At 44.7% G+C, this 72,089-nt stretch overlaps 1 protein-coding gene and 1 long non-coding RNA gene across 6 annotated transcripts in view; both read right to left on the minus strand.

Moving 5' to 3' along the window:
• Positions 1 to 16,813: 16,813 nt before the first annotated feature.
• On the minus strand, positions 16,814 to 56,581 carry LOC125446579 (carcinoembryonic antigen-related cell adhesion molecule 7-like). Of its 5 annotated transcripts, none has more exons than XM_059639433.1 (5): positions 56,471 to 56,581; positions 45,841 to 46,090; positions 35,265 to 35,573; positions 32,638 to 32,901; positions 16,814 to 16,947 (listed from the first exon to the last, which is right to left on the minus strand). In XM_059639433.1, exons 2-5 carry the CDS (start codon positions 45,899 to 45,901, stop codon positions 16,925 to 16,927), a joined length of 657 nt encoding a protein of 218 aa, XP_059495416.1. In that variant the 5' UTR covers positions 45,902 to 46,090; positions 56,471 to 56,581; the 3' UTR covers positions 16,814 to 16,924. The 5 variants fall into 5 exon arrangements, with proteins under 5 accessions (XP_059495416.1, XP_059495417.1, XP_059495414.1 ...); XM_059639434.1 differs by lacking the exon at positions 16,814 to 16,947 and adding an exon at positions 25,970 to 29,231; XM_059639431.1 differs by lacking the exon at positions 16,814 to 16,947 and adding an exon at positions 53,666 to 54,816 and having other exon boundaries at positions 30,546 to 32,901; positions 56,471 to 56,569.
• A 5,440-nt stretch (positions 56,582 to 62,021) lies between these two features.
• LOC132206278 (uncharacterized) overlaps positions 62,022 to 72,089 on the minus strand; it is a 16,531-nt gene continuing 6,463 nt past the window's right edge. Inside the window, exon 3 of the long non-coding RNA XR_009442954.1 lies at positions 62,022 to 62,391. This is a non-coding gene — a long non-coding RNA (uncharacterized LOC132206278). The remainder of the gene's footprint in view (positions 62,392 to 72,089) is intronic.

Raw genomic sequence — 72,089 nt, forward strand, 5'->3', positions numbered from 1 at the left:
GGGAATTCATAGAGTGTTTGCAGGATGGCTTTTTGGAACAGCTTGTGGAGCCCACAAGGGAGCAGGCTATTCTGGACTTAGTGCTATGTAATGAGCCAGACTTTATAAAAGACCTTAAAGTAAGGGAACACTTAGGAGGCAGCGATCATAATATGGTAGAGTTCAATCTGCAGTTTGAAAGAGAGAAGGCAAAATCAGATATAATGGTGTTACAGTTAAATAAAGGTAATTACAGGGGAATGAGAGAGGAATTGATGAAAATTGTTTGGAAGCAGAGCCGAGCGGGAAGACAGTAGAGCAACAATGGCAGGAGTTTCTGGGTGTAATTGAGGACACAGTACAGAGGTTCATCCCAAAGTAAAGAAAGATTATCCGAGGTGGGATTAGACAGCCATGGCTGACTAAGGAAGTCAGGAAATGTATCAAGGAAAAAGAGACAGCCTATAAAGTGGACAAGAGCACTGGGAAATCAGAAGATTGGGAAGGCTACAAAAACAAACAGAGGATAACAAAGAGAGCAATTAGGAAGGAGAGGATCAAATAGGAAGGCAGGCTAGCTAGTAATATTAGAAATGATAGTAAAAGCTTCTTTCAATACAAAAGAAACAAACGAGAGGCAAAAGTAGATATTGGGCCGCTCCAAATTGATGCTGGAAGGCTAGTGATGGGAGATAAGGAAATAGCTGAAGAACTTAATAAGTACTTTGTGGATGTGAGATTGCTCGCTGAGCTGGAAGGTTAGTTTTCAGACGTTTCATCACCATTCTAGGTAACATCATCAGTGAGCCTCCGACGAAGCGCTGGTGTTATGTCCCGCTTTCTATTTATCTGGTTAGGTTTCCTTGGGTTGGTGATGTCATTTCCTACAACGGTGATGTCATTTCCTGTTTTTTTTCTCAGGGGATGGTAGATTGGCTCCAAATCAATGTGTTTGTTGATGGAGTTCCGGTGGGAATGTCATGCCTCTAGGAATGCAGGAAATGACATCACCAACGCAGGAAATGACATCACCAACCCAAGGAAACCTAAACAGATAAATAGAAAGCGGGACATAACACCAGCGCTTTGTCGGAGGCTCACTGATGATGTTACCTAGAATGGTGACGAAACGTCTGAAAACTAACCTTCCAACTCAGTGAGCAAACTCACATCCAGAACCTCAACCTGAGCTACAAATCTTCTCAAAACTCGCTAAGTATTTTGCGTCAGTCTTCACAGTGGAAGACATGACTAGTATACCAACAATTAGGGAGAGCCGGGGGACAGAGTTGAGTATGGTAGGCATTACAAAAGAGAAAGTGCTAGAAAAGCTAAATGGTCTAAAAATTGATAAATCTCCTGGCCCCGATGGGCTGCATCCTAGAGTTCTGAGGGAGGTGGCTGAGGAAATAGGAGAGGCTTTGGTCGTGATCTTTCAAAAGTCACTGGAGTCAGGGAAAATCCCAGATGATTGGAAAATTGCTGTTGTAACCCCCTTGTTTAAGAAAGGATCAAGGCAGAAGATGGAAAATTATCGGCCAATTTGCCTAACCTCGGTAGTTGGTAAAATTCTTGAAACCATTGTCAAGGATGCAATTTCTAAATTCCTGCAAGTGCAGGGCCAGATCAGAACAAGTCAGCATGGATTTAGTAAGGGGAGGTCGTGCCTGACGAACCTGTTAGAACCAGGGAAACCCAGTAGATGTTATCTATCTAGACTTCCAAAAGGCCTTTGATACGGCGCTTCATGGGAGGCTGCTGAGCAAGGTGAGGGCCCATGGTGTTCGAGGTGAGCGACTGGCTTGGATTGAGAATTGGCTGTCTGACAGAAGGCAGAGAGTAGGGATAAAAGGCTCTTTTTCAGAATGGCAACTGGTGACAAGTGGTGTCCTGCAGGGTTCAGTGTTAGGGCCGCAGCTGTTCACCTTATATATTAATGATCTGGATGAAGGGACTGGGGGCATTCTGGCGAAGTTTGCCGATGATACAAAGACAGGTGGACAGGCAGGTAGTACTGAGGAGGTGGGGAAGCTGCAGAAAGATTTGGCAGTTTAGGAGAGTGGTCCAGGAAATGGCTGATGAAATTCAACGTGAGTAAATGTGAGGTTTTGCACTTTGGAAAAAAGGATACAGGCATGGACTATTTTCTAAATGGTGAGCAAATTCACAAACCAGAAGTGCAAAGGGATCTGGGAGTGTTGGTCCAGGATTTTCTAAAGGTTAACTTGCAGGTAGAGTCCGTGATTAAGAAAGCGAATGTAATGTTGTCGTTTATCTCAAGAGGGTTGAAATATAAAAGCAGTGATGTGCTTCTGAGGCTTTATAAAGCTCTAGTTAGGCCCCATTTAGAATACTGTGTCCAATTTTGGGCCCCACACCTCGGGAAGGACATACTGGCGCTGGAGCGTGTCCAGCGGAGCTCCACACGGATGATCCGTGGAATGTTAGGCTTAACGTATGATGAAAGGCTAAGGATCCTGGGATTGTATTTATTAGAGTTTAGAAGGTTGAGGGGAGATCTAATAGAAACTTACAAGATAATGTGTGGTTTCGAAGGGGTGGACGCTAGGAAGTTGTTTCCATTAGGCGGGGAGCCTAGGACCCGTGGGCACAGCCTTAAAATTAGAGGGGGTAAACTTAAAACTGAAATGAGGAGACATTTCTTCAGCCAGAGAGTGGTGGGCTTGTGGAATTCATTGCCGCAGAGTGCAGTGGAGGTCGGGACTTTGGATGCCTTCAAGGCAGAGATCGACAAGTTCTTGATCTCACAAGGAATCAAGGGCTATGGGGAGAGTGGAGTTGAAATGCCCATCAGCCATGATTTAAATGGTGGAGTGGACTTGATGGGCCAAATGGCCTTACTTCCACTCCTATGTCTTCTGGTCTTGTGGTCTTATGGTCTAATACGGATAAATGTGAGGTGATTTACTTTGGGAGGAATAATAGGAAGGCAGAATACCGGGTCAATGGAAAGATTCTTGATATTGTGGATGTGTAGAGGGATCTCGGTGTCCATGTACCTAGATCCCTGAAAGTTGCCACCCAGGTTGATAGTGCTGTTAAGAAAGCTTACAGTGTGTTAGGTTTTATTGGTAGAGGGATGGAGTTCCGGAGCCGTGATGTCATGCTGCAACTGTACAAAACGCTAGTGCAGCCTCATTTAGAATATTGCGTGCAGTTCTGGTCGCCCCATTACAGGAAGGATGTGGACGCATTGGAAAAGGTGCAGAGGAGATTTACCAGGATGCTGCCTGGCCTGGAGCGCAGGCCGTATGAAGAAAGGCTGAGGGACTTGGGTCTGTTCTCATTGGAGAGAGGGAGGCTAAGAGTGGATTTAATAGAGACATACAAGACGATCAGAGGATTAGATAGGGTGGACAGTGAGAGTCTTTTTCCGAGGATGATGACTTCAGCTTGTACGAGGGGGCATAGCTACAAATTGAGGGGTGATAGATTTAAGACATATGTCAGAGGCAGGTTCTTTACTCAGAGAGCGGTAAGGGCGTGGAACGCCCTGTCTGCCAATGTAGTGAACTCAGCCACACTAGGGGCACTTAAACAGTCCTTGGATAAGCATATGGATAATGATGGGATAGTGTAGGGAAGGGGCTTTGATTAGTTCACAGGTTGGCACAACATTGAGAGCCGAAGGGCCTGTTCTGCGCTGTATTGTTCTATGTTCTATGTTCATCCCCAATTCATACCTGTCATCCCCAATCCTTATCCATCATCCCCAATCCTTATCCGTCATCCCAAAATCCTCACCCGTCATCCCAAATCCTCACCCATCATCCCAAATTCTCACTAGTCATTCCAAATCCTTACATATCATCCTCAATCCTTACCCATCATCCCAAATCATAACCCTTCATCCCAAATCCTCACCCTTCATCCCAAATCCTCACTCATCATCCCAAATCCTCACCAGTCATCACGAATCCTTGCCCATCATCCCAAATCCTCTCCCATCATCCCAAAATCCTCACCCATCATCCCCAATTCTTACACGTCGTCCCAAATCCTCACCGATCATCCCCAATCGTCACCTGTCATCCCAAATCCTCACCATTCATCACCAATTCTTACCTGTGATCCCAAATACTCTCTCATCATCCCAAATCCTCACCCTTCATCCCAAATCCTCCCCCATCATCCCAAATCTCATCCATCATCCCAAATCCTCGCCCATAATCCCCAATCCTTACCCGTCATCCCAAATCCTTACCCGTCATCCCAACAACCTCACCCGTCATCCTGAATCCTCACCAGTCATCCCAAAATCCTCATCCGCCATCTGAAATCCTAACGCATCATCCCAAAATCCTCCCCCATCGTGCCAAATCCTCACCTGCCATTCAAAATCCTCGCCCATCATCCCCAATCCTCACCCTTCATCCCAAATCCTCACCCTTCATCCCAAATCCTTACCCATCATCCCCAATCCTCATCCATCATCCCAAATTCTCACCGATCATCCTAAAACCCCACCCGTCATCCCAAAATCCTCATCCATCATCCCAAATCCTCACCGGTCATCCTAAAATCTCACCTATCATCCCAAATACTCACCCATCATCCCAAATCCTCACCCTTCATCCCAAATCCTCACCCATAATTCCAAATCGTCCCCCAACATCCCCAATCCTCACGCGTCATCCCCAATCCTCACCCAGAGGCCTGATTTAGGGCCATAGATGTATACAACATGGAAACAGGCCCTGCGCTCAACTTCCGCATATCGTCCAATTTTCACCATTATATTGGTCGCATTTGCCTGTTTTTGGTCCATATCCCTCCATATTTATCCATCTATGTACCTGTCTAAATGTTTCTTCAATGATGAAACTGTACTCTCTTCCGCCACTAACTCTGACAGCCCTTTCTAGACACTCACCACCTTCTGTGTGAAATAAATTGCTTCTCGAGACTCTTTTGTGTCTCTCCCCTCTCACCTGAAACCTATGACCTCCAGATTTAGACTCCTCTACCATGGGGAAAACCTGTTGGCTTCTACCTTACCTATACCCCTCATGCTCTTTGGATAAACATCCTCCAAGGTGGACTTTGGATGCACAACAAGGCAGAGTCATGGAGGAGAAGCTGATAGCCAAGTTCAGTCCCCATGAGGATGGACTCAACTGGGATCTTGGGTTCCTGTTACACTACAGGTGACCCCAACACACTATACACTCTCACACACATGCACATACACACACTCACTCACACAAACACACCTACTCATACATAGAACATAGAACATTACAGCACAGTACAGGCCCTTCGGCCCTCGATGTTGTGCCAACCTGTCATACCGATCTCAAGCCCATCTAACCTACACTATTCCATGTACGTCCATATGCTTGTCCAATGATGACTTAAATGTACTTAAAGTTGGCGAATCTACTACCGTTGCAGGCAAAGCATTCCATTCCCTTACTATTCTCTGAGTAAAGAAACTACCTCTGACATCTGTCCTATATCTTTCACCCCTCAATGTAAAGCTATGCCCCCTCGTGCTCGTAGTCACCATCCTAGGAAAAAGGCTCTCCCTATCCACCCTATCCAACCCTCTGATTATTTTATATGTTTCAATTAAGTCACCTCTCAACCTTCTTCTCTCTGACGAAAACAGCCTCAAGTCCCTCAGCCTTTCCTCGTAAGACTTTCCCTCCATAACAGGCAACATCCTAGTAAATCTCCTCTGCACCCTTTCCAAAGCTTCCACATCCTTCTTATAATGCGGTGACCAGAACTGTATGCAATAGTCCAAGGGAGGCCGCACCAGAGTTTTGTACAGCTGCAGCATAACTTCTTGGTTCCGGAACTCGATCCCTCTATTAATAAAAGCTAAAACACTGTATGCCTTCTGAACTGCCCAGTCAACCTGGGTGGCAACTTTCAAGGATCTGTGTACATGGACACCGAGATCTCTCTGCTCATCTACACTACCAAGAATCTTACCATTAGCCCTGTACTTTGCATTCTGGTTACTCCTACCAAAGTGCATCACCTCACACTTGTCTGCATTAAACTCCATTTGCCACCTCTCAGCCCAGCTCAGCAGCTTATCTATGTCTCTCTGCAACCTACAGCGTCCTTCGCCACTATCTACAACTCCACCGACCTTAGTGTCGTCTGCAAATTTACTAACCCATCCCTCTCCGCTCTCATCCAGGTCGTTTGTAAAAATGACAAACAGCAGTGGACCCAACACCGACCCTTGCGGTACACCACTAGTAACTGGTCTCCAGGATAAACATTTCCCATCAACTACCATCCTCTGTCTTCTTTCAGCAAGCCAATTTCTGATCCAAACTGCTATATCTGCCACAATCCCATTCCTCCGCATCTTGTACAATAGCCTATTGTGGGGAACCTTATCGAACGCCTTGCTGAAATCCATATACACCACATCAACCAGTTTACTCTCATCTACGTGTTTGGTCACCTTCTCAAAGAACTCAATAAGGTTTGTGAGGCACGACCTTTCCTTCACAAAACCGTGCTGACTATCCCTAATCAAATTATTCTTTTCGAGATGATTATAAATCCTATTCCTCATAACCTTTTCCAACACTTTACCAACAACTGAGGTAACGCTCACTGGCCTATAATTACCAGGGTTATCTCTACTCCCCTTCTTGAACAGGGGAACCACATTTGCTATCCTCCAGTCATCTGGCACTATTCCTGTAGACAATGACGAGTTAAAGATCAAGGCCAAAGGCTCGGCAATCTCCTCCCTGGCTTCCCAGAGGATCCTGGGATAAATCCCATCTGGCCCGGGAACTTATCTATCTTCACACTCCGTAGGATTTCTAATACCTCTTCCTTGTGAACTTCAATCCCACCTCGTCTAGTAGCCTGTATCTCAGTATTCTCCTCGGCAACATTGTCATTTTCTGGAGTGAATACTGTCGAAAAACATTCATTTAGTGCTTCCCCTATCTCCTCTGACTCCACACACAGCTTCCCACTACTATCCTTGATTGGCCCTAATCTTACTCTCATCATTCTTTTATTCCTTAAATACCGATAGAAAGCCTTAGGGTTTACCCTGATCCTATCCGCCAACAACTTCTCATGTCTCCTCCTGGCTTTTCTGAGCTCTCTGTTTAGGTCTTTCCTGGCTACGTTGTAATCCTCAAGCGCCGTAACTGAGCCTTCACATCTCATCCTAACATAAGCCGCCTTCTTCCTCTTGACCAGAGATTCCACTTTCTTCATAAACCACAGCTCCCGCGCTCTACAGCTTCCTCCCTGCCTGACAGGTACATACTTATCTGGGACACACAGGAGCTTTTCCTTGAATAAGCTCCACATTTCTAATGTGCCCATCCCCTGCAGTGTCCTTCCCCATCCTACGCTCCCTAAATCTTGACTAATCTCATCATAATTTCCTTTCCCCCAGCTATAACTCTTGCCCAGTGGTATAGACCTATCCCTTTCCATCACTAAAGTAAACATAACAGAATTGTGATCGCTATCACCAAAGTGCTCACCTACTTCCAAATCTAACACGTGGCTGGGCTCATTACCCAGTACCAATTCTAATGTGGCTTCGCCCCTTGATAACAAAATGTGAGGCTGGATGAACACAGCAGGCCAAGCAGCATCTCAGGAGCACAAAAGCTGACGTTTCGGGCCTAGACCCTTCATCAGAGAGGGGGATGGGTTGAGGGTTCTGGAATAAATAGGGAGAGAGGGGGAGGCGGACCGAAGATGGAGAGTAAAGAAGATAGGTGGAGAGAGTATAGGTGGGGAGGTAGGGAGGGGATAGGTCAGTCCAGGGAAGACGGACAGGTCAAGGAGGTGGGATGAAGTTTGTAGGTAGATGGGGGTGCGGCTTGGGGTGGGAGGAAGGGATGGGTGAGAGGAAGAACCGGTTAGGGAGGCAGAGACAGGTTGGACTGGTTTTGGGATGCAGTGGGTAGGGGGGAAGAGCTGGGCTGGTTGTGTGGTGCAGTGGGGGGAGGGGACGAACTGGGCTGGTTTTGGGATGCGGTAGGGGAAGGCGAGATTTTGAAACTGGTGAAGTCCACATTGATACTATTGGGCTGCAGGGTTCCCAAGCGGAATATGAGTTGCCGTTCCTGCAACCTTCGGGTGGCATCACTGTGGCACTGCAGGAGGCCCATGATGGACATGTCATCTAGAGAATGGGAGGGGGAGTGGAAATGGTTTGCGACTGGGAGGTGCAGTTGTTTGTTGCGAACTGAGCGGAGGTGTTCTGCAAAGCAGTCTCCAAGCCTCCGCTTGGTTTCCCCAATGTAGAGGAAGCCGCACCGGGTACAGTGGATGCAGTATACCACATTGGCAGATGTGCAGGTGAACCTCTGCTTAATGTGGAATGTCATCTTGGGGCCTGGGATGGGGGTGAGGGAGGAGGTGTGGGGACAAGTGTAGCATTTCCTGCGGTTGCAGGGGAAGGTGCCGGGTGTGGTGGGGTTGGAGGGGAATGTGGAGCGAACAAGGGAGTCACGGAGAGAGTGGTCTCTCCGGAAAGCAGACAGGGGTGGGGATGGAAAAATGTCTTGGGTGGTGGGGTCGGATTGTAAATGGCGGAAGTGTCGGTGGATCATGCGTTGTATCCGGAGGTTGGTAGGGTGGTGTGTGAGAATGAGGGGGATCCTCTTTGGGCGGTTGTGGCAGGGGCGGGGTGTGATGTGCGGGAGTGGAATGTCTTATCGTGGGACCAGATGCAGCGGAGGCGGAGGAATTGGGAATAGGGGATGGAATTTTTGCAGGAGGGTGGGTGGGAGTCGCTTGTTGGCCGATCTACATACTGTGTCAGGAAGCCCTCCTGCACACACTGGACAAAAACTGACCCATCTATAGTATTCGAACTATAGTGTTGCCAGTCAATATTTGGAAAGTTGAAGTCCCCCATGACAACTACCCTGTCTCTTTTACTCCTATCGAGAATCATCTTTGCTATCCTTTCCTCTACGTAATGCCACACCTCCCCCCCTTTTCCCATCTTCTCTGTTCTTACTGAAACATCTAAATCCCGGAACCTGCAACAACCATTCCTGTGATAACAAACTGTGAGGCTGGATGAACACAGCAGGCCAAGCAGCATCTCAGGAGCACAAAAGCTGACGTTTCGGGCCTAGACCCTCCTCTGATGAAGGGTCTAGGCCCGAAACGTCAGCTTTTGTGCTCCTGAGATGCTGCTTGGCCTGCTGTGTTCATCCAGCCTCACAGTTTGTTATCTTGGAATTCTCCAGCATCTGCAGTTCCCATTATCTCTCACAACCATTCCCGTCCCTGCTCTATCCATGTCTCCGAAATGGCCACAACATCGAAGTCCCAGGTACTAACCCATGCTGCAAGTTCACCCACCTTATTTCGGATGCTCCTGGCGTTGAAGTAGACACACTTCAAACCAACTTCTTGCTTGCCAGTGCCATCTTGCGTCCCTGAAGCTTTATTTCAGACCTCCCTACTCTCAACCTTTTCTATACTCGAACTACAATTTTGGTTCCCATCCCCCTGCTGAATTAGTTTAAACCCACCCAAACAGCCTTAGCGAATTTCCCTCTAGGATATTGGTACCGCTCTGGTTCAGGTGAAGACCATCCTGCTTGTAGAGGTCCTACCTACCCCAGAAAGAGCCCCAATTATCCAAGAATCTAAAACCCTCCCTCCTTCACGTGTTCAACTCCTCTCTCTCCTCATTCCTCGCCTCACTAGCACGTGGCACGGGCAACAAACCAGAGACAACAACTCTATTCGACCTAGCTCTAAGCTTCCATCCTAGCTCCCTATACTCACACAGACCCTCTCTCATACACACACTTTCACACACACACTGTCTCTCTTTCTCTCCCACACATACACAAACATGGCAAATACATACAAACACATAGATGCTCTCTCTCTCGCTCCCATGCACACACACACATCTGCTTGCGCGCACACACGCACACACAATATGCTTGTGCACACACACGCTTGCGCACACACGCTTGCACACACACACACACACACGCTCACACACCAACATGTCTAAATCTATGGGGTGAATTTACATTTGCATATGTGTAAGTGCAGATACATTCTGCTTTGCTTGTTTTGTTCAAAAAACACACAATTTGTAGAGAGTCAATGTGGTGTTTTACAAATTCCTACTTTGGAAAGAAAACCATCTGACCCCAAGTTGATACACAGCCAGGTTCTCAAGAAGACCTCACACTAAAATGCATTGGTTGACCTGGGATGCCACTTCTGGTGTACTGAGGGAACTGATAAAAGTCTTAATTATCTCAGGGCAGTGACGTGCAAGAAGTTCGGGAATTTGCGTATTAATCCTTTCTGACTGATTAAAGATTTAAATGCCATCTTAGGTTTGTTTAATACTGCATCAGTTCTATGGCCTTTTGATCTTTTGCTTATAAATTATGAGCCTGATGCCACCTCTTTCACTAGAGTGAGTCTCCAAAAGCTTGTCTCTTCGAATAAACCTGTTGGACTACAGCCTGGTGTTGTGTGATTTTCAACCTTATCCATCCATCGCCTCCACATCATCGTTTTATAGACTTCTATAAGGTCACTCTTCAGTCTGCTATGCTCCAGTATAAAAAGTCCCAACCTCTTCTCATATCGAAACCTTCCAGTCCAGGCGGCATCCCAGTAAATCTTTTCTGCATTCTTCCTAGTTTAATTATATCTTTCTATAGTAGGGCGACCAGAACCGATGCTGTACTTCAAATGTGGCCTCACCAATGTCTTGTGCAGCTGTAACAAAACACAATGCCCTGACCTATGAAAACTAGTATGCCGAAAGCCTTCGCTGTCCTGTCTTATTTGTAACAATCTTCAAATGGCTATGAACCCTATACCTCATGTCTCTTTTTTCTGTAACACTCCCAAGGGCTCTACTGTTGACTGTGAAAATCCTACCCCAGTTTGACAAATGCAGATGACCACTGCCATGGCTATAGATTGGAGGACTGCCTTCAAGAACTGATTGGCTTGTTGTTGTCAAGATCGCTGTTTGTCCTCTGGGCATGCATTTGTGTGCAGTCCGTGGTCACTTGCCTTGGAACAGCCACTGAGCCATGAAGTGATAGGTTCTGATCAACATGATTGTGTCCAAGGTCAAAAGTGATACAACACCAGTTTATAGTCTGATTGGTTTATTTGAAAACACAAGCTCCTGGAAGTGTTTGTGTGTGTGCACGCGAGTATAAAGTGTGGTGGGGCCATCTGTGCAGAGGTGGGGGGAATGTGATGGACACCTGAAGATGTTGAACGATGCCCTCATATGAACAGGATACCATGCTCAATTCATCAATTGCCAGTTCTGACTTGCCACAGTGAAAAACTGTAATGACCTACTTCGAACACAGACACGGGATACGTCCAATAGGGTATCCGATACTTCCTGAGAGTGGAGAAACTACTCCATGTTCTTCACAGCCTTAAACACATTATCGATGATGGTGAGCACCTCGCCAGGATCTTCCCCACGCCTCCAATTCTCGCCTTCAAACAACCACCAAACATTAAACAGACTGTTGTTCGATCTACCCAGCCTTCAGGACAACATTGACCACAACATCACACAACCCTGTCATGGTAACTTCTGTAAGACATTTCTGATCATTGACATGGACATTACCATCACATGTGGGAACACCACCCACCACGTTCATGGCAGATACTGATGTGACTTGGCCAACGTTGTCTGTCTCACATTGCAGGAAAAGTTGCCCCAGGGCATGGTTTATTGGCGAGACCATGCAGACACTACAACAATGGATGAACGGACACCGAGTAGCTATCGTCAGGCAGGGATGTTCCCTCCCAGTGAGGGAACACTTCAGCAGTCAAGAGCATTCAGCCTGAGATCTTCAGGGTAAACGTCCTCCAAGGTGGACTTTGGGATACACAACAAAGTAAAATCACAGAGCAGAGGCTGATGGCCAAGTTCGGTCCCGATGAGGATGGCCTCAACTGGGATCTTGGGTTCACGTCACACTACAGGTGATGCTATCACACTATACACTCCCACACATACACACAGTCTCACATGCAAACACACACCTACACATGCAGACATACTCCCTCTCACTAACACGCTTACTCACACGTACTTGCATACTGACACAGACACTCATTCTCACACACACACTGTCTCATATGCACACATTCACAATCATACACACACACACACACCCTCATATGTATACAATCCCTTACATTCACACACTCTCTCGAGTGCACACACAAACACACACACACTCTCACATGCACATACTCTCACATGCATACATACACACAAACACACACACTCTCTCTCACACGCAGACACACACACAAATACACTTACATACATAGTACACAGAACATAGAACAGTACAGCACAGGACATGCCCTTCAGCCCACAATGTTGTGCTGATCTATTATCCTACTAAGACCAATCTACCCTACATTTTACTATCCTCCATGTGGCTATCCAAGAGTCGTGTGAAAGTCTCTAATGTATCTGACTCCACTACCACTGCCGCAGTGCATTCCATACGCCCACCACTCTCTGTATAAAGAACCTACCTCTGACATCTCTCCTATACCTTCCTCCAATCACCTTAAAATTATGCCCTTTCTTAATATTCATTTCCACCCTGGGAAAAAGTCTCTGACTATCCAGTTTATCCATGCCTCTCGGCATTTTGTAAACCTCTATCAAGTCACCTTTCATCCTTCTTCGCTCGAATGCAAAAGGCCCGAGCTCCCTCAACCTTTCCTCATAAGACCTGCCCTCCAGGCCAGGCAGCATCCTGGTAAATATCCTCTGCACCCTCTCGAAAGCTTCTACATCTTTCCTATAACGAGGTGACCAGAACTGAGCACAATAGTCCAGCATGGTTTAACCAGAGTTTTATAGAGCTGCAGCATAACCTCACGACCCTTAAACTCAGTTCCCCTGCCGATGAAAGCCAACACACCACACACCTTCTTTATAACCCTATCAATTTAGGTTGCAAGTTTGAGGGATCTATGGACGTGGAATCCAAGATCTCTCTGTTCCTCCATACTGCCGAGAATCCTGCACAAACTCACTTTCTCTATCTCATACACTCACTGACACACACACTTATTCTCTCTCTCACACAATCACACGTACACACACACTTACATACGCACACTCACACAAGGCTTAACACCTAAACTGCAAAGTGTGACCTGAGATGTCACCTCTTGTATACAGTCATAAAACATAGAACATAGAACAGTACAGCAAAGAACAGGCCCTTCAGCCCAGGATGTTGTGCCGACCATTGATCCTCATGTATGCACCCTCAAATTTCTGTGACCATATGCATGTCCAGCAGTCTCTTACATGTCCCCAATGACCTTGCTTCCACAACTGCTGCTGGCAACGCATTCCATGCTCTCACAACTCTCTGTGTAAAGAACCCGCCTCTGACATCCCCTCTATACTTTCCTCCAACCAGCTTAAAACTATGACCCCTCGTGCTAGCCATTTCTGCCCTGGGAAATAGTCTCTGGCTATCAACTCTATCTATGCCTCTCGTTATCTTGTATACCTCAATTAGGTCCCCTCTCCTCCTCCTTTTCTCCAATGAAAAAAGTCCGAGCTCAGTCAACCTCTCTTCATAAGATAAGCCCTCCAGTCCAGGCAGCATCCTGGTAAACCTCCTCTGAACCCTCTCCAAAGCATCCACATCTTTCCTATAATAGGGCGACCAGAACTGGACGCAGTATTCCAAGTGCAGTCTAAGCAAAGTTTTATAGAGCTGCAACAGGATCTCATGACTCTTAAACTCAATCCCCCTGTTAATGAAAGCCAAAACACCATATGCTTTCTTAACATCCCTGTCCACTTGGGTGGCCATTTTAAGGGATCTATGTATCTGCACACCAAGATCCCTCTGTTCCTCCACACTGCCAAGAATCCTATCCTTAATCCTGTACTCAGCTTTCAAATATGACCTTCCAAAACGCATCACCTCGCATTTATCCAGGTTGAACTCCATCTGCCACCTCTCAGCCCATCTCTGCATCCTGTCAATGTCCCGCTGCAGCCTACAACAGCTCTCTATACTGTCAACGACACCTCCAACCTTCGTGTCGTTTGCAAACTTGCTGACCCATCCTTCAATCCCCTCATCCAAGTCATTAATAAAAATTACAAACAGTAGACGCCCAAGGACAGAGTCCTGTGGAACACCACTCACCACTGACTTCCAGGCAGAATATTTTCCTTCTACTACCACTCGCTGCCTTCTGTTGGCCAGCCAATTCTGTATCCAAGCAGCAGAGTACCCCTGTATCCCATTCCTCCTGACCTTCTGAATGAGCCTACCATGGGGAAACTTATCAAATGCCTTGCTGAAGTCCATACACACCACATCCACAGCTCGACCCTCATCAACTTTTCTAGTCACATCCTCAAAGAACTCGATAAGGTTTGTGAGGCATGACCTGCCCCTCACAAAGCCATGTTGACTGCATTTAATCAAGCTATGCTCTTCCAGATGGTCATAAATCCTATCCCTCAGAATCCTTTCTAACACCTTGCAGACGACAGACGTGAGACTTACTGGTCTGTAATTGCTGGGCATTTCCCTATTTCCTTTCTTGAAGAGAGGAATTACATTTGCCTCTCCCCGGTCCTCAGGTACGACTCCAGTGGAGAGCGAGGATGCAAAGATCTTCGCAAGTGGCGAAGCAATTTCATTTCTCGCTTCCCAAAGCAGCCGAGGACAAATCTGGTCCGGGCCTGGCGACTTGTCAATCTTAATGCTTGACAAAATTTTCAGCACATCAGCTTCCTCTATCTCTATCCATTCCAGCATGCACACCTGCTCTTCAAAGGTTTCATTCACTACAAAGTTTGTTTCTTTCGTAAAGACAGAAGCAAAAAACTCATTTAGGGCTTCCCCTACCTCCTCAGACTCCACACACAAGTTCCCTATGCTATCCCTGATCGGCCCTACTCTTTCTTTGACCATTCTCTTATTCCTCACGTAAGTGTAAAATGCCTTTGTGTTCTCCCTAATCCGTTCTGCCAAGCCTTTCTCATGCCCCCTCCTGGCTCTCCTCAGACCATTTTTGAGCTCTTTCCTCGCCTGCCTGTAATCCTCTAGAGCTGAGCTTGACCCTAGCTTCCTCCATCTTATGTAAGCTACCTTCTTCCTTTTGACGAGAAACTCCACCGCTCTCGTCATCCAAGGTTCCTTTATCTTACCCCTTCTTGCCTGTCTCAGAGGGACATATTTACTCATCACTCACAACAACTGTTCCTTGAACAGTCTCCACATGTCTATAGTGCCTTTACCATGGAACAATTGTTCCCAGTCCATGCTTCCTAACTCATGTCTAATCGCATCATAGTTTCCTCTTCCCCAATTAAATATCCTCCCATTTTGCCTAATCCTCTCCTTCTCCATAGCTATGTAGAATGTGAGGCAGTTATGGTCACTATCACCAAAATGCTCTCCCACCACAAGATCTGATACCTGCCCCGGCTCGTTTCTGAGCACCAAGTCTAGAATGGCCTCTCCCTTCGTCGGCCTGTCAACGCACTGAGTTAGGAAACCCTCCTGAACACACCTTACAAAAACAGCTCCATTCAAATCTTCTGCTCGAAAGAGGTTCCAATCAATATTGGGAAAGTTAAAGTCACCCATTACAACAACCCTACTACGTCCACACTTTTCCAAAATCTGCCGACCTATGCTTTCTTCAATCTCCCTGCTGCTATTGGGGGGCCTGTAGTAAACCCCTAACAAGGTGACTGCTCCCTTGCTGTTCCTAATTTCCACCCATACTGACTCGGTAGGCAGATCTTCCTTGACAATAGAAGCTTCTGTAGCTGTGATACCCTCTCTGATTAGTAGTGCTACACCCCCTCCTCTTTCTCCCCCCTCCCTATTCTTTTTAAATGCTCTAAACCCTGGAACATCCAGCAACCATTCTTGCTCCTGAGAAGCCCATGTCTCTGTTCTGGCCACGACATCATAGCACCAGGTGCTGATCCATGCTCTAAGTTCATCACTTTTATTCCTGATACTCCTTGCGTTAAAGCAAACACACTTTAACTGATCCCTTGGTTCCTTTAAACCTTTAATTATCTCGAGGCAATGATTTGAAAGAAATTCTGGGGTTTGCATTTTAATCAATAGAAACCTGCGACTCCTTTTTAGCTGATTAAAGATTGAACAGAAAGCAGAGGGTGAGCCATTTTTAGGGTTGTTACCTTCCTGGTTATAAATACTGTGTCAGTTTCCCTCCGCTTCCACACGACACCTGAGGAAGGAGCAGAGCTTTGAAAGCTGGTGTTTTCAAACAAACCTGTTGGATTCTAACCTGGTGTTGTCTGACTTTTGACTTTATCCACTCCAGCCCAACACCAGCACCTACACATCACGTCCAGCTATTTACAGTTTATGAGTAAAAGAGGAATGTTCGATTATAAGGAAATGGAATGGATTCTGGTCTTGAAATGAGAAATAAACACAGATATGCTGGAAGAAAGAACTCAAGATTAGTTTACAACAGATAATGTTTATTTAACAATCCGCTGAAAATCAAAACAATATGACGGTAATAAATTGCAAAAAAAAACCTGCCTCAAACTTTTGGCTATTTTATCAACTCCTGTCTGAAGTGGACATTTCCCTTTAAGTTAATAAGTTTAATCTGATTGTGAATGACTTTATTTTGCTAAACTGGGATCAACAATGACAGAAACCTATCTCACAAATTGTACTTAAAGTACAGTTTGTGAAATCTAATAACGTCATCTTCTCATTTCCTCATCACATCTTCCAAAATTCAGATTAACACGGATCCTGCATTCTTTCGCTGCTGGTACTCCCACCACTTTTCTCTTTTTCCTTCTTAAATACACTTCTTTGCCAACATTTCCTTCTTGGGGCAGTGAGATGCAAGAGTTTGTTGATTGGAACTTTTAGGATATCACAGCGACGGGCACTGAAAAAGGGGATGGAATTATAATGGTGGTTGAGTTGATAAATGGTTGACCTTATAGGATATACTTGTCGTGAAAGTAGTTCATAGTCATTTGGCAGTTTAGAACTCGAGTGCAGCTGAAAAAAGACACGTGCTGTCGAAGCTTTATGTCTTGCATTCGTCAGGACAGAATCACAAAAGTACCAAATCTCAAAGGGAACAACAATTCATACCACATGAGAAGATGTTATTGATTAACTGACCTGGGTACTGTGGCTCAAATGCTTCCATGGGGACTGCATTAACAAACAATTATTGCCAAACATTTCTTTAAATTCCAAAAGACAAGTTGACTCTGATCTGTTGAGGCCAATATCATAGGCAACACACCAAGGAATGGATGTGTCCCACGTTTGTCTAATTGGAAAAGCCACAATGCCTGGACATGTCCGTTCTGCCTGCAGAGACAGGGCTCTGTGTCTGAATATATGTATATTCTAGCAGACAGCAGTAGAAAACATTGTAGGACTGACTGATAATCCTAAATTGGTTATTAGTGTAATTCCTAGTATTCTCAGTCATGGTGCAGCCTTTGACAGCATGTTTCTGTTTCAAAAATGTAAAAGTTGATTTCTTACATTTATAAAAATACAGAGGTCAGAAATATGATTCCGATCTAAAATGAACATGACTTTGTTTTGAAATTCTTCTGACTCACTGGGAAAAAGGTTTTTGATTAGATTTGGATTGTTTCAAATGAGAATTGGCACGGAGACAATAATCTGAATAAGATTCTGGTTTTGAGATGTCTGTAAATCAGAGCTGAGCTTATTTAAGCTAACTTGGGTGAGGACATAAGAGATCAATTTTGAAATGGAATTATAACCTGTGTTAGCCCTAAATGGAAACCAATGAATAGGATTTCAAAAATGGTAAATTTCATCAAATGTTAGAATTATACAACACCAGATTCGAACAGGGCTTCTCTTTAAGAAGTGTGGTAGAGATAAACTAGGGAATTCATAAAACCATAGAATGCCTAATATGTGGAAGCACGTAATTTGGCCCATTGAGTCCACTCTGACCATTGGAAGAGCATCCCACTCAGACCCACCCTCTCCCTGTAACTCTGCATTTCCTGAGGCTAATCTATTTAGCATATACATCTCTGAACATTGTGGACAATTTAGCACAGCTAGTCTACATGACCTATACATCTATGGAGTGTGGAGGAAACTGGACCACCTGGACGAAACCCACCCACCCACTGGAATTGCAGAACATTGATTCTCATGTCAGCAGTAGGTAGTATGATGATGCTGTCACTTGAAAAGTTTATTTCATCCTGGGTTTTTTTTTGAAGAGATGCTGCATATTCAGACGCACTGAACTGGCTACTGAAGATGGCTTAAGTAGGTTTTTTTCAGAAAGTTGGAACAATGGAAGCAGCTTGATTGCAAGTGGCCAGCTCTCCCAGACCAGGCTAAATAGATTTTTTCTAGTTTTAGCAGCAGAAGCTATTTGGAGTCTCTGAAGAGTTGGAAGATTCACTGAATGAGTTCTAGTTGCTACTTTCTTTGGAATTTCTCAACGTGATTTTTTTTTCCTTCCTGGATCAGAAACCTGAATGTGAGAATTTGTGTCTGAATTTTCCATTTTTCTGATAGTGTGTTTATGGGATGTTACTATTTGGAACAGTTTATTAGTAATAGGTACTGTATCTATTATTCATTAAGTTTTCCAATACAGTTAAGCTATTCTAAATTCCTCTTTCTGTTGTTTGTATTTTTATTGCAGTATTTAAATCAGTTAAGTTTTGCTTAACTTTGGGTAATTTGATCAATCGCATCACATTTCCATCATGAACTTTCCATCTATCATTAAAATACAAAAAACTTAGAGTCCAGGCTATCTTCTTAAAATATTTTGTAGGTATATTTTGAGAGTCCATTACAGGAAACCATTGTAAACATTTTGAAGGAAACAAATTAATCCCCACTTGGAGAAACATGGTTTGATCAGGGATATCCGCATGGCTTTGTCAGAGGGAGATCATGCCTAACAAACTTGGGAGAACTTTTGAGGAGCTGACCAGATGTGTGGATGAGGGTGGAGCAGTTGATGTAGTTTATATAGATTTCAGCAAAGCCTTTGACAAAATCCCACATGGGAGTGTGATGAAGAAGTTAAAAGCATGTGGGATCCTGGGTACCTTGACAGAGGGGTAGAAGGCTGTGTGTGTGGTTCCATATCAGGCTGGTTGCCTGAAATGGAGACAGAGAGGTCCAGGAAGGTGAGGCATGTGTTGGAGATGGCCCAGGTGAACTTGAGGTTGGGGTGGAAGGTGTTGGTGAAGTGGATGAACTGTTTGAGCTCCTCTTGGGAGCAAGGGGCGTCGTCGATACAGTCATCAATGTAACGGAGGAAGAGGTGGGGTTTGGGGCCAGTGTAGGTGCGGAAGAGGGACTGTTCCACGTAGCCAACAAAGAGGCAGGCATAGCTTGGGCCCATGCGGGTGCCCATGGCCACCCCCTTTGTCTGTAGGAAGTGGGAGGAATTGAAAGAGAAGTTGTTGAGGGCGAGGACGAGTTTGGATAGGCAGATGAGGGTGTCGGTGGAGAGGGACTGGTCGGGCCTACGGGACAGGAAGAAGTGGAGGGCTTTAAGGCCATCTGCATGAGGAATGCAGGTGTATAGGGGCTGGACGTCCATGGTGAAAATGAGGTTTTGGGGGCCAGGGAATTGTAAGTTCTGGAGGAGGTGGAGGACGTAGGTGGTGTCACGGACATAGGTGGGGAGTTCCTGGACCAAAGGAGGAGAAAATGGAATCCAGATAGGTGGAGATGAGTGCGGTGGGGCAGGAGCAGGTGGAGACAATAGATTGGCCAGGGCAGGCGGGTTTGTGGATTTTGGGAAGGAGATAGAAACGGGCCATGCGGGTTGGGGAACGATGAGGTTGGAGGCTGTGGGTGGGAGGTCACCTGAGGTGATGAGGTCATGGATGGTGTTAAAGATGATGGTTTGGAGCTCGGGGGTGGGGTCATGATCCAGGGGGCGGTAGGAGGAGGTGTCGGAGAGTCGGTGTCTGGCCTCAGCAATGTAAAGGTCAGTGCGCCATACTACCACTGTGCTTCCCTTGTCTGCAGGTTTGATGGTGAGGTTCGGGTTGGAGCGGAGGGAGTGGAGGGCTGCCCGTTCTGCAGGGGAGAGGTTGGGGTGGATGAAAGGGGTGGAGAGGTTGAGGCGGTTAATGTCTCGAAGGCAGTTGGAGATGAAGAGGTCGAGGGAGGGTAGGAGGCCTGGGGGTGGTGTCCAGGAGGAGGGCTTGTGCTGGAGGCGGATGAAGGGGTCAGTGGAGGGAGGGTTAGGCACCCATGCATCCCCTGCAAAAATTCCATCCTCTATTCCCAATTCCTTCGCCTCCGCCGCATCTGCTCCCAGGATGAGGCATTCCACTCCCGCAAATCCCAGATGTCCACGTTCTTCAAGGACTGCAACTGCTCCCCCGCAGTGGTCGGGAACACCCTTGACTGTGTCTCCCGCATTTCCTGCAACACATCTCTCACACCCCGCCCCCGCCACAACCGCCCCCAGAGGATCCCCCTCGTCCTCACATACCACCCCACCAACCTCCGGATACAACGTATCATCCTCCGACACTTCCGCCATCTACAATCCGACCCCACCACCGAAGACATTTTTCCATCCCCACCCTTGTCTGCTTTCCGGAGAGACCACTCTCTCCGTGACTCCCTTTTTTGCTACACACTCCCCACTAATCCCACCACACCCGGCACCTTCCCCTGCAGCCTCAGGAAGTGCTACATTTGCTCCCACACCTCCTCCCTCACCCCCTTCCCAGGCCACAAGATGACTTTCCACATTAAGCAGATGTTCACCTGCACATCTGCCAATGTGGTATACTGTATCCACTGTACCCGGTGTGGCTTCCTCTACATTGGGGAAACCAAGTGGAGGCCTGGGGACCGCTTTGCAGAACACCTCCGCTCGGTTCGCAATAAACAACTGCACCTCCCAGTCGCGAACCATTTTAACTCCCCATCCTATTCCTTAGACAAAATGTCCATCATGGGTCTCCTGCAGTGCCACAATGATGCCACTCGAAGGTTGCAGGAACAGCAACTCATATTCCGCTTGGGAACCCTGCAGCCCAATGGTATCAATGTGGACTTCACAAGCTTTAAAATCTCCCCCAGCTCGTTCCCCCCCCCAAGCATCCCAAAACCAGTCCAGCGCGGCCCCGCCTCCATAACCTGTTCTTCCTTTCACCTATACCCTCCTCCCACCTCCAGCCACACCTCTATTTACCACCTACTAACCTCATCCCTCCTTGATGAGCCTCCTTGACCTGTCCGTCCTCCCCAGACTGACCTATCCCCTCCCCACCTATACTCTCCTCTCCCCCTATCTTCTCCTCTATCCATCTTCGGTCCGCCTCCCCCTCTCTCCCTATTTATTTCAGAAACCTCTCTCCATCCCCCTCTCTGATGAAGGGTCTAGGCCTGAAACGTCAGCTTTTGTGCTCTTGAGATGCTGCTTGGCCTGCTGTGTTCATCCAGCTACACAATTTGATATCTTGGATTCTCCAGCATCTGCAGTTCCCATTATCTCTAAATCCATGCTGACTTGTTCAAACCCAACCCTGCACTTCCAAGAATTTAGAAATCTCATCCTTAACAACAGATTCTAGAATCTAACCAACAACCGAGGTTAGGCTAATCGGCCTATAATTTTCCATCTTTTGTTTTGATCCTTTCTTAAACAAGGGGGTTACAACAGCAATTTTCCAATCAACTGGGACTTTCCCTGACTCCAGTGACTTTTGAAAGATCACAACCAAAGCCTCCGTTACTTCCTCAGCCACCTCCCTCAGAACTCTAGGATGCAGCCCATCGGGGCCAGGAGATTTATTAATTTTTAGACCTTTTAGCTTTTCTAGCACTTTCTCTTTTGTAATGTCCACCATACTCAACTCTGCCCCCGGCTCTCCCTAATTGTTGGTATACTAGTCATGTCTTCCACTGTGAAGACTGACGCAAAGTACTTATTAAGTTCTTCAGCTATTTCCTTATCTCCCATCACTAGCCTTACAGCATCAATTTGGAGCGGCCCAATATCTACTTTTGCCTCTCGTTTGTTTCTTTTGTACTGAAAGAAGCTTTTACTATCATTTCTAATATTACTAGCTAGCCTGCCTTCCTATTTGATCCTCTCCTTCCTTATTGCTCTCTTTGTTATCCTCTGTTTGTTTTTGTAGCCTTCCCAATCTTCTGATTTCCCAGTGCTCTTGTCCACTTTATAGGCTGTCTCTTTTTCTTTGATATATTTCCTGACTTCCTTAGTCAGCCATGGCTGTCTAATCCCACCTCGGATAATCTTTCTTTTCTTTGGGATGAACCTCTGTACTGTTTCCTCAATTACACCCAGAAACCCCTGCCATTGTTGCTCTACTGTCTTCCCGTTCGGCTCTGCTTCCAGTTGATTTTCGTCAATTCCTCTCTCAAGCCCCTGTAATTACCTTTATCTAACTGTAACACCATTATATCCGATTTTGCCTTCTCTCTTTCAAACTGCAGATTGAACTCTACCATATTATGATCGCTGCCTACTAAATGTTTCCTTACTTTAAGATCTTTTATAAAGTATGGCTCATTACATAGCACTAAGTCCAGAATAGCCTGCTCCCTTGTGGGCTCTATCACAAGTTGTTCCAAAAAGCCATCCTGTAAACATTCCATGAATTCCCTTTCTTTGGATCCACCGGCAACATTATTCACCCAGTCCACCTGCATATTGAAGTCCCCCATGATCACCGTGACCTTGCCTTTCTGACATGCCCTATCTATTTCTCGGTGCATCTTGTGTCCCTCATCCTAACCACTATTAGGAGGTCTGTACCTAACTCCCATTAAGGTTTTTTTGCCTTTGTGTTCCTCAACTCCACCCACACAGACTCCACATCCTCTGACCCTATGTCATTCAGTGCCGTAGATTTAATTTCATTCTTAACTAACAAGGCAACCCCACCCCCTGTGCCACCTCCCTGTCCTTATCTTCTCAGCACTTCCCGTTTCAAGACGCTTCATAATCCTATATGCTGTTTTAAAAAAAATAACTGGACATGTTGACTCTGAAGAGTCAAACTGCCCTGACTAATGAATGAGCAAACTTAACTATGCTGACTGACCAATTCTTCACATGATTTTTTTTCTTTCTGCGTCGCATTATTTCCAGAAATTACTTCCTATTTTCTGTGGCATGTTAATACAATGTTTCACTACATGTGCGATCTTAATCACTCAGGGAACTTGTGAAGTTCAGTATCAGTTGCAAAACCACAGAAAATGTCAAGCATACATAGCCAAATTAAAATATATCATTGATCAAGTATTTGTAAAACAGTGACAATGATATCAGCATGAAGCATCAGGCAGTTCATACACAACTACACATAATTTTAGTTATTCCAGTCACTTACCAGGAACAGCAATGACAGCAAGAATCACACAGTATACCTTCACCACGTTAATATTCCCTTCAGTTCCACGTGTTTCTCTCCCCTCTTTCGGCAGGATCATAACCATCAAATTTCCACTTCAATTGCAAAACGTTTCACTAGACTCAAAACAGTAACTTATTCGTCCACTGAGGGCGGCAGCTGGGGGTGGGGGTCGGTGCTGAGACCGCACTGCCGGGGGGGGATGGGCGGGGAATGATGTTGGCGCTGACAGTGACGGTTCAGAATTTGAAAACAAGAGACCGCGCGCTCGCACGGGCACGCTCCGACCGTCCCCTCCGCTCATGGACACTGATCACAACCATCTGACATTTTTGGAAAGAATTAAAGACAAGAATGCTAGACTATTTCATTGGATTCCTATGATACAAGCACTTAATTTACAGATTATACATGTTTCGGGTCATGAAAATTTTATTGTGGATGCATTACGTTGTGTTTAAAAGGAAAATGTGTACATAAGATATACACAGTAGTGTTCAATTCTATATACATATGTACATAGAATTTGTATGAAATGTGTCAATCTAGATTAATGTCCTATGTATCTAGTGAATAGTGGTGTTCAAATTTAGGGAGAAAAAACAAACAAGCCATCTTTTCATACTGATATTCATTTTTCTTAAGGGGGGAGGTGTTGTGAAATTGGTATGGTACTTGTGGGCTGCAGCGCTGGACATTAAAATTTTGATTGTAAAATGTTGGGGGGGAAGAGTGCGTGATGTGTTTTCTGGGGTTAGAGATTCAAAAATAATGTTTGCAGCAGCAGCGGATGCACAGAATTCTTGAAATTGAAACATTGTATCATAAGACTATATTGATAGCAGGCAAAACGGCATTTTTACCAAGACAACAAATTTTTGAATTTAGGCAATTATTTTCAACCAGGTTCTGGATACCAAAGCCCAATTACATTTAAATGTGATGGTTTTTACAATCTTGGACCAATCCTATTGTAAGAAAAGGTCATCAAGAGTATAAAAGAAGAGGGTATTTGACAATCAGTGAGAGAGTAACTTGTCATCTGTTAAGAGTAGAGCTCTTAACAGCCATCAGCTCTAAAAAAAAGAGCAAATCACTGGCTCTCACAGAACTCTCATAGAGCAAGCACCACCTCAATAAAAGTACTATGGCACTCTTAGTTAATATTCCTGACACAAGAATGCGACAGAGGAAGGTGTTCCTGACTGGAGGACAGCAGACAAGGCAAAGAACATTCTGGAAGACTTATCCTGGCTATAATTTCAAGACATTAAGCTTTTTTAAAAAATTAATCTGGTTTATACAAGTGCCACTTCTGTCTATTGGTACGGCATACCATTAGAATTTTGTTTTATCCAGGAATAGTTAGTAGTTCAGGCAGGATTATTTGGTTTATTAGTGGTTCTGTTAATTTCTTAACTGTTAAAGTTAGATAAATAAATTGTTACTTGTGGATTGTACAGTAACAGCAGCTCATTTTATTTCACCTCTCCTTTATAACAGATTGGGAAGTGAGAACTGCTATATTGGATCACTGTATGTATTCAAGTGGTTCTTTTCAGATTTGGGTAGATATAATTAAGAGTAGGCTCAACAACAGCAATTTGCTTAAATATGAATGTTTATTAAGTAATAATTATAGTGATAATGATTATAGTGGTAACAATAAATGAGTATAGCGATAATAATAAATGGAAGAGAAAGGAGAACAAAGAACAATTCTCACGCCCTTCGCCCACTGGGGGCCCCTTGATCGATGGGGCAGCCTCTTAGCATCCTCCTCATAGCACACACTGCCACCCAGCTTACTGTTATCTGCAAACTTGGAGATAATGCATTCAATTCCTTCATCCAAATCATTAATGTACATTGTGAACAGTTGAGGTCCCCATCGCACCCCACTTGTCACAGCCCACGACTCTGGAAAGGGCCTGTTTATTCCAACTCCCTGCTTCCTATCTTCCAACTGGTTCTCTATCCATGTCAGTATATTACCTTTGATACCGATTCCTTACTAATCTCGTGTGGAACCTTAACAAAAACCTTTTGAAAGTATGGATACACAACATCCACTGATTCACCACTGTACACTCTACTTGCCAAATCCTGAAAAAAATCCAGAGGATTTGTCAAGCGTGATTTCCCTTTAGTGAATCCATGCTGACTATGACCAATTCTGTCTCTGTTTTCCAAATGCTCAGCTATTACATCCTTAATGATTGACTCCAGTATTTTTCCCTCCACCGATGTCATGAGTCACGAATGGTGCTGAACATTGTGCAATCATCAGTGAACATCCCCACTTCTGACTTTTTGTTGGAGGGAAAATCATTGATGAAGCAGCTGAAACTCTCTCCCTCTCCCATCCATATACACACTCCTTCTCACTGCCTCTCTCTCTCTCTCTCACTCACACACACACACTCTCTCTCTCTCTCTGTCTCCAACACACACAATCTCCACCAACCCCCATCCTCCAACACACACACATACACACATACACATGCAAATCTATGGGGTGAATTTGTATTTGCATATACATTTTATTTTGTTAATAAAACACAACTTACAGCCAGTCAGTCAATATGGTGTTTTATAAATTCCCACCTTAGAAATAAAATCATTCTGACTCCAAACTAAAACACAAACAAAATCTAAACAAGGTCTCACGTGTAACATGCATTGTCTGACCTAAAACGTCACCTTTTCTTTAAAATGATAAAACCTTTAGTTGTCTCAGGACAGTGACTTGAAAGGAATTCAGGGAATTACATACACATATTAATCAATTAAACCTTTCTAACTGAGTAAAGATTTAACAGCATTTTAGGTATGTTTAGTACATCCTCATCAATGGAGTGAACCTTTGATCATTTACTTATAAATTCAGTGTCTGATACTACCTCTCTCCTTAACACCTGAAGAAGGACTGAAGCCCCAAAAGAACATAGAACAGTACAGCAAAAAGCTTGTGTTTTCAAATAAATCTCTGGACTATAACCTAGTGTAGTGTGATTTCTGACCTTGTTCACCCCAGTCCAGCACTGGCATCTCCACATCATCATAATATTCCAAGTACAGCCTAACTAAAGTTCTATAAAGCAGCAGCATAACTTGTCTATCGTTATACTCTATACCCCTTTCAACGAAGGCAAACATGCCATAAGCTACATTACTACTTTATCAACCTACACTGTCACCTTCAGAGATGTGTGGACTTGAACACTCAGATCCCTCTGCATATCAGTAGTTCTCAGGCTGCTGCCATTCACTGTATAAGTTCCATTTGTACTTGACCTTCCAAAATGCATTACCTCACATTTGTCATTTTGCTGTCTCAGCCTCCAATCCTGCTGTATTCTCTGACAATCCTCCTCACGATGTGTAACTCCACCAATCTTTGTATCATCCGCAAACTTACGCATTAGACCAGCTACATTTTCCTCCAAATCATTTTTGTGGATCACGAACAGCAGAGGTCCAGCACTGATCCCTGTGGAACACCACTAGTACAGCCCTCCATGCCAAAAAAAACATCCTTCCACCGCTACCCTCTGCCTCCTATGACTAAGTCAGTTCTGTATTGATCTTGCCAGCTCACCCCTGGCACCATGTGATTCTTTTGTATCAGTTTATCATGAGGGAACTTGTCAAAGCCTTTACCAAAACCCATGCAGACAACATAAACCACTTTACCCTCATCAATCATCTTCGTCACCTCTTCAGAAAAACTCGATGAAGTTAGTGAGGCATGACCTCTCCCACACAAAACCATGCTTTCTATCACTAACAATTCCATTTGCTTCCAAATGCATATAGATCTTGTTCCTGAGAATCACTTCCAAGAATTTCCCAACACTGATGTGAGGCTCACAGGCCTGCAATTTGCAGGATAATCCCTACTACCCCGTCTTAACATTGGGGCAACATTGGCTATGCACTAGTCCTTTGGGACCTCATCTGTGGCCAAAGAGGACACAAAGATGTCTGTCAATGCTCCAGCAATTGTTCTATTGCCTCCTTCAATATTCTGGGATCAATCCCATCAGGGCCAGGGAATTTATGTACCTTAATACTTTTTAAGATGCAAACCATCTCTTCTTTTTTAACTTAGAAGCTCAACACTTCCTTCTCTGAGATCGTCCTCCACTAATTCCTTTTCTTTGCTGAATACCGACACAAAGTATTTGCTTAGGACTTCATCTTCCTCTTCTGGTGCCACAGATTTTCTCCTTTGTCTCTGAGTGGAGCAACCCTTTCCCTGGCTACCAGCTTGCTTTTTATATATGTATGAAAAGACCTGGGATTCTCCTTGATCCTGTTTGCTAACAACTTTTCATGACCCTCTTTAGCCTTTCTAATTCTTTGTTTAAGTTCTTTCCTATTTCCTTATGTACTTCAAGGGTTTTGTCAGCACCCATCCTCTTAGACCTTATGTTTACTTCCTTTTTGTTCTGACTAAGGGTCATAGCATTCCTGGTCATCCAAGGTTCACATAACTTGCCATACCAATCTCTCATTCTCGCAGGTATGTGCCTCCCCTGAACTCTTATTAACTGCCATTTGAAATACTCCCACATGTCTGAATGTAGATTTACCTTCAAAAAGCTGCCTCCAAACAAAGTTCTCTTATTGCTGCCTATTATTGCTATAGCTCCCATTCTCCCAACCCGTGTCCATGAGTATCTTAAAACTCACGGTATTATGGTCACTACTCCCAACATGCTCCCCCACTGAAACTTCACTCACCTAGCCGTCTCATTTCCCAAACGCAGGTCCAATATATCTCTTTCCCTAGTTGGACTGTTTACATACTGTGTCAAGAATCCCTCCTGAATGGTCCTTACTAATTCTGCCACATCTCAGCCTCAGTCAATATAGGGGAAGTTAAAATCACCCACAACGACAACCCTGCTGTTTTTCCATCTTTTCAAAATCTGTCTACATATTCTTTCCTCTATCCTCTGGCAGTTGGGAGACCTGTAGTGTAACTAGAGCATTGTGATTTCACCTTTCCTATTCCTGAGTCGTACCCATATTGCCTCGAAACACGAGCCCTCTAATATATACTTCCTCAGTACAGCTGTCAGATATTGCTTTATCAGTAATGCAACTTCCCCATGCCTTTTATCTCCCTTTATATCACACCTGAACATCTAAACTCTGGGACTTTCACTTGCCAGCTCTGTCCCTCTTTCAGCCATGCCTCTGTAATCGCAACAATGTCATAGATCTTGCATGTAAAAGATGCCTGTACTTGTGAATGGTTATTTTATATTGTCCTGCATTATGTTCTGACTAATTTACAGCGTACAAAACAACTTGAAAACAGAAGCTATTTGTATTCAAGGACTGCCTGTTGCGTCAATCCAGCAAACACATCAAGGCTGTACAGTGAGTGTAGTATGTCACTCAAATGAACATAGTAAAGCTGTACAAACAATACATTTTTCTGAATTCAGTGAGAAAAGCAAGGCTGTTCTGCGAATACATTCATGTCAATCCATTGAGAACAAAACATCTGTACAGTAAATCCATTAGTTTCAAACCACTGAACATGGTAAAGCGGTACAGAAAGTATATTAGTGTCAATCCAGTGAGCACTGTAATGACAGGCTGTGAACACATTACTGTCAATCCACGACTACGTCTGTACAATGAATACATCAGTGTCAATCCATTGTAATGCCTAAGCCTGTACAATGTGTAGGTTAGCGTCAATCCAGTGAGAACAGTAAGGCTGGATAATGAATATATTTGTGTCAATCGAATCAGCATCTTTTGCCTGCACAATGAATACATTAGTGTCAATCCAGTGAGCATACTAAGGCTGTGAAGTAAATAACTTTATCAATCCAATGAACACATTAAGCCCAGGCAACGAATACCCTCCTGTCAAACCAGTGAACACATGAATGTATCAGTGACAATCCAGTGGAGACAATAAGACTGTACACTGAATACATTAGTGTCAATCCATGGAAACAATAAAGCCATACATTGAGTACATTGGTGTCAGTCCGTGGACATAAGGCTGAACAGTGAGTAACATAAGACAATAAGATACAGGAACAGAATTAGGCCATTCAGCCCATCCACTCTGCTCCACCATTATATCATGGCTATGTTTCTCAAACCCATTCCTGCGGCTTCGCCTTAGATCCCCTTCGTAACCTTTGATCCCCTCAGCAGTCAAGACCCTATCTATCTGTGTCTTAAATACACTCAATGGCTTGGCCTCTGTAACCCTCTGTGGCAATGAGTTCCACAGATTAGCCACCCACTGGCTGAATAAATTCCTCCTCATTTCATGTCTCAAGGGATGTTGCTAAACTCTAAGGTTGTGATCTCGAGTACTAACATCTACTGGTGAAACCATCTTCTCCATATCCACTCTATCCAGGCCTCTTCGTATTCTCTAAGTTTCAATCAGAGACCCCTTCATCCTGGTAAACTTCATTGATAACTGACCCAGTACCCATGCCAATACATTGCTGTTAACATCATGGGCTCTTATCTTACTGACCAGGCTTCTGTATGACACCTTGTCAAAGGCCTTCTGGAATACCAAATAGATCACGTATACTGGCTCTCCTTTGTCTAACTGATCCATTACCTCCTCAAAGAATTCAAACAGATTTGTCAGGAACAATCTTCCCTCTCCTTGATGAAGCCTAGCTGACTCAGTCCGATTTTACCATGCATTTCCAAGTTCTCCACGATTTCACCCTCAATAATGGACTTGGAAATCTTACCAATGACCAAGGTCAGGGTAACTGGCCTATAGTTTCCTGTCTTCTGCTTCCCTCCTTCCTTAAACAGGAGTGTTACATAATCACTTTCCAGTCCTCTGGTACCCACCCTGACCCAATGATTCCTGAAAGATCACCACCAATGCTGTTACAATCTCCACAGCTATGCCCTCAGAACTCTAGGGTGAAGTCCATTTAGTCTGAGTAATTTATCCACCTCCAGATCTTTCAGATTCCCCAGCACCTGCTCCTCAGTGATGGCCACTACACTCACCTCTGTCCCAAATCTCTTGAAGTTTTGGTACGTTGTTGGTACCTTCCACTGTGAATATCGATGTAAAGTACCTATTCCGTTCCTCCACCATTTATTTGTTCCCCATTTCTACATCTTCAGCCTCATTTTCCAGTGTTCAATGATCACTCTTGCTACTCTCTTATCTTTCAGATATCTAACATATCTCTTGCAGTTTTTTTTAATATTCCTGACTAGCTTACCCTCATATCTCATCTTTACCCTCCTTAGTGCATTTTTAGTTATCTTCTATTGGTTTATAAAGGCTTCCCACTAATCTCCATCACATATTTTACATGCATCACAGTCATGTCAATAGTGCCCACTTGTAAGAGAACCAGAGAGATTTGTATCAAACAAAGAAATGCGAATCTGTAAATCTGAAACAAAAACAGAAATTGCTAGAGAAACTCAGCAGGTCTGGTAGTAACTATAGAGTGTGAAGCAGAGTTGATGTTTCAGGTCCAGTGACTTTTCTTCAGACTATTTTTAAACTCTTTTGCAAAAGGAAAAATGTGAGGTCAATATAAAAGACATCAGTGCACTCCATGTGAGAAGAATTTTGCACGTATAATGCTATGATACATTGTGTGAACATGTTACAGAATCATAGAATCCCTACAGTGGAAGCAGGCCATTTGGTCCAGTGAGTCCACACTGATACCCAAGACACACCCAGATCTACCCCCACTACCTCTGCATTTCCCATGGCTAATCCATCTAACCTACACATCCCTGGGCACTATGGGCAATTTAGCATGGCCAATCCACCTAAATTGCACGTTTTTGGAGTATGGGAGGAAACCGGAGCACCGGGAGGAAACTCACGCAGACACAGGGAAAATCTGCAAATGCAACACTGACAGTCACCCGAGGCTGCAAATTGAACGCAGTCACCCTGGCACTGCGAGGCAGCAGTGCTAACCACTGAGTCACTGTGTTGCTAATCTTCAAATTAAAAGTGTTGTCTTGTGAAGTGTTTTGGTCCACTGAATGCATTAGTATGAACAATCGCTTCAACATATTGGTCGCAACCTTGGACACAAATTAGCCAACTATTAGCTACATAAATCTTGGATGGTGAAGATATTTGTACTCACTAGCTGATTACATTATGAATAACATCAGCGACTGTTTGGTGAACAGGTTAATGCCTACCAATAATGCCCATCAGTTAAACATATTAATGCATGTATTTGAACACATCAGTACCAGTCAGGGGAACACATCAGTGTCAGCCAGGTGAACACATCGGTGCCCATCACGTAAACATATCGGTATCCGTCAGATAAACACATGAGAGCCTGTCAGATGAACATATCTAAGTCAGCAAAGTGAACACATTGACGCCCGTCAGGTGAATGCATCAATATCCATCTGGTAAAAGTGTTATTGCCAGTCAGATGAACACAACAATGCTCACCAGGTGAACACATGGATACCCATCAGGTGAATACATTACTGCCAGTCAGATGGAGACATTGGTGCCAGACAAGTGAACACATCAATGCCAGTCAGGTAAACACATCAATATCTGTCAGGTATATACATTGATTCCCATCAGGTGAACACTTCTTTGTTAGTCAGGTCAGCACACCAGTGTTGGTCAGATGAACACACTGGTGCCAGTCAGATGTACTGGATACATAAAGCGATAGCAGTCGTCAACTCTATGTGACAGGCTCTTTGTGGTGAATCGGCTGCCGACAATCCTTGACGGCTCATTCGCTCATTTTCTGCAGCAATGGAAATTCTAGAGGGTGATATTTAGTGAAGGTCAGCGTGGGGCTGAACTGTACTGTGTGGTGGGTGTGAGGCCAGAGGAATGACTTGGCATTCCACTTTCCACACTCACATGCTGAAAGGAGACCCAGGGAAAAGACCCTGTGGTGGGAATTCTGTCCCCAACTTCCCAGATCCAATTCCATGAGTAATGTGCATCACAATAGACATCAACTGCTGTTATTCACCAGTCTCACTTATAGGAATCTCAAATACCAAGGCCTCTCCTGATTACCAAACAGAATTCATGCTGAATTACATACACTTTTGCAGAAACTATTCGATTTTCCAATACTGATGTAAAAACAGTTAATTACAAGAAAGTGACACCTTTCCACATTAGAGAGAAAACTTGACACACTCACATTTGACTGTCAGCTCGTAGAAGGCGCTGGATTTACTGAACGGGTTTCGTATGAAACAACCATATATTCCAGAGTCTGATTTCTGTGCATTTTGGATGACCAAAGTCGTGTTATCATAGATCAATGTGTATCGGTTTTTAGCAGCAGAGTCCGTTATTGCAAGCCACATGACAGACTCAACTTTCCCTGATACTGCACAGGTCAATGCAATTGTACTGTTTTCCTGGCTGGAATTGCTGGATATGCGAGATTCACCAAGCAGTTCTGGAAAGAGATGAAACGGAATTTTAATATTTAGAAGAGTGCTAACCCATGTAATCCTTCCACAGTCACAGCCGCAGTCAGAAGTTAATCTGGATAATAACGTGATGTCCGGACACAACTACAATCAGTAAGTCTCCAACCACATCCGCTCAGAGCACACTTACCAGCGATCGCATTCCAGGGAAACATGAAGGTGCTCAGTGTTGAGAATGGACACAGTAAGGGATGAGCAAAATCTCACTGATGGACCGCAGAATGGAACCCTGAAATTTTTTCAGCTATCATTTGCAAACTGGAAATTAAACCCTGGATATTTGATTGATTGGTTTTATTGTCATGTGTACTGAAATACAGTGAAAAGCTTTGTTTACTGCAGGCAGATCAGAAATAGTGTTGAAGGCAGAGGTGTAATCAAAAAGCAGGAGTTTGACGTTCCAGGGGTGAGTGCAGGGCTAGGGATATGGCATCCTCTGTGGATCTATTGCGCTGGTAGGCAAACTGCTGAGAGACTGGAGTTAATGTGGGTCATGACCAGGCTCTCGAAGCACTTCATGATTATATTGAGCACAGGGAGATGTTGGTGAGATACATATCTAAACTTGTGAAGATTTGCAGGTCTTTGCTCAATACACGGGCCTCAACTAATCCAGTCGGGAACAGGATGGGCCCTGAGATGACAGAGTGCTGATGGGAGCCTGGGTTTGAACCTGTGAGTGATTAATGCTGAAATTGTGTACATAGTTGGGAATGCTACATTCGTCTTTCATCGGTGAATAGTAATTTTGGAAGGAAATGTTCAATTAAGTTCTCAGAAAATGTTGAGGACTTGAAGGATGTTGCTCTCTGCACAGATGCGACCACCTGGTGAATTGGCTTTTTATTTCAGCTTTCTGGTATCTGTTATACTTTGGTCTGGTGTTACAATAAGTAGATCATGAGCTCTATCAAACTATAGCTCTGAGAAGAAAGCTAGATGTGCTTTGTGAAATATGAGCAGGAGCTGGAAATTAGTGGAAGACTTAACAGCCAGTGGCTTAAAACAGAGCTAATCATTTAATCAACCCTATCGCAGATGTCAATAATACACTATTACAGGGTAGCATCCCATTCCTATGTTAAAGGACCCACTCTTCTGGTCCAGGATGAGGGAGAACTAATTGAAAGTTAGAAGACACTACTTGTGTCAACTATGGTCTCGCACTCTGGAGTTGATCCTGTTTCAACTATAGGCTATTAAAGGCTGTAGAAATCAACTTCTCATGAACAGTCTTAGTCCAGTCTCTGTACTAGCAACCACACAGAGCAGCAGGAAAGTGGAGATAGGCTGAAGATGGCCAAATGAATAAAAGGAACACAAGCTCGCTTCATCTGAGTGAAGAATTTTGACCCAATATTTCCTTCAGTGAGGAGAGAATGGAAGAATAAGGCAAGGTCCTGAGGGATTTAGCAGAACTAAAGGCCAACAAGTCATCACATCTGATATCTCTACATCAACGGAACTGACATTGAGAGAGTGAAGAACATCAAGTTCCTCAGAGTGAAGGCCTATCCTGGACTTCCCACATAAATGCGACAGTCAAGAAGGCATAACAACGCCTCTTCTTCCTGATATGGCAACTGCTCTGCCCAGAAGGTGGCGTGTACAGCCCAGAGCATCACAGAAGCCAACCTTCCATCCATGAACTCTATTTACACAGCTCACTGCTGCAGAAAGGCAGCCAACATCATCAAAGACCCATCGCACCCTGCCTCGGCAGGCAGATGATACAGAAGCCTGAACAAAAGCACAAACAGGTTCAGGAACAGCTTCTTTACAGTAGTTATCAGACTGTTGAATGGACTCTAGCCTCAAATAATGTAGCCTGCAATATAACCTTTATGTCTCCAAGTGTTTTTAATCTGTACTTCCTTTGCTTGCTGTGATTTGCCTGTACTGCTCATAAACAAAGATTTTCACTGTATTTTGGTACACGCGACAATAAAATCAATCAATCAATAAATCATGTTATGTTTTAGGTTCTTCTGACAAATGTCTGCTGAGATCGTAGATGCAACTTTTATCAGGGACAGAGATAAAGAGGGATAGGGTGGTGAAGAAGTGAACTTGAGGATGGGCCTGAAGACAATGATGTCAATCTTCCCAATGTTTAATTTAAGGAAATTTCCGCTCATCTAGTCCTGGATATGGGATAAAAAACTTGAGGATGGAGAGAGCGAGTGAGGGGTTGCTGCTGGGTGAAAAATATCTCTCATATCTTTATCCCTGTGTGCAGCAAATTATTTCAGAACAAGAGTGGTAAAAAGAGACAATTCTTACTAAATTCGTGAAACGTAATCAAATAGGCAATATGAATTGTGCTTACTGTACACATGAAGAGTCACTTCACTTATGGTGCGAACATGCTGGCGGCTAAATAATTTGTAGATACCAGTATCGGATTCCTCTACATTCTGCAGGACAAGGGTCAAAGTTGTTGCATTAGGCTGAATTCGACTTTTGTACTTCTTTCTGATTTGAATACGGGGTTCAGATACTTTGCTAAATGAAACAACGTCTGATATTATGTGATTATAAAAAATCCAAACTGATCTTGTATAAGTTTCAGGATGTTCTGGTCCAGGGAATGTAACATCACTTCCTGCAGCAGCTAAAATGACGGATTCTTCTGGAACTGAGAGAAAACACATTCTTTAGAATCACTGAAGAAACACCAGCACAGGCTAGACAGGTGTCAGAAACTGTTGTTGAGACAACACGGATCCTGACCCTGTCCCCATCATTCCTGCAACCAGGTAAATACTTGCTCTGACAAATTCAGAAACGGACTGAAATTTTGAGCTGTATACATTTTGAGTACGGGAGCAAGGAAGTCTTCCTGCAGCTATATATGACCTTGATGATACCATACCTGCAGTGTAATATGCGATTTTAATCTCCTTACTTCAGGAAAGATACACTAGTGTAAAGGCAGAGCAGCAAACGTTCACCACACTGATTCCTGGGATGGCAGGTTTGTCCTTTGAGGAGAGGTTAGTTTGGCTGGGACTATATTCACTGGAGTTTAGAAGAATGACAGGGTAACCTCACTGAAACATACTTTCTGGCTGATCCGAACAGACTGACTGCATGGAGGATGTCTCCCCTTGGCCAGAATAAGGGGCCACGGTCTCAGAATATCAGGTAGGCCATTTTGGACTGAGATCAGAGAAATTTCTTTACTGATATGATGGTGAACCTGTGGAATTCTTAACTCCAAAAGGTTGTCAAGGCCAAGTCGCTGAATATATTTAAGAAAGAAATAGATTTCTGTAGATTAAAGTTGTCATGGATTATATGGAGAGAGTGCAAGTATGTTGTTAAGATATAGGATCAGTCATGACGATGTTGGTTGTGGACTGGGCGCGTTAGGCTGAATGCTTCACTTTGCTCCTAATTGATATGTTTCTGTCTTTATTTAGCCAAGTACAGGAGTCATCAGGTTCATTGAAGGCATTCTTGTTGTGTTGCCAAACAGGTTTCGGCGCCAAATCTGATCAAGCTAACCACATTAATTATAAATATAAACAGAAAATGCCAGAGAAATTCAGCAAGTCTGGTAGCAGTTCTGGAGAGAGAAACAGAGTGAATGTTTCGAGTCTAGTATGACCGTTCTTCAACTGGGCTTGAAACATTAAGTCTGTTTCTCTCTAGACAGATGCTGCCAGAACCTGCTGAGCGTCTTCAGAACCTTTTGCTTTTATTTCAAATTTCCAGCATCCACAGTATTTTGTTTTAAAATGCCACCGTATTATTTGCTGTTCCCATCCCTTTGATGTTTGATGGCCACTACCTCTTACTGCATGCTGTCTCAGGAACATTTCTCCACTCAGTGGATATCCTGGAATTTATCAGCATACCTGACACAGGTACCATCTTTAAAAGGCCACTGTGCACCCAGACAAGCACCAATAATCCAAAGCTGCCTGGAGATTCCTGACCTTTGCCCTGGATACGGCAGACAGGGGGAAAATTAGCTCTCCACTTTGTGGACAGGGTCCTAGACTTCCTGCTGGATGGAGTGGTGCAGAGGCGGACGTTACTTTTTGGTCAGGACAAGGAGTGCAGGCCACAACACTAGGCCATGCCAGCTGGAGGAATGCCCAGCAATGTATGAAGAAAGATAAAGACCTTCTCCAATCTGCCAATGTTATAAGTGAGAAGCCTATGGAATTTCACCACCTTCTCTCTGATACCTCACACTCTCTGTGTCTCTGCTGCTGCACTCACCTCCTACCTATGTTCTCTTCCACTCTCACTGCAGGCAATGTCTTCCCCACTCTATCTCACTCACTACAACCTGTGATACCATTAACCCTGCATATCCTCTGTGCAGCCTACTCACTTTACTCAGGCCACCTCCCCACCTGCACCAACAGTAATAACTGTGCTACCCACATCTATTTCCCATAATACCTGTCTCCCTCTCTCTGTATCTCTCGTTCTGGAAGGAAAATAGCTCCCAATAAGGCAGAAAAAATAAAGATGACTAGTGTGGTGCACATTGTTCAGCTCCTCAGGCCTTATCAGAAAAAACTCCTGATTTCACCCACATTGAGCAGACCATATAAAAACTGAAAGATTTACAGATACTGCAAATCAGAAAAAAAAACAGGAGGTGGTGGAAAGGCTCAGCAGGTCTGGCAGCTCCTGTGAAGAGAAGTCAGATGCAATGCTTCAGGTCCAGTCTTTCTGAGGAAAGGTCATCAGATCTGAAACATTAACTCTGATTTCTGTTCACACATGCTGCCAGACCTGCCAAGCTTTTCCAGCAACCTCTACTTTTGTTTCTGAGCGGACCCTGGACTGATATTAGAGGCTGCACTTAACTTACAGTGTCACAATCTCTTGGGCAAAGGCTATTCTCCTTGATTTGACTGAGGCCTGCTGACAACACAAGAAATATCAAATAAAGGAACAGGAGTAGGCCATTTGGTCCTTTGAACCTGCTCCACCAATCAGTATAATTAAAGCTGATTATCCTGCTCAGTACCCTGTACTTGCTCTTTCCCCAAGTCCTTTGATTTCTTTCACACTAAGACCTATATTTAATGACCCTCTGGAACGGCTGAGCAAGTCAGTTAGTTCAAGGGCAATGAGGCACAGGCAATAAATATCTGCCCAGCCCACCTTCCATGAATAAATAACTCTATTAAATCACGAGATTGCACGAGGTAGGGAGAGAGAGATCATGAAACAGTGCACAAGTCATACAACATTCACATCAGGCTGTGTCTGCAGAGTAGTCAGAATTTTGAACCTCTAATATAACCACTGAAGGGCAACACTTGCCACTTCACCTTCTCCCTGCTCACCATCCAAGGACCCAAATGGTCTTTCCAAGCAAAGCAGCATTTCACCTGTACCTCCTCCAATCGTATTGTTTTATATTCACTGCACCCAATATGGCCTATTCTACAATACCTTCAAATTGTGAACCAACTCCCATTTCGTCCCTTCCTTTTAGTTTTACTTGTTACATTCTCTGTCACAATGTCCTTCTCCTCTACCCCATCTCAGTGCCTGTCCTTTCACATCTAGCAGTTAGACACGCCATCAATCTACCTTCCTCACATTCCGATCACTTAATCTGAACAAGCAACATCTCCGGCACTCTACACTCCATCACCCCTACACAGCGCCCCGTAACTGTAGCATAAATGCTGCCCCTGTCGCACTTGACTTCAGCTTTAAACTTGAAACATTATCTGGCTCTCTGTCTATGGATGCTGCCAGATCTGCTGTGACCTCCGCATATTTTTTTGTTTTCAGTACAGATTCCAGCACCTGCAGCAATTTGCTCCGACAAATGGGTGAAGTTTAGTGGCAAACTAAAGGATTAGGTAGCCTTTAAAAACTAGGAGAGGACAACTGAAAAAGTAATGGTGGTGGGGGGGGGGGGGGGGGGGGGGGTGGCGGTGAGAAAATTAAATATGAGGGCAAGCTACCTAGCATTATAAAAGAAAATTACAAGAATGTGAACTGCAAGAGAGAAGCTACTATGAACATGCACTGCTGGAGAAGTAGTTATGGGGAACAAAGAAATGGGGAAGGAGAGGTTCACTGCATTAGTGTTCAAAGTGGAAAACACCATTGGCATATCATGAGTGTCATGAGGCAGAGGTGAGTGTGCTGACCATCACTAAGGAGGTGCTGGAGAAGCTGAAAGGTCTGAAGGTAGATAAATCACCCCAGACTAGATGGACTACACCCCAGAATTCTGAAGGAGATGGCTGAGAACGTAGTGAATGCATTAGTGGCGATCTTTCAGGAATAATAGGGAGAGGCGGTGGGCTAGTGGTATCATCGCTAGACTATTAATCTAGAAATTCAAATAATGTTCAGCCACAGCATATGATGAAATTTGAATTCAATGAAAGAAATCTGGATTAAGAATCTATTGATGACGACAACATCATTGCCTGACCTCATTGCAGCCTTGGTTTACATCTGGATAAATGAACTGAACTCCAGAGGTGAGGTGAGAATAACAGGCCTTGACTCCAAGGTCTCCAAATGCGGCATAAAAGAGCCCTAACAAAACTAGAATCAATGTGTATCAAAGGGAAAACTCTTCACTGGTTGGAGTCATACCTGATACATAGAAAGATGGTTGCATTTGTTGGATGACAATCATTTCAACTCTAGAACATCTCTAGGAGTTCCTCAGGATAGTGTCCTAGGCCTAACCATCTTCAGCTGCTTTGTCAATGACCCACCCTCCATCATAAGGTCGGAAGTGGGGATGATTGATAACTTACAGTACTATTCACAACTCCGCAGATACTGATACAGTCCATGTTTAAACATAACAAGATTTCAACAATATATAGGCTTGGACTGACAAATGCCAAGTAACATACAAATGCCAGGCTGTGGCCATCATCAATAACAGACAATCAAATCACTGCCTTTTGGCAATCAACTGTGTCACTGAATCCCCCACTATCAACATCCTGGGGGTTACCACTGACTAGAATCCCAACTGGACTCACCATATAAACACAGTGGCTACAACAGAGGCTGATTAAAGGCTTGGAATACTTCAGAAAATTCTACACCTTCTGACTTCCTAAAGCCTGCACATCATCTGTCAGGTGTGTCAGGAAATACTCCCTAATGCTTGAGTGGGGCAGCTCCAGCAAGACTGAAGAAGTTTGACACTGTCCAGGACAAAGAGGCCTGCTTGATCAGCATTACATCAGCATCAATTCCCTTCATTACTAATGCTCAGTAGCAGCAGTGTGCACTGTCTACTAGATCCTCAGACTGCAACTTCTAAGGGCGGCACGGTGGCTCAGTAGTTAGCACTACAGACTCACAGCGCCAGGGATCCAGGTTCGATTCCAGCCTTGGGTGACTGTCTGTGTGGAGTTTGCACATTCTCCCCATGTCTGCGTGGGTTTCCTCTGGGGGCTCCAGTTTCCTCCCACAGTCCAAAGATGTGCAGGTTAGGTGGATTGGCCATGCTAAATTGCCCATAGAGTTCAGGGGTATGTGGGTTATATGGGGATAGGTTTGGGTGGGATGCTTCAAGGGGCAGTGTGGACTTGTTGGGCCAAAGGGCCTGTTTCCACACTGTAGGTAATCTAAAAACATGGCCACTTGCATCTTGACAGAAAAGGCCAGCAGATACATCAGAACACTACCAAGCCAAGTTCCCCTCAAAGTCACTCACTGTCCTGACTTGGAATATTTTGCAAGATGCTGGGATTAAATCCTGGAATTTTCTCCCTTATGGCATTGTATGTCAACTCACAGCAGGTTCAAGTAGGCCTTCTCAATACAGGCAGGCTCTAAATGCTGGCCAGCCAGTGACCTCACATCCCACAAATAAATAAAAAAACATAACTGAAGTCACATGGGGTCCAGGTGTGCTAGCTAGATGGATAAAAAAACTGGCTGGGCAACAGGAGACAGACAGTAGTCGTGGAAGGGATCTTCTCAAATTGGAGACCTGTGACCAGTGGTGTTCCACAGGGAATCTGTGCTGGGACCACTGTTGTTTGTGATATATGTAAATGATTTGGAGGAAGGTGTAGATGGTCTGATCAGCAAGTTTGCAGATGACACTAAGATTAGTGGAGTAGCAGATAGTGAAGGGGGCTGTCAGAGATTACAGTAGAATATAGATAGATTGGAGAGTTGGGCAGATAAATGGCAGATGGACTTCAATCCGGGCAAATGCGAGGTGATGCATTTTGGAAGATCAAATTCAAGGGCGAACTATACAGTAAATGGAAAAGTCCTCGGGAAAATTGATGAACAGAGAGATCTGGGTGTTCAGGTCCATTGTTCCCTGAAGGTGACAACGCAGGTCAATAGGGTGGTCAAGAAGGCATATGGCATGCTTTCCTTCATTGGGCAGGGTATTGAGTACAAGAGTTGGCAGGTCATGTTGCAGTTGTATAGGACTTTGGTTCGGCCACATTTGGAGTACTGTGTACAGTTCTGGTCACCACATTACCAAAAGGATGTGGATGCTTTGGAGAGGGTGCAGAGGAGGTTCACCAGGATGTTGCCTGGTATGGAGGGTGCTAGCTATGAAGAGAGGTTGAGTAAATTAGGATTATTTTCATTAGAAACACGGAGTTTCAGGGGGGACCTGATTGAGGTCTACAAAATCATGAGGGGTATAGACAGGGTGGATAGCAAAAAGCTTTTTCCCAGAGTAGGGGACTCAATTACTAGGGGTCATGAGTTCAAAGTGAGAGGAGGAAAGTTTTTAAGGGAGATATGCATGGAAAGTTCTTTACACAGAGGGTGGTGGGTGCCTGGAATGCGTTGCCAGCAGAGGTGGTAGACGCAGACACGTTAGTGTCTTTTAAGATATATTTGGACAGGTACATGGATGGGCAGGGAGCAAATGGACACAGACCGTTAGAAAATAGATGACAGGTTAGACAGAGGATCTTGATCAGTGCAGGCTTGGAGGGCCGAAGGGCCTGTTCCTGTGCTGTAGGTTTCTTTGTTCTTTCTTTGATGCAAGGGAGGGACCCAGAGGACTGGAAAATGATTAATGCAACACCACTGTTTAACAAGAGAAAGAGGCAGATATTAGTAATTATAGGCTGGTTAACTTGACCTTGGTCAATGATAAGATTTTCAAGTCCACTATTAAGGATGAGATTGCAGAGTACTCAGAAGTGCATTGCAAAATAGGTAGAGTCAGCACAGCTTCGTCAAGGGGATGTCATGCCTGACAAATCCGTTACAATTCTTTGAGGGGATAACAAGCAAGTCAGACAAAGGAGAGCCAGGGGACATGATCAATTTGGATTTCCAGAATGCCCTGGCCAAGGATCAACACAGGAGGCCGTTAAATAAGATAGGAGCCCATAGTTTTAGAGGCACGGTTAGAGGACCAGCTGGCTGACAGAAGGCAGATAGTAGGGATAAAGCACCCTTTTTCAGGATGCCAGTTGGTGACTAGTTGAATTCTGTAGTGTGGTCAGTGTTGAGACTACAACTATTCACATTATAGAATCACAATCTGCATGAAGGAACTGAGGGCGTTGTTGCTAAGTTTGCAGGTGACACAATGACAGATAGAGGGGTGGTAATGTTGAAGAAGCAAGGATGCTGCAAAACAACATGCTGGGAGAGTGGGCAAAGAAGTGGAAGATGGAATACAACATGGGAAAATATCACTCAGAGATTGTGGGAACTAGCAGGAACTGCTGATGCTGGAGAATCTGAGATTTTTTTTCTGAAAGGTTCAGAAATGTCAGCTTTCCTGCTCCTCTGATGCTGCATGACCTGCTGTGCTCCACACCTTGTTATTTCATGGGAAAATATCAGATTTTGAACTTTGGTAGGAAGAATGTCAGTGTAAAATATTTTCTACATGGGAGAAGGCTTCAGTTAACCTGAAGCACAAACGAATTAGGCGTCCAAGTTCAGGATTCTCTTAAAGTTAACATGCAACTTCAGTTGGTAGTTTGGAAGGAAAATGCAATGTCTGCATTCATTTCAAGACAGTTACAATGTGAAAGCAGGCTGAGGCTGGTCAGACTGCATGGGACTATTGAGAGTCATTTTGGATCCCTTATCTAAGGAAGGGCGTGTTGACCTAGGTGGGGGTGTCCAGAGGAGGTTCACAAGTATGAACTCAGGAATGATGGGCTTGTCATATGAGGAATGGTTGAGGACTCTGGGTCTGTACTTGATGGAGTTTAGAAGGATGAACAAAGGGGGCAATGATTGAAACCTACACAATTCTGAGAGACCTGGATAGAGTGGATGTGGAGAAGATGTTTCCACTGGTGGGACAGGCTTGGAACTGAGGGCAGAGCCTCAGAGTGAAGGAACAATCCTGTAAAACTGAGATGAGGAGGAATTTCTTTAGCTAGAGGGTAGTGAAACTGAGCAATTGATTACTGCAGAAGACTGAACGCTAAGTCACTGACTGTCTTTAAGATGGTGATATATTGTTCCTTGATAGTTAGAATATTAAGGGTCATGAGAAGAAGGCAGCAGAAAGAAGTTGAGAAACATATCATCATTGACTTAAGGCAGCGCAGACCCAACGGACCGAATAGCCTAATTTAGCCACTAAACCTCATGGTCTTATTGTCTAAACATAGTTGCTTCTGACCCACGTTTCTCATTCTCAAACTGAATGTTAAATTGTATAATGTTATGATCGCTACTTCCGAGGGGATCTTTTACTCTGAGGTCATTTATGAAACTTGCCTCATTGCCAGATCCAAAGTAACATGCTCCCTGGTTATACACCATGGCATCTTGCTCCAGGAGACTTTCCTTAATGCACACTGTGAATTTGTTCTCGTAGCCGCTCATTATGGAGATTAAAGTCACCCATTACGCTTGCAGTGATTGGAACAAGGCGGACCTCATTGGCTATGAGACTCTTGATTGGGTTTCTTAACCTGGGCCAATCAGGAAAATCTTGGCTGACCAATATAACCAAGAGATAGAGGTGGGCACTGCGGGGTGTGGAGTGCTTTGTTTCCCCCACAAACTCTATTTTGATTTGATCTTTACTCTCCCCCTCACTTCTTCTTTCACATAGGTATTGCCCCTATAGGAGCTCTGCTTGATGCTTCGGTCACATGGGTGACTTTCCTGGTGATGGTATGTTAATAAAGTTATTTGCACACCTGCTGTTTTTTACTGAGTCTAAAGAAAATATAACCAAGAGATTAGAATCTCCGCAGTTCAAGGGATTCACTGCGAGTTGGCTGGCCACAGCCAGTGTACTACGCATTCGCAAATAAACAGTGACTTGGAGATGATACCAGCGTCTGTGCAGTTATTTCAGTGGTGGTGGGAGGAAACAGGGCTTGCCTGAAGAACATTCGCTTGCAACTGTCATCTTGGAGGTGGAGTAAGCATTTCTGGCATCATGCCTCTATTTGGGAAGCTTGATTCATTTAAGCCTGCTGGCAAAGACTGGGGCCAGTTTGTGGAAAGAAGGTCATACTTTTTCTGGGCAAATGACATTGGAGCATTTGTAATCCTCCTGATTTTGTGTGGACCTGCAGCATTTTCGATTATAAGGGGCTTAAATTTCCCAGCAGCACCAGACACTAAAACCTTACAAGAATTGACAGAGTTGGTTCAGGAATATCATGACCCCAAACCGCCTCTAATCCTAAGACACTATCAGCTTTATTCGGCTGTTAGAGAACCAAGTAAATCTGTAGCGGGATTTTTAATGAGGTTATAATGACTAAGTTTTTTGAAAGGTGATGAAGAGGATTGACGAGGGCAGAGTGGTGGTCATGATTTATATGGACATTTATATGGCACTCGACAAGGCTTCTCAAGGTGGACTGCTTGGAAGGTTAGATCACATGGAATATACATAAGTTGTTAACTTGGGCCAATTAGGGAAGTCTTGGCTGACCAAGATAACCAGGAGATTCAGAATGTCCTCAGTTGAGGACTGACTCCGATCTGACTGGCCACAGCCAGTGTACTGTGCACAAGTAAATAACAGGTGACTTGGTGAAGAGATTCCAGCCTCTGTGCAGTTACTTCAGCCCTGTTTTGTTACTGGCTCCTAGTATTTGTTGATTTGTAGCCTCCCCTACAGTGTGGTGACTGTTTGGGGTCTGTACACTACTCCTATCAATGTTTTCTTTCTCTTATTGTTTTTACCTCCGCCCACATGGACTCTGTGTCCCTCAAGGCTATAACTTCTCTCACAATTGTCATCACTTCTTATTAACAGTGCTAATAGCATCACCTTTTCCATCCCTTCCGTCTTTCCAAAAGGCCAAACATCTCTCAATTTTCATTTCCTAGTTTTGATCTCCTTGTAATGATGTTTCCATAATGGCTATGGGATCATATTCATTTACTTCAATTTGTGCTATCAGTTCATCTGCTTTACACTGAATGCTTCATACATTGACATTCAAAGCCTTTAAGTTTGTTCAGTGGTCAAATTGCCCAATACTTTTATATTTTCACAGTGCAAAATCACATTCGCCTATTCTGTCCCTTCCTTTTATTTTCTGGCAACAATCAGAAAACTGCAAAGCGCCATCGACAAGACACAAGTCAGGAGTGTGATGGAATACTGTCCAGTGGCCCAGACTCAAGCAGCTTTAACAACATTTAAAAAGCTTGACACCCATCCAAGACAAAGCAGCCCCCACTTGACTGGCACCACATCGACGAGGATCCACTCCCTCCACCACTGACACTCAGTAGCTGCAGTGTGTACCATGTACACGGTGTGCTACAGAAAATCACCAAAGCTCCTTAGAAAGCACCTCCAAACCCATTACCATTACCATCCATTACCATTACCATTACCATCCATACATGGAACACCACTCTACATATTCTCAAAGCTTTTAAAGGCAGACTCTTTCTAGGAAAAATGCTGTATTAGTATCTTTAAATATACAGAAATAAGTCAGTTTTACCTTTTGATTCACTCAGGTGAAGCTGTGTAAAAAGAAGTACAAAGACAAAATAAATCTTCATGTCACTGTGAACACCCAGTGGATTCGATGTAACATCAAGTGTTCTCAAGGAACAGGCAGAGATTACAAAAATGGTATGTTATTAGAAACGACTCAACAGAATCCCAATCACTCTCTTCTCCAATTCTGCTGGAACTGACACTGACCACACTGTGCCTGGAGAGGGAGAGTCTGCAGACAGCACCAAAATCTGAAGAGAGAAACACGATGGGTTACTCATAGATAGCACAGAGTGGCAGAGAGAGAGAGAGAAAAAAGAAAGAAAGGGTATTTAAATCTTTCACATAGCACACAGATAACAAGAGAGAGGGAGGCCATCTTGGTTATCGACACACACTGGGGAGAAAGAGAGCGAGATACAGAGAGAGAACATAGAGACACGTCAGTCATTCACAAACAGCTGAGAGAGGCTGGTCTCATTATTCTCAATCAGTTATTATTCTACTAAGTCAAATCCCACTCATTCCCCAAGATCTTTGATGTCCCCCACACTCTAAAAAATGTTTAATATCTCCCACAATATAATCACACGCAATCCAGAAACACTTTAAGATCCCCATAGTCTAATCTTTTTCATTCCCAAACTCTTTAATATCCCACAAGCTAGTCCCAGTCACATCACAAATGCTTTAATATCATCCAGTCTAATCTTGTTCGTTCCTGCACCCTTTATTGTCCAGAAGCTTCACTCACTTCCCCAACCCTGTGACTACTGGCACGCCTCAGGGGTCAGTGCTGGGCCCATTGCTGTTTGTTATCTAAATCAATGATTTCGATAAGAATGTACAAGGCATGATTAGTAAGTGTGTGGATGACATCAAAAGAGGCAGCATCCTGAACAGTGAGGAAGTTTATCAGAAATTGCAGCAAAATCTTGACCAACTAGGGAAATGGGCCGAGAAATGGCAAATGGAATTTAATATAGATAAATATGCGGCATTGCATTTTGGAAAGTCAAATAAAGGTAGGATTTTCATGGTGAATGGTAAGGCCTGAAGGAGTGCAGTGGAAGAGAGGGACCTTGGAGATCAGATGCACGATTCCTTGAAAGTGGAGTCACAGGTAGAGAGGACAGTGAAGAAGGCTTTGGCACACTGGCCTTCACCGGTCCAGAAAAAAGAAGTTGGGAAGTAATGTTGCAGTTGTACAGGACATTGGTGAGGCAGCACTTGGAGTACTGCAGATGCTGGAGAATCTGAGATAACAAGGTGTAGAGCTGTATGAACACAGCAGGCCAAGCAGCAGAGGAGCAGGATCTAGGCTTGAAACATCAGCCTTCCTGCTCCTCTGATGCTGCTTGGCCTGCTGTGTTCATCTTGCTCTACACCTGGTTATCTCTACTTGGAGTACAGTGTTCGGCTTTGGTCACCTTGTTATCAGAAGGATGTTGTTAAACTGGAAAGCGTACAGAACAAACTTACAAGAATGTTGCCAGGACTCAAGGGACTGAGTTATGGGGAGAGGTTGTCCAACTAGGACTTTTTCCTTCAGAGCATAGGAGACCAAGGGATGTGATGGAAGTGTGTAAGATCCTTAGAGGTGTGGATAGGGCGAATGCACTCAGTCTGTTTCCCAGGGTTGGGAATTCAAGGATCAGAGCAATTATTTTAAGGAACCTAAGGGGCAACTTTTTTACAGAGGAAGGTACAAATATGGAATGAGTTGTCAGCGGAAGTGGTTAAGCCGAGTACACTAACAATGTTTAAAAGGCATTTGGATGAATATATGATAATAAAATGTGAGGCTGGATGAACACAGCAGGCCAAGCAGCATCTCAGGAGCACAAAAGCTGACGTTTCGGGCCTAGACCCTTCATCAGAGAGGGGGATGGGGGGAGGGAACTGGAATAAATAGGGAGAGAGGGGGAGGCGGACCGAAGATGGAGAGTAAAGAAGATAGGTGGAGAGAGTGTAGGTGGGGAGGTAGGGAGGGGATAGGTCAGTCCAGGGAAGACGGACAGGTCAAGGAGGTGGGATGAGGTTAGTAGGTAGCGGGGGGTGCGGCTTGGGGTGGGAGGAAGGGATGGGTGAGAGGAAGAACCGGTTAGGGAGGCAGAGACAGGTTGGACTGGTTTTGGGATGCAGTGGGTGAGGGGGAAGAGCTGGGCTGGTTGTGTGGTGCAGTGGGGGGAGGGGACGAACTGGGCTGGTTGAGGGAGCATCCCTCAACCAGCCCAGTTCGTCCCCTCCCCCCACTGCACCCTTCCCCTACTGCATCCCTCAACCAGCCCAGTTCGTCCCCTCCCCCCACTGCACCCTTCCCCTACTGCATCCCTCAACCAGCCCAGTTCGTCCCCTCCCCCCACTGCACCACACAACCAGCCCAGCTCATCCCCCTCATCCACTGCATCCCAAAACCAGTCCAACCTGTCTCTGCCTCCCTAACCGGTTCTTCCTCTCACCCATCCCTTCCTCCCACCCCAAGCCGCACCCCCCGCTACCTACTAACCTCATCCCACCTCCTTGACCTGTCCGTCTTCCCTGGACTGACCTATCCCCTCCCTACCTCCCCACCTACACTCTCTCCACCTATCTTCTTTACTCTCCTTCTTCAGTCCGCCTCCCCCTCTCTCCCTATTTATTCCAGTTCCCTCCCCCCATCCCCCTCTCTGATGAAGGGTCTAGGCCCGAAACGTCAGCTTTTGTGCTCCTGAGATGCTGCTTGGCCTGCTGTGTTCATCCAGCCTCACATTTTATTATCTTGGAATCTCCAGCATCTGCAGTTCCCATTATCTCTGGATGAATATATGGATAGGAAAGGTTGAGAAGGATATGGGCCAAGAGCAGGGAAATGGGGTTAGCATGGATGGACACTTTGGTCGCACGGACCTGTTTGGATCAAAGGGCCTGTCTCCGTGATTGAGGACTCTGTGATAACCCCGTTAATATTACGCACAATCTAATCCCACTCATTCCTTAAAATCTTTAATATCTCTGAGTCTAATCCCACTCATTTCCCCAAAAACTTTAATATCCACAAAACTTAATCTCACTCAATCCCCCGACAATCTAATATCCCCCGGTTTAATCACTCACTCACCAAACTATTTAATACCGCACAGACTAATCCATTCATTTCCGGATCTTTAATATTCATCAGTTCAATTCCAATCACTTCCCAAACTTTTTAACATTCCTCAGTCTAACTAAACTCATTCCCTTTTAATATTCCTCATCTAGTCCAGCTCATTCTCCTGACTATTTAACAAACAAAAACCTTGAATATCCCAGTCTGATCCTACTCACTGCTCCAAACACTCTGGCACCTTGACAGTCTAATACCATTCACTCCCCAACGCCTTTAATATCACCCAGTTTAATCTCACACTACCCAAAATCTTTAAAATCTCACTGTTTTATGTGATTGACCCATCAAGTCTGACCCCATACATTTCCCTGACCCTTTAACAACGCCCTAAACTAATCTGATTCATTCCCCTGACAATTTAATGTTCCCAGTCTAATCCCATTCACACTCCAAATCATTTAATATGCACCAAAAATCAAATCCCACTCATTCACAATGCTTTCAATATCCCACACAGCCTCATCCCAATCACTATCCAAGCCTCTTAATATCCCAGTCTAATTCCAGTCATTCCACAAACCCTTTAATATCCCCGGCAGTCTAATCTCACATTATCCAAAATCTTTAATATCCCCAGCCTAATCTCATTTATTGCCAACACTTTAATATCCCTGCTGTGGGAGAAGGCTTGATTATGTTTGAAACAATTAGGTTTAAAACAACATATCTGCAGCTGAACGCATATTGCGCAAATTAAAATGGAGCGAGGCAGCGTTTTGTGTGTGTGAGTGAGTGAAGTGGGGGAGGCGAAGCCATAAGAGTGTAAAATACTGGGCACAAGTGGAAAACCAACAGACAGAACGTTCTAGAAAGAGGAGGCGCTGGTAACTAAAATCGCAAGCACCCTGGCTCTGGGGTGAATTGGTTGGAGGAAACTGAAGGGGGTGGGAGTGAGTCTAAAATTGTGAGAATGCGAGCGCTGGGGAGGCAGTTGGGGCAGTCTGGGCAGTGTAGACAACTGGAAGCAGTAGGGACTGACTGCTTGTATAACATTCAATGTTTAACCAATAAAGTTTAAAACTAACCTTTTCGATGGCCTTGTGAGTGCCTCATTGCGAAAACTGCGGACCCAGCAATTCTCAAACCTAACACCTGACCCTTTAATATCCCCCAATCTAATCCCACTCACTCCCCAAACTCTATACCACTCACACTGTCTGATGCTACTCACTCACAAATTGTTTAACATACCATGCAGTCAAGTTAATTCCCCAACTCATTAATATTCCTCAATCTAATCCTACTCATTCCCCTGACCCTTTAATATCCCAGTCTAATTCATCTCAATCACCAAATCCTTTAATATTCTCCTTCTAATCCTGATTATTCCCCAAGATCTTTAATATCACATAGTCTAGTCTTAGTCACTTTCCAATCCTTTTAATATCCACACTGTCTAATCTTATTCATTGTCCAATCCTTCTAAAATCTGCAGTCTAATGCCGCTCGTTCTTGAATCCTTTTAATGACCCACGGAATCTAATCTCACTTAGTCTCCACTCCTTTTTAACTTCTATAGTCTAATTCCATCTATTCTTGAAACCTTTTAAAATCTCTATAGTCTAAACCCACTCATTCTCCAATCCTTTATTATCCCCCAGTCTAATTCTACTAACTTCTCAACCTCTTTAATGTTATTGCAGTCCAATCCCATTCAGTCCCCAAATTGCTAAATCCCCCAGTATAATCCCACTCATTCCCCTGACCATTTAACATTCCTCAGTCTAATTCTACTCACTCCCCAAACCATTTGATATCCTATAGTTTAGCCCCACTCACCTCCAATCCTTTCATATTGCTCAATCTAATTCCACTCACTAACCAAACCCTTTCATATCCTACAAAATCTAATCTCAATCATTCGCAAAGCCAAACAGACTAATTCCAGTCACACCCAAACTCTTTAATATCACAGTAAATCCCAAACATTTCATAAACCCTTTAATTTCTCAGTTTTATTCTACTCACTTGCCAAACCCTTTATATTCCCCTGGTCTAATCCGACTCATTTCCTTGACCCTTTATATCCCCAGTTTATAAATTCACATGTGGGACGTGGACATCACTATCTGGCCAGCATTTATTGCCCATCACCAGTTGCCACTGAGAAGATGATGGCGAGCCGCCTTCTGAAACTACTGCAGTCTTTGTGCTGCAGGCAAACCCACAATGCTCATATGGAGGAAGTTCCAGGACTTTGACCCAACAACACTGTGGGAATCAGGATATATTTCCAAGTCAGGATGGTGAGTGGCTGGGCGGGAAACTTGCAGATGGTAGTGTTCCCATGTATCTGCTGCTCTTGTCCTTTCAGATGGAAATGATTATGGTTTTGGAAGCAGCTGTTTAAACAGCTACTCACTTCCAAAACCACAATCTACTTACTATGAGCCAGGTATGACTCCAACCAGTGGGGAGTTTGCCTCCCGATTCCCGTTGATTCCGATTTTGCTTGGGTTCCTTGATGCCACACTTGGACGAATAAGACCATAAGTTAAAGGAGCAAAATTAGGCCCTTCAAGTCTGCGCAGCCATTCAATCGTAACTGATATGTTTCATAACCCCATTCTCCTGCCTTTTCCCCGAAACCCTTGATTCTTTTAGTAATCAAGAACCCATTTATCTCTGTCTTATATACATTCAATAATTTGGGTCCCTACAACTTTCTGCAGCAATAAGTTCCACTGATTAACCACTGTCTGGCTGAAGAAATTCCTCCTCAATTCAGTTCTTAAGGATTGCCCTTTCAATCATGGAAACATCTTCTCCTTATCTACTCTATCCTGGCCTCTAAGTATTAGAACATAGAACATTACAGCACAGTATAGGCCCTTCGGTCCTCGATGTTGAGCCGACCTGTCATACCGACCTCAAGCCCATCTAACCTACACTATTCCATGTATGTCCATATGCTTGTCCAATGACGACTTAAATGTACCTAAAGTTAGCGAATCTACTACCGTTGCAGGCAAAGCGTTCCATTCCCTTACTACTCTCTGAGTAAAGAAACTACCTCTGACATCTGTCCTATATCTTTCACCCCTCAATTTAAAGCTATGCCGCTCGTGCTCGCCGTCACCATCCTAGGAAAAAGGCTCTCCCTATCCACCCTATCTAACCCTCTGATTATTTTATATGTTTCAATTAAGTCACCTCTCAACCTTCTTCTCTCTAATGAAAACAGCCTCAAGTCCCTCAGCCTTTCCTTGTAAGACCTTCCCTCCATACCAGGCAACATCCTAGTAAATCTCCTCTGCACCCTTTCCAAAGCTTCCACCTTCTTATAATGCGGTGACCAGAACTGTACGCAATACTCCAAGTGCGGCCGCACCAGAGTTTTGTGCAGCTTCACCATAACCTCTTGGTTCCGGAACTCGATTCCTCTATTAATAAAAGCTAAAACACTGTATGCCTTCTTAACAGCCCAGTCAACCTGGGTAGCAACTTTCAAGGATCTGTATACATGGACACCGAGATCTCTCTGCTCATCTACACTACCAAGAATCTTACCATTAGCCCTGTACTTTGCATTCTGGTTACTCCTACCAAAGTGCATCACCTCAGACTTGTCTGCATTAAACTCCATTTGCCACCTCTCAGCCCAGCTCAGCAGCTTATCTATGTTTCTCTGCAACCTACAGCGTCCTTCGCCACGATCTACAACTCCACCGACCTTAGTGTCGTCTGCAAATTTACTAACCCATCCTTCTACGCCCTCATCCAGGTCATTTATAAAAATGACAAACAGCAGTGGACCCAACACCGACCCTTGCGGTACACCACTAGTAACTGGTCTCCAGGTTGAACATTTCCCATCAACTACCACCCTCTGAATTCTTTCAGCAAGCCAATTTCCGATCCAAACTGCTATATCTCACACAATTCCATTCCTCCGCATCTTGTACAATAGCCTATTGTGGGGAACCTTATCGAACGCCTTGCTGAAATCCATATACACCACATCAACCAGTTTACTCTCATCTACCTGTTTGGTCACCTTCTCAAAGAACTCAATAAGGTTTGTGAGGCACGATCTTTCCTTCACAAAACCGTGCTGACTATCCCTGATCAATTTATTCTTTTCTAGATGATTATAAATCCTATTCCTCATAACCTTTTCCAACACTTTACCAACAACTGAGGTAAGGCTCACTGGTCTATAATTACCAGAGTTGTCTCTACTCCCCTTCTTGAACAGGGGAACCACATTTGCTATCCTCCAGTCATCTATTCCTGTAGACAATGACAAGTTAAAGATCAATGCCAAAGGCTCGACAATCTCCTCCCTGGCTTCCCAGAGGATCCGAGGATAAATCCCATCCGGCCCAGGAGACTTATCTATCTTCTGTAAGTTTCAAATAGATGTCCCTCATCCTTCTAAATTCCATCAAGTACAGGTACAGAGTCCTCAACCACTCCTCACAGACAATTCCCGAGATCATTCCTGTAAATCTTGTCTGGACCCCCTTTAATGCAAGCCCATCCGTCCATACATTTGGGACCCACATTCCCAAATCCCTTTGTGCTTCAGATTTCCAAAGCATCTCCCCACTTAGAAAATAAGCTACACCTCTAATTTTTCTTACAATGCGCATAATTTCACACTTTCTCACATTATATTCCATCTGTCACTTTTTTGCCCACTCTCCTAGCCTGTCCAAGTTTATTTTAAGCCTACCTGCTTCCTTCAGGGATCCCTGGACCACCTCAGAACTCCACTTGTCACCAGCTGCCATCCCGGAAAAGATCCCTTTATCCTGAATCTCTGCTTTCTGTCAGTCAGACAATCAATCCTCTCTGTCGTTTTCATGTTATGTGCTGTCACTCTCATTTCATCTCTGAAACTCAATGCTTTTGTCTATGTTTGAACCAAGGCTGTAATGAGGTCAGGAGCTGAGTGGCCTGGCAGAGCCTAAAATGGACATTAGTGAGCAGGCGCTGCGTGATAGCACTGTTGAGGACACCTTCCATCACTTTACTGACGAACGAGAGTAGTCTGATGGGGCAGTAATCGACTCGGTTGGATGTGTCCTGTTTTTTGCGTGCAGGACATACCTGGGCAATTTCCCATTTGTTGGGTAGATGTCATTATTGTAATTGCAGTGGAAGAGCCTGGTGATGGGACCAACACATCTTAGAGTACAAGTCTTCAGTATTATTGGAATCTTGTGAGGGCCATAGCCTTTTCAGAATTCAGTGCTTCCAAACATTTCTTTATATCATGTGGAGTGAATCAAATTGGCTGAAGACTCGTATCTGTATTGCTGGGGACAACTGGATGAGGCTGAGATGAATCATCTGGTCAGTACTTCTGACTGAAGATTGCTGCGAATGCTTCAGCTTTATCTTTTACAGTGATGTGGTGGGCTCTACCATCATTGAGATAGAGAAATCTGTGCAGCCTCCTCCTCCTCCTCCAGTCAATTGTTCATTTGCCCACCACCATCCATGACAGTATGTGGCAGGTCTACAGAGCTTAGACCTGATCTTTTGATTGTGGGCAAACTTACCTCTGTCAATAACTTTCTGTTCATGCTGTGGCAAACTGATTCTCCTGTTTAGTAGCTTCACCAGGTGGACAGCTCATTTTCAGATGCCGCTCCTGGCACGGCCTCCTGAACTCTCCACTGAACCAGGGTTGATCCGCTGGCCTGATGGTAATGTTTGAATGGGGGAATATGCTGGGCCATGATGATGTAGGTTGTGCTGAAGTACAATTCTGCTGCTGCTGATGGCCCACAGCATCTCAACAATGTCCAGACTTGAGTTATCTGAGCTGCATGAAGTCTGTCCCATTTCAATCAATAAAAACTGAAAGAACTGTGGATGCTGTAAATCAGGAACAAAAAACAAAGGTGCTGGAAAAGCTCAGCAGGTTTGGCAACAAAGAAGAAGAAAAAAATCAGTTAACCTGAGTTGTGAGGATGGGTCACCCAACCCAAAACATTGACTGATTTTTTTTCTTCACAGATCCTGCCAGACCAGCTGAGCTTTTCCAGCAATTTCTGTTTTTGTTCTATTTCACATAATGATAGTTCCACTCTACGGTGGTCACTCTTACCAATACTGTAATGGGCAGATGCATCTGCAGCTAGCAGATTGGTAAGAATGATTTTCTCATTTGTTGGATCCCTTACGACCCGCCACAGGCCCAGATGAGCAGCTTTATCCTTTAACAATCTAATTAGTAGAGCTGCCGCGAAGCCACTCTTCCTGGTGAATGTTGAAATCAGCTAACCCGAGGACATTTTGTGCCTTGCCATCCTCAGCAGCCTCCAAGCATTGTTCAACATGGAGGAGTATTGGTTCATCAGTCGAGGGAGGACAGTACATCGTAACCAGCAGGAGGATTATTTGTCCACATTTAACCTGATCCCATGAAACTTCACGGGGGTCCAGAGTTCATGGTGAGAACTGCCAGCGCAACTTCCTCCTGACTGCATACTGCCTCCTCAGCTGAGTCTGTCCTCCCGGTGGGACAGGGCATGACCAGGGATAGACGTCTTTTTATTAATTCATTCATGGGCTGAGGGTGTCACTGGTTGGACCTGCAATTATTGCCCATCCCTGCACATTGCAGCTGGTTTGGAATCATATTTAGGGCAAATCTGGTAAGGATGGCAGATTGCCTTGCCTGACTGGCATCAGTGAGGCTTCGCAAACTCTATAGTATCCCACACAGGATAATGGCACTCAATCTCCAAACTGGTTACTATCCCACACAGTCTGATCCCATTCAATCCCCAAACCCTTTACTATCCCGCACAGTCTGATCCCACTCAATCCCCAAACCCTTTAATATCCCACACAGTCTGATCCCACTCAATCCCAAACCCTTTAATATCCCACACAGTCTGATCCCACTCAATCCCAAACCCTTTACTATCCCGCACAGTCTGATCCCACTCAATCCCCAAACCCTTTAATATCCCACACAGTCTGATCCCACTCAATCCCCAAACCCTTGAATATCCCACACAGTCTGATCCCACTCAATCCCAAACCCTTTAATATCCCACACAGTCTGATCCCACTCAATCCCCAAACCCTTTAATATCCCACACAGTCTGATCCCACTCAATCCCCAAACCCTTTAATATCCCACACAGTCTGATCCCACTCAATCCCTTTACTATCCCACACAGTCTCTAAACTCAGTCACGTCCTGGTTGTCGTTAGATTACCTTTTCCTTCTCACACTGAGGTGCAGTCCATGTCAAGGACTGTCTCCCTTTTTCTAATCCCCCCCGGGAATTTACTGCGGTCCTGTTTGTTTTGGGTTCTGACTCGGGATTATTTATGATCCCCCCCCCCCGGTGATCCGGTCCCGGAGTGATCCCGCCCCCTGGGTGATCCGGTCCCGGAGTGATCCCGCCCCCTGGGTGATCCGGTCCCGGAGTGATCCCGCCCCCCGGGTGATCCGCCCCCGGGTGATCCCGCCCCCGGGTGATCCCGCCCCCCGGGTGATCCCCCTCTCTCTTACCGCCGGCCCCGGGCCCAGCTTTTCCGTCTCTTCACCGAGCGACAGCGACCGTTATCCCCGGGGATTCCGCACCTCAACCGCACGGAGCGGGAGGGGGCGGGGCTTGGTGAGAGGGCGTGGCCACCGGCCGGCTTTTGGGGACGGAGGATCTGTCCTACGACGTCCGAGCAAGGGGGCGCGGCCTGACGGACGTCCGAACAAGGGGGCGGGGTCTCGGGGTGATTTCGGGTCCGCGCAGGTGTGGCGGGGTCTCAGGAATGGGGCGGGGTCTAGGGAACAGGGCGGGGCTTGAGGGACATGGCGCGGCCTGAAGGGCTTGGCCGGTCTCTGACTCTTCGCTATCCTTCCCCGACATTTCTGGGGATAGACTGGCCACGAATGTCCATTGAACCCACTGACCCCCACAGCTATCTGGACTATATATCCTCACAAAGTTGCTGGAAAAGCTCAGTAGGTCTGGTAGTTCTGTGGAAGGGTCACCCGACCTGAAACATTAGAGATCGTGGGAACTGCAGATGCGGGAGGATCCAAGATGACAAACTGTGGAGCTGGATGAACACAGCAGGACAAGGAGCATCTCAGCAGGACAAGGAGCATCTCAGCAGCACAAAAGCTGGCGTTTCGGGCCTAGACCCTCCATCAGAGAGAGAGATGGGGTGGGGGAACTGGAATAAATAGGGAGAGAGGGGGAGGCGGACAGAAGAATTTTAACCTCACTACAGAGCCTCTTCCAGGATGCCAAACCTGAAGAAGTTACCCTCATCCCTCCGGACCAACCTCCGGGGATCTCTCTCCCACTGCAACTCTCTTGTGGTCTCTTCGGCCTTGAAACTGCTCGACCACGTCCTGAAGATGTGTCCGTCCTCCCCGGACTGACCTATCCCCTCCCCACCTATACTCTCCTCTCCACCTATCTTCTCCTCCATCCATCTTCAGTCCGCCTCCCCCTCCCTCCCTATTTATTTCAGAATCCTTTCCCCCAACCCCCTTTTCTGATGAAGGGTCTTGGCCCGAAACGTCAGCTTTTGTGTTCCCAAGATGCTGCTTGATCTGCTGTGTTCATCCAGCTTCACACTTTGCTACCTCGGACCTGAAACGTTAACTCTGTTTTCTCCTCCACCGATGCAGCCAGACCTGCTGAGCTTTTCCAGCAACTTTGTTTTTGTTCCTGATTTACAGCATCCACAGTTCTTTTGGTTTTTATACATCCTCACACCCTAGTTCCTGTAAAGACTCCAAGATAATAAAATGTGAGGCTGGATGAACACAGCAGGCCCAGCAGCATCACAGGAGCACAAAAGCTGACGTTTCGGGCCTAGACCCTTCATCTGAGAGGGGGATGGGGTGAGGGTTCTGGAATAAATAGGGAGGGAGGGAGGGGGAGGCGGACCGAAGATGGAGAGAAAAGAGGATAGGTGGGGAGGAAGGGAGGGGATAGGTCAGTCCAGGGAAGATGGACAGGTCAAGGAGGTGGGATGACGTTAGTAGGTAGGAGATGGAGGTGCGGCTTGGGGTGGGAGGAAGGGATGGGTGAGAGGAAGAACAGGTTAGGGAGGCAGAGACAGGTTGGACTGGTTTTGGGATGCAGTGGGTGGAGGGGAAGAGCTGGGCTGCTTTAGGGATGCGGTGGGGGAAGGGGAGATTTTGAAGCTGGTGAAGTCCACATTGATACCATTGGGCTGCAGGGTTCCCAAGTGGAATATGAGTTGCTGTTCCTGCAACCTTCGCATGGCATCATTGTGGCACTGCAGGAGGCCCATGACGGACATGTCATCTAAAGAATGGGAGGGGGAGTGGAAATGGTTTGAGACTGGGAGGTGCAGTTGTTTATTGCGAACCGAGCGGAGGTGTTCTGCAAAGCAGTCCCCAAGCCTCCGCTTGGTTTCCCCAATGTAGAGGAAGCCACTCTGGGTACAGTGGATGCAGTATACCACATTGGCAGATGTGCAGGTGAACCTCTGCTTAATGTGGAAAGTCATCTTGGGGCCTGGGATAGGGGTGAGGGAGGAGGTGTGGGGGCAAGTGTAGCATTTCCTGCAGTTGCAGGGGAAGGTGCCGGGTGTGGTGGGGTTGGAGGGCAGTGTGGAGTGAACAAGGGAGTCACGGAGAGAGTGGTCTCTCCGGAACGCAGACAGGGGTGGGGACGGAAAAATGTCTTGGGTGGTGGGGTCGGATTGTAAATGGCGGAAGTGTCGGAGGATGATGCGTTGTATCCGGGGGTTGGTGGGGTGGTGTGTGAGAACGAGGGGGATCCTCTTTGGGCGGTTGTGGCGGGGGCGGGGTGTGAGGGATGTGTTGTGGGAAATGCGGGAGATGCGGTCAAGGGCGTTCTCGACCACTGTGGGGGGAAAGTTGCGGTCCTTGAAGAACTTGGACCTCTGGGATGTGCGCGAGTGGAATGCCTCATCGTGGGAGCCGATGCGGCGGAGGCGGAGGTATTGGGAATAGGGGATAAAATTTTTGCAGGAGGGTGGGTGGGAGGAGGTGTATTCTAGGTAGCTGTGGGAGTCGGTGGGCTTGAAATGGACATCAGTTACAAGCTGGTTGCCTGAGATGGAGACTGAGAGATCCAGGAAGGTGAGGGATGTGCTGGAGATGGCCCAGGTGAACTGAAGGTTGGGGTGGAAGGTGTTGGTGAAGTGGATGAACTGTTCGAGCTCCTCTGGGGAGCAAGAGGCGGCGCCTTTACAGTCATCAATGTAACGGAGGAAGAGGTGGGGTTTGGGGCCTGTGTAGGTGCGGAAGAGGGACTGTTCCACGTAACCTACAAAGAGGCAGGCATAGCTGGGGCCCATGCGGGTGCCCATGGCCACCCCCTTAGTCTGTAGGAAGTGGGAGGAATCGAAAGAGAAGTTGTTGAGGGTGAGGATGAGTTCGGCGAGGCGGATGAGGGTGTCGGTGGAGGGGGACTGGTCGGGCCTGCGGGACAGGAAGAAGCGGAGGACCTTGAGGCCATCTGCATGTGGAATGCAGGTGTATAGGGGCTGGAAGTCCATGGTGAAGATGAGGTGTTGGGGGCCAGGGAATTGGAAGTCCTGGAGGAGGTGGAGGGCGTGGGTGGAGTCCTGTAAAGACTCCATCCCATTCTCTCAGTTCCTCCATCTCCATCACATATGTTCTTTCTTGAGCCAGGGAGCGGTGGGCTTGTGGTATTCATTGCCACGGAGCGCAGTGGAGGCCGGGACATTAAATGTCTTCAAGGCAGAAGTTGATAAATTCCTGATCTCGCAGGGAATTAAAGGCTACAGGGAGAGTGCAAGTAGGTGGAGTTGAAATGCCCATCAGCCATGATTAAATTGTGGAGTGGACTTGATGGGCCGAATGGCCTTACTTCCACTCCTATGTCTTATGGGGTCAACCTTGACAAGGGAGCCTCTGAAACGTCCACCATTTTTGTCAACCAGCCTGCCATTACACACCCCCTGTTGTTAGTCACTAACAGTCCCCATTAACAACTATTCACCCTCCCAGCCTGATCATTACCAGCTCCTTTTTCTATCTAACTGCAATTCTCTCTCTTTGGGCTGTATCCTATCGTTTACTCCCTACCCCACACACCTCCCTATTTTCTGCATATAAACTGATGTTTTCCCAGTCACTATCAGTTCTGAGCAAGGGTCACTGGACGCGAAACGTTAACTCTGTTTTCTCCTTCACAGATGCTGCCAGACCTGCTCATCTTTTCCAGCAACTTTGCTTTTGTTTCTGAAGGGATGGGGCATGGCTGTCCCAGGGATGTGGCCAGTTGACATGTCAATCATGCTGTCCCTGATACCATGAAAGGAAGGGACCCAGAGAGAGGAGATGAATGAGCAGGAAAATCTGACACTGAAATGGATCATCTGAGCAAACTCGTGTGGTCCAATGCTATTCTACTGTTAGCACCCATGACATCAATATTGTTTTGTTTGTCTGTGTCACACAAGTCTGATAGAGTTTTGATAGAGTCCCTGCACTGTGGAAGTAGGCCTTTTGGCCTGTCAAGTCCACACTGACCCTCCGAAGAGCATTCCACCTAGAGACAATCTCTATTCTACCTATGTAACCCTGCATTTCCCTTGGCTAATCCACCTAACCTAGGTTATTTCCACAGAACAGACAATCTATGCCATGTTCTTCACAGCCTTCAGCACATTATCGATAACAACGAGCACCTTGTCAGGATCTTCCCTACGCCTCCGATTCTTGCTTTCAAACAACCAACAAACCTTAAATAGACCATTGTTCAAATCAAACCATCCAGCCTTCAGGACATCAACCATAATATCATACAACCTTGCAATGCAAACTCTACAAGACAAATCAGACCATCAACATGGATGCCATCACCACATGTAGGAACACTACCCACCACGTGCATGGCAGATACCTATGTGATTAGGCCAACATTGGCCAACATTGCTCCAGGGCATGGTAGCTTGGTGAAACTATGCAGATGCTATGATGACAGATGAATGGACACCAAACAAAAATCGTCAGGCAGGGATGTTCCCTCCCAGTGGGAGAACACTTCAGCAGTCAAGGGCATTCAGCCTCAGATCTTCAGGGTAAACGTCCTCCAAGGTGGACTTTGAGATACACAATAACACAGAGTCGCCAAGCAGAGGCTGATGGCCAAGTCTGGTACCAACGAGGACAGCCTCAACTGGGATTTTTGTTCATATTGCACTACAGTTGACCCCATCACACAAGGCACCCTCACATACTCATACACACTCTCATAGACCCTCTCTCACACACATATACTTGCTCACACATACACATTCTCTCTCAAACACATGCAAACACGCACACAGATATACGCACGTAATTCTATGGGGTGAATTCACAATTGCAGCTTTGTATTCGCAGATACATTCTATTTTGTCAAAAAGCACACAATTTGTAGACACGGTCAGTTAATGGGACATTTTACAAATTGCTGCTTTGAAAATAAAACCAGTCTGACTTCATGTTAAACACAAACAGAATCAAAACAAGGCTTCACACCGAAAATGCAAAGTGTGACCTGACATGTCACGTCCTGTATACATTGACAAAACCTTTAATTATCTCGAGGCAATGACTTGAAACAAATTCTGGGGTTTGCATTTTAATCAATAGAAACCTGCGACTCCTTTTTAGCTGATTAAAGATTGAACAGAAAGCAGAGGGTGAGCCATTTTTAGGGTTGTTACCTTCCTGGTTATAAATACTGTGTCAGTTTCCCTCCGCTTCCACACGACACCTGAGGAAGGAGCAGAGCTTTGAAAGCTGGTGTTTTCAAACAAACCTGTTGGATTCTAACCTGGTGTTGTCTGACTTTTGACCTTATCCACTCCAGCCCAACACCAGCACCTACACATCACGTCCAGCTATTTACAGCTTATGAGTAAAAGAGGAATGTTCGATTATAAGGAAATGGAATGGATTCTGGTCTTGAAATGAAAAATAAACACAGATATGCTGGAAGAAAGAACACAAGATTAGTTTACAACAGATAATGTTTATTTAACAATCCGCTGAAAATCAAAACAATATGACTGTGATAAATAGCAAAAAAAAACCTGCCTCAAACTTTTGGCTATTTTCTTTATCAGCTCCTGTCTGAAGTGGACATTTCCCTTTAAGTTAATAAGTTTAATCTGATTGTGATTGACTTTATTTTGCTAAACTGGGATCAACAATGACAGAAACCTATCTCACAGATTGTACTTAAAGTACAGTATGTGAAATCCAATAACGTTTTCATTTTCTCATTTCCTCATCACATCTTCCAAAATTCAGATTGACACGGATCCTGCATTCTTTCGCTGCTGGTACTCCCACCACTTTTCTCTTTTTCCTTCTTAAATACACTTCTTTGCCAACATTTCCTTCTTGGGGCAGTGAGATGCAAGAGTTTGTTGATTGGAACTTCTAGGATATCACAGCGACGGGCACTGAAAAAAGGGGATGGAATTATAATGGTGGTTGAGTTGATAAATGGTTGACCTTATAGGATATACTTGTCGTGAAAGTAGTTCATAGTCATTTGGCAGTTTAGAACTCGAGTGCAGCTGAAAAAAGACACGTGCTGTCGAAGCTTTATGTCTTGCATTCGTCAGGACAGAATCACAAAAGTACCAAATCTCAAAGGGAACAACAATTCATACCACATGAGAAGATGTTATTGATTAACTGACCTGGGTACTGTGGCTCAAATGCTTCCATGGGGACTGCATTAACAAACAATTATTGCCAAACATTTCTTTAAATTCCAAAAGACAAGTTGACTCTGATCTGTTGAGGCCAATATCATAGGCAACACACCAAGGAATGGATGTGTCCCACGTTTGTCTAATTGGAAAAGCCACAATGCCTGGACATGTCCGTTCTGCCTGCAGAGACAGGGCTCTGTGTCTGAATATATGTATATTCTAGCAGACAGCAGTAGAAAACATTGTAGGACTGACTGATAATCCTAAATTGGTTATTAGTGTAATTCTTAGTATTCTCAGTCATGGTGCAGCCTTTGACAGCATGTTTCTGTTTCAAAAATGTAAAAGTTGATTTCTTACATTTATAAAAATACAGAGGTCAGAAATATGATTCCGATCTAAAATGAACATGACTTTGTTTTGAAATTCTTCTGACTCACTGGGAAAAAGGTTTTCGATTAGATTTGGATTGTTTCAAATGAGAATTGGCACGGAGACAATAATCTGAATAAGCTTCTGGTTTTGAGATGTCTGTAAATCAGAGCTGAGCTTATTTAAGCTAACTTGGGTGAGGACATAAGAGATCAATTTTGAAATGGAATTATAACCTGTGTTAGTCCTAAATGGAAACCAATGAATAGGATTTCAAAAATGGTAAATTTCATCAAATGTTAGAATTATACAACACCAGATTGGAACAGGGCTTCTCTTTAAGAAGTGTGGTAGGTATTAACCAGGGAATTAGACACCAGTGACTTTCACATCAGTGCGAGGGAAAGTATTGGGGAAAACTTTGAAAGAAGTTAATCTCCACTTGGAGAGACAAGTTTTGATCATGGATAGACAGCATGGCTTTATCAGAGGGAGGTCATACCTAACAAATTGGATAGCATTTTTTGAGAACATGACCAGTCGTGTCAATATGGCAAGGCAGGTTATGTAATTTATAGGGATTTCAGAAAAGCCTTTGACAGGGTCCACGTGAGAGTGATGAAGAAGGTAAAAGCACATGGCATTCAGGGTAACTTGGCAAAATGGATCCAACGTTGGCGAAGTGATAGAAGACAGAAAGGTAGAAGTCTGCTTGTGTAGTTTCAACTACATACCAGGAGTGGCAAGGACCTAGTAGTACTATCGCTGGACTGTTAATCCAGAGACCCGGGTACATTCTGGGGACCTAGGCTCAAGACCTCCTACGGCAGAGGATGGAATTTGAATCCAATATTGTATCTGGAATTAAGAATCTAATGAACAGGTGTATAGGGAAGGAAACTGCCACTCTTATTTGTCTTGGCCTACATGTGACTCCAGATCCACAGCAATATGGTTGATTCTGAATTGCCCTCTTATGAACAATTAATGCTGCTGGGTCAATGATGTCCTCATCCCGTTAATGAATAAAAGATAACACCCACAGGGTTCCTTCTTGTTTGTGATACATATAAATGATATTGTTGAGAACGTGCAAGTGTATGATAAATAAATTTGCTGAAGGTATGATGATTGGGCGACTGACAGTGAAGAAGAAGGTGTCAGGTTACAAAAAGATACAGTCAGATGGGCAGGTCAGTAGCAGATGGAATTTAACCCTGAAAAGTGTGATATGATGAACTTTGGAAGAAGAAACAAGAGAAGGGAGTACTCAGTGAATGATAGGAAACAAGAAAGCTCAGAGTAACAGAGGGACATTGGCATTCCTGTCCACTGATCCCTGAAGGTGGCAGGACATGTTAATAGTGAAATTATATTGGCATGCAGGACTCTTGACGTACAAATGATAACAGCAGGGAGATTTGGAGCTGTACGAAAATTCGGTTCAGCCACATCTGGAGTACTGTTTACAGTTCTGGTCTCCGCACTATAGGAGGGATGTGATTGCACTGGTGTGGGTGCATAGGAGATTCATCAGAATGTTGCCTGAGATGAAGCTGATTAACTATGAAGAAGGTCTGGATAAGCTTAGATTGTTTTCTTAGAGCAGAGAAGGATGAGAGGGGACCTGATAGAGGCGTATCAGATTATGAAGGGCATGGTCAGAGTGAACAGGAAATGTCTGTTCCCCTTAGTCAAAGGGTATGTGGAGGCAGAATTTAAATGTGAAAGGCAGGAGGTTTAGAGGTGATGTGAAGAAATGTTTTCACTCAGGGGGTGTTGGGAATCTGGAATACACTGCCTGAGAGGATAGTTGAGGGAGAAAACCTCACAACATTTAAAACATACTTGATGGAGCACCTGTAATACCATAACATACAAGGCCATGGGTCCAGTGCATACAGAAGACCAGCATGTGCCTGTGAAAACGAAGGATAAGGTTGGCAAGGTTTGGGAGCCTTAGTCACCAAGAGAAATTGATAGCTTTGTCAACGGGATAAAAGAGGCATAAGTACGGTTTAGGAAAAGACAGAGAGACAGAACCCTCAAAGCATGCAAAGATGGCAGGAAAGAACTCAAACAAGGAACTAGGAGGCTAAAATGGGCCATGAAATGTCTTTGATAAACACAATTAAGGAAAATTCAAAGGTATTTTCTACATATATAAGGATGGGGTGCAAGAGAATGGCTAGGGAAAAGGTACGGCCAATCGTGGAGAAAGGAGAAGGATGGGTGAATATTGATATTTTTAGACATTTTGATATTAAAAAAGGAGGTATTAGGTGTTTTAAAAGGCATTGAGGTGGACAGGTCCCCAAGACCTGATGGGATATATCTCAGAATGCTGAGGGAGGCAGTTGAGGAATTTCCTAGGGCTTTGTATGAAATCTTTGTAGATCTTTAGTCACAGGAGAGGTCCCAGTGGACTGGAGAATAGCCAGCATTATTCCTTTGTTTAAGAAGGGCAACAGAGTTAATCCAGGAAGTTGCAGGTGGTGAGCCTTACATCAATGGTAGGGAAATTATTGGAGAAATTCTTAGGAATAGGGTTTACTCACTTTTGTAAAAAGGTGGACTTATTAATGATAGTTGGCATGGCTTTGTGCAGGAAAGATCATGATGCACAAACTTGATTGAGTTTTTTTGAAGAAGTGACAAAAATGATTGATGAGGGCAGGGTGGTAGATATTGTCTATATGGACATTAGCAGAGCCTCATGGCAGACTGATACAGAACGTGAAGTCACAGGGGACCTGTGGTGAACTGGTAAGATGGATACAGAACTGGCTTACATATAGAAGACAGAAATTAATCGTGGAAGGGTGTTTTTCAGACTGGAGATCTGAATTATCATGTTCTGCAGGTATCAGTGCTGGGAACCCTGTTGTTCATAATATTTATTTTTTATATATAGTATATAAAAGAGAATGTAGGGGGCCTGATTAGTAAGTTTACAGATGATACAAAAATTGGGAGAGCTGTGGATAGTGAGGAAAATTACCACTGAAGATAGCAGGATATAGATATGCTGGAGAATTGGGCGGAGAAATGGCAGGTGGAGTTTAATCCAGACAAATATGAGGTGATGCATTTTGGAAGATCTGAAGAAGGAGGGAAGTATACAGTAAATGTCAGAACCCTTAGAAATGTCAGCATTTGTTGTCAGCACCCTCGCTTACGGGACTGTGTATCAGTGACAGAGGACAGAATGGGAGAAATTCTACCAGCAATGTCTTGGGCAATGGGCGAGTGGAGGCCAATTACATTCATGACTGGGATGACTTTGCTACCACTCATGCAAAATGGAGACAATTTGTGTATCACACTGCATCACGCTCTGAGTTGCAACACCTTACCAATGAGATAGACCAGCAACAGAGAAGGAATGGAAGGAAATCCTGAAATGTGTATCCTATTACCTTGGGGACATCTAGCCTCATTGTTCTAAGATCAGTGGGTCTACAGTTGGGTGAGTCACAACATTGTCCTTGAATCGACGTTATTCTTAAATCAAGTGAAGGCCTCCACTGACTGGCTCATCTTTACTCGTTCTGATTGATACACAATAAAACTCTAACAAACTTGGCAAATATGACTTCCTTTTCACAAAATCATGTTGACTTTGCCTGATGGTATTAACATTTTCATGATGTCCTGCTGCAACCTCCTTAATATTGGATTCTCACATTTTCCCTATGACAGATATTAGACAAACTGGCTCATAGATTCCTGCTTTCTATCTTATCCCTGTCTTGAACAAAGGCTTGCATTTATAGCTTCTCAACCCAAAGGGATCTTTCTAGAAACTAAGAATGTGAAAAAATACAACAAATGCAAAAAAAAATCTCTGCTTTAAGACCTTAGGGTACAAGTTACCAAGCCTAGGAAACCTATCAAACTCCCATTAGTCTTTCTCATACTTTTTCTCCAGTGACTGTGATTTCGTCCTTCCCCTTTAACTCTGACTTTCTATTATTCTTTGAATGTTTTTTTGTGCCTTCTATGTGAAGTCAAAAGACTTGTTCAAACATGGATACAAACAGTTTACATAGGTTAAGTAAGTGTGCCAAAAATTGACAACTGGAGTATAATGTGGCAAACTATGAAGTTGTTCATTTTGGAAGGGGAAAAAATGAGAGTATTATTTAAGTAGTGGAGAAAGCTGGGTCACAAAGGGACTTGTTGGGATTTGTGCACAGGAAGAGAAAGCTAATGCACAGATGAAGCAGATAATGAGAAAAGGCAAATGGAACATTGGCCCTTATTTCAAGGGGCTTGGACATAAGAGGAGAGAAGTCTTACTGCAACTGTACAAGGTGCTAGTGACAGCACATAAGACCATAAGACATAGGAGTGGATTTAAGGCCATTCGGCCCATCAAGTCCACTCCACCATTTAAATCATGGCTGATGGGCATTTCAACTCCACTTCTTTGCATTCTCCCCATAGCCCTTGATTCCTGGAGACAGTACTGTCAACAATTTTGACCCCCTTAATTAGGCAAAGATATCATTTCATGGGAAGTAATTCAGAAAAAATTCATTCAATTCAACTCAAGACAGGGCATCCATGATGAGCTGTGGACTGTCAACTGCAGCAGAATTGTACTCCAGCGCAATCTGCACTCTCATGGTCTGGCATATTCCCTACTCAACTGACACCATCAAGCCAGTGCTCAACCCCGGTTCAATGGCGAGTGCAGAAGGGCATACCAGGAGCAGCACCAGGCAGACCTAAAAGTGAGGTGTCAACCTGGTGAGCTACCAAACAGAACTACTTGCATGCCAAACAGCTTTGGCAGCAAGTGATAGACAGTTATAAGTGATCCCACAACCAGCAGATCAGATCTAGCTTTGCAGTGCCGCCACATCGCGTTGTGGATGTTGGTGGACAATTAAACAACCGCTTGGAGAAGGATGCTCCATAAATACACCCACCTTCACTGACGGAAGAGCCCTCTCTATCAGTGCAAAAAATAAGGCTGAAGTATTTGCACAAATCTTCAGCTAGAAATGCCAAGTGCACTATCTATACTGGTCTCCTGCAGCAGTTTCTGCCATCACAGATAACAAATTCAATTTACTCCATATGATATCAAGAAATGATTGGAGACTGTGGGCTCTGACAACATTCCAGCAATAGTACTGAAGATTTGAGCCCCAGACTTGCTGTTCCCCTGGTCAAGCTCTTCCAGTATAGTCACAACACTGGCATCTACTCAACAATGTGGAAAATTGCCCAGGTATGTCCGATACGTAAAAAGCAGGACAAATCTAACATCTAATTATATTCCATCAGTCTATTTGCTATCATCAGTAAACTGATGGAAGATGTCTTCAAACAGTACTATCAAGAAGCGCCTGCTCAGCAATAACCTGCTCAATGACGCCCAGTTTGGGTTCTGCAGGGGCCAACTCAGTTCCTGATCTTTTTACAGCCTTAGTTCAAACATGGACAAAAAAGTGGAATTCCAGAGGTGAGGTGAGTCCTTGACATTAAGGCCGCATTCAACCAAGTACTGCATCAAGGAGCGCTAGCTGATCAACAGCATCAGGGGGCAAACTCTCCACAGCTGGAGTCATACCCGACAGAGAGGAAGGTGATTGTGGTTGTTGGAGGTCTGCAATCTCAGCTCCAGGACATCTCTGCAGGAGTTCCTCAGGGTAGTGTCCTTGGCCCAACCATCTTCAGCTGCTTCATCAATGGCCTTCCCTCCATCGTAAGCTTAGAACTGCAGATGTTGGCTGTTGATTGCACAATGTTCAGCAACATTCATGACTTCTCTGAGACTGAAAGCAGTACATGCTCAAATGCAGCAAGGTCTGGACAATATCCTGGTTGGGCCTGATGGGTTAAGATTTGAGAGGATGTCTCCCCTCATGAGAGAGTGTAGGACCATACAGCATTGTCTCAGAATAAAAGGGCACCAATTTAAAACTGAGGTAAGGAGGAGTTTCTTTTCTCAGAAAGTTGTGAATCTTTGGAACTTTTTGCACAGAGTATTGTGGAGGCAGAGTCCTTGTGCATATTTAAGGCTGAGATAGTTAGATTCTTGATCAGTTGGAGAATCAATAGTGGAATGAGCGGAAAATGGATGTGAGGAATATCAGGTCAGCCATGATCCTATTGAATGGTGGAGCAGTCATGAACAGCTGAACAGCCTCCTGTTCCTATTTCCTATGTTCTTAACTTCCTGACACTGACTCCTTTCTGGTTAATAATTCACTACCCTCATCCTGAAAATGGTCCCAACCAATCCAGTCTCTCCTCATATGTCAGTCCTGCCATCCCAGGAATCAATCTGGTAAATCTTTGTTGCATTCCCTCCATCGCCAGAACATACTTCCTCAGATAATAGAACATAGAACATAGAACAGTACAGCACAGAACAGGCCCTTCAGCCCACAATGTTGTGCCGACCATTGATCCTCGTGTATGCACCCTCAAATTTCTGTGACCATATGCATGTCCAGCAGTCTCTTAAATGACCCCAATGACCTTGCTTCCACAACTGCTGCTGGCAACGCATTCCATGCTCTCACAACTCTCTGTGTAAAGAGCCCACCTCTGACATCCCCTCTATACTTTCCTCCAACCAGCTTAAAACTATGACCCCTCATGCTAGCCATTTCTGCCCTGGGAAATAGTCTCTGGCTATCAACTCTATCTATGCCTCTCATTATCTTGTATACCTCAATTAGGTCCCCTCTCCTCCTCCTTTTCTCCAATGAAAAGAGACCGAGCTCAGTCAACCTCTCTTCATAAGATAAGCCCTCCAGTCCAGGCAGCATCCTGGTAAACCTCCTCTGAACCCTCTCCAAAGCATCCACATCTTTTCTATAATAGGGCGCCCAGAACTGGACGCAGTATTCCAAGTGCGGTCTAACCAAAGTTTTATAGAGCTGCAACAAGATCTCACGACTCTTAAACTCAATCCCCCTGTTAATGAAAGCCAAAACACCATATGCTTTCTTAACAACCCTGTCCACTTGGGTGGCCATTTTAAGGGATCTATGTATCTGCACACCAAGATCCCTCTGTTCCTCCACACTGCCAAGAATCCTATCGTTAATCCTGTACTCAGCTTTCAAATTCGACCTTCCAAAATGCATCACCTCGCATTTATCCAGGTTGAACTCCATCTGCCACCTCTCAGCCCATCTCTGAAATGAAACCAACAATGTATTTAATGCTCTAGGTGTGGTCTCACTAAGACCCTGAGCAATTGCAAGACGACAGCCAAGCTCCTGGATTCAAATCCTCTCACCTTGAAGACCAACATACCATTTGCCTTCTTCACTGTCTGCTTCACCTGCATCTTAGCTTCACTGGCTGATGTACAAGGACACCCAGGCCTCAATGCACTTCTCCCTTTCCTAAACTATCACCATTCAGATAATAATCTGCCTTCTTGTTTTGCTCCCAAATGCAGCAAGATCTGGACAATATCCATCCAGTACCTGCTATGCATTTATCACTAGTCCTGAGGAAGGATCACTGGATGATAAACATTAACTCTGCTTTCTCTCCACAAATGCTGCCAGACCTGCTGAGCTTTTGGAGTAAGGTATGTTTTTGTATCGCACTGAAGATTTTCCGCCTCCTCCTCACAGTTCACCCTCCCTCCCAGCTTTGTGTCATCAACAAATTTAGAAATATTACATTTAGTTCCCTCATTTAAATCATTAATAAATATTATGAATGGCTGCAGTGCAAACATTGCTTCCTGTGGCATCCCACTCAGCACTGGTTGCAACTTGGAAAATGATCTGCTAATTTCTACTCTTAGTTTCCTGCCTGGGGCGCAGGACGGATAGCGAAGTAACAGGGGAGCAAGGGAACCTGGCCTCACTCTACGTCCCTCCTCTGGGCCATCCACCTCCACTCTATTTGTCCCCTCTCAGCCCTTTGGCAGTTCAAACTGAGAAAGGACATTTGCCTCAAACTCAGTATGTCTAGGCTCAATAGATTTAAGTACCCTTGGATTAGGGTTAGGATTAGGGTTAGTGTAAGGGTCAGGGATAGTGTAATAGGGCGAGGGTTAGGGTTACTGTCAGGGTTAGTGTGCAGGGTTAGGATTAGGATTAGGGTCAAGGTTAGGGCTAGGGTTAGGGTTAGTGTAACAGTGTTAGGGTTAGTGTAATAGGGTGAAGGTTAGGATTAGGATCAGGTTTAGAGTTAGGGTTAGGTTTACAGTTGGGGTTAGGGTCAGGGTTATGTTTCAGGTTAGGCTCAGGGTCAGGGTCAGGTAGTGTCATATTTGATTAGTGTCACATTTAGGATTATGATTAGGGTCAGGGCTTGGTTTCGTGTCAGGGTTAGGGTTAGGGTTAGGGTCAGGGCTAGGGCTAGGGTCATGGTTAGGGTTAGTGTCAAGATTAGTGTCAGAGTTAGGATGAGGATCAGGGTTAGGGCTAGCATTAGGGTCAGAGTTAGGGTCTGGTTTGCGATTAGATTTAGAGTTAGGTTTACAGTTAGGGTTAGAGTTAGGATAAACTCAGCATGTCTGGGTTCAATGGACACAAATGCCCCTGGGGTATTTGCCAGACAACCCTGAAAATGTAGTAGCCAGCCCCTAATTGATATTTGTCAAGGCTTTTCTCACGACTCCCTGGATTGTTTGTACAGGAAACAAGTACTGACAGTGGTCCACTCACTGGACTGTTGAACAAGAATCCTCTGAACCCCTGAGGAAGGCAAATGCAATGTTACATACATTTCAAGAGGGCTAGAAAACAATAGCAGAATTGGACTGCTGAGGCTATATACAGCTCTGGTTAAAAAGTGTTTGGAATACTGTGAGAAATTTTGGGCCCTGTATCCAGGAAAGAATGTGCTGGGCTTGGACAGGCTCATACGAGTTTTACAAGAATGATCCCAGGGATGAAGGGCTTGTCATGTGAGAAGTGCTTGAGGTCTGCACTTGATGGAGTTTAGAAGGATGAAGGGTGGGGTCTGATTGAAATTTACAGGATACTGAGATGCCTGAATAGAATGGAATAGGAGAGATTCGGGCTGTGGGGCATAGACTCAGACTGAAGGGATAACCCCTTAGAGCTGAGATAAGG

The sequence above is a fragment of the Stegostoma tigrinum genome, chromosome 34 (genome assembly GCF_030684315.1).
Source record: "Stegostoma tigrinum isolate sSteTig4 chromosome 34, sSteTig4.hap1, whole genome shotgun sequence".
Taxonomy (NCBI): Eukaryota; Metazoa; Chordata; class Chondrichthyes; order Orectolobiformes; family Stegostomatidae; genus Stegostoma; species Stegostoma tigrinum.

Coding starts and splice junctions, on each gene's coding strand:
- LOC125446579 (XM_059639430.1), bottom strand. CDS start 45,901: ATGAAGATTTATTTTGTCTTTGTACTTCTTTTTACACAGCTTCACCTG. Junction 35,574..45,840: donor TCACCTGAGTGAATCAAAAG/GTAAAACTGACT, acceptor GTTTTCTCTCAG/TTCCAGAAGAATCCGTCATT. Junction 32,902..35,264: donor AGTGACTCTTCATGTGTACA/GTAAGCACAATT, acceptor ATCTCTTTCCAG/AACTGCTTGGTGAATCTCGC.